Source organism: Urocitellus parryii, chromosome 10, assembly GCF_045843805.1.
Source record: "Urocitellus parryii isolate mUroPar1 chromosome 10, mUroPar1.hap1, whole genome shotgun sequence".
NCBI lineage: Eukaryota > Metazoa > Chordata > Mammalia > Rodentia > Sciuridae > Urocitellus > Urocitellus parryii.
The window spans coordinates 93,062,342-93,112,967 of NC_135540.1; the positions used below are offsets into that span (position 1 = coordinate 93,062,342).

At 34.3% G+C, this 50,626-nt stretch overlaps 1 protein-coding gene and 1 pseudogene across 2 annotated transcripts; both read left to right on the forward strand.

Moving 5' to 3' along the window:
• The window catches only part of LOC144257194 (UDP-glucuronosyltransferase 2B17-like), a 12,510-nt pseudogene extending 2,786 nt beyond the window's left edge, over nucleotides 1–9,724 (forward strand).
• An 8,700-nt stretch (nucleotides 9,725–18,424) lies between these two features.
• On the forward strand, nucleotides 18,425–36,024 carry LOC144257216 (UDP-glucuronosyltransferase 2B31-like). 2 transcript variants are annotated; one of them, XM_077803225.1, is made up of 7 exons: nucleotides 18,425–19,148; nucleotides 19,843–19,991; nucleotides 26,594–26,725; nucleotides 27,910–27,997; nucleotides 29,255–29,474; nucleotides 32,605–32,824; nucleotides 35,628–36,024. In XM_077803225.1, exons 1-7 carry the CDS (start codon nucleotides 18,425–18,427, stop codon nucleotides 35,778–35,780), a joined length of 1,686 nt encoding a protein of 561 aa, XP_077659351.1. In that variant the 3' UTR covers nucleotides 35,781–36,024. The 2 variants fall into 2 exon arrangements, with proteins under 2 accessions (XP_077659351.1, XP_077659353.1); XM_077803227.1 differs by lacking the exons at nucleotides 29,255–29,474; nucleotides 35,628–36,024 and having other exon boundaries at nucleotides 32,605–32,724.
• The last annotated feature ends 14,602 nt before the right edge of the window (nucleotides 36,025–50,626 follow it).

A 50,626-nucleotide genomic window follows, 5' to 3' on the forward strand; every position in this document is an offset into this window, starting at 1 on the left:
TTAGCCTTTTTAATTCCTTCTCTTTTGTGTCCAAGTTTTGGTTTTAAACATGAAGCAGACCAGTTGAAACAATCTTAAAGTGTAATGGGTTTTAATTTTATTATCTATGATTTTATGGTCAACCCTTCCATTTAATTGGGGTTACTATGAGTACTCAGAGAAAGAATTATATTCTGTCTATTCTGTAGGTGATGGCTTATTGTCTATTCTGTAGGTGGTGGCTTATTATCTATTAAGGTTATTGAGTTAGAAGTAGTACTTCCATAAAACACTAACAGATAATGATTATAAAGTTCTACAAGGAAAATAGAAAATAAAAATAACAAGAAAAAAACATATTCAGTTCATATGAAAGCTTTGAAACAAAAACATAATTTTTTAACAACACAAAAACATCTTTGATATCCCTTTGGACCCCATTAAAATTTACACTCATCAAATTAATTGTAAATAAAATTTTCAATAGGGCTTTTATAGGTTTTACTTTATTTTAAGCTTCTTTTAAAACTTCACTTCTAAATATATTTTGTAATTTGTGCAAACATTTTTTTAGATTTGTATTATAGTCATTTTTATTTTGAGATCACACTAGTCCTAACAACAAAAGTCTGACTTTTTAATAGAACTTTAACTGAACTTAATTTTAGCCTAAATTGGAACTATCCTAACATGGAGTATGGTGAGAGGAAGAGCCTAAACTTAGATGAGGCTGACCATTTCATGAATCATAGCTAAAATGTTTAATTTCTGAAGCTCACCATTGCTCTTCTTTCAAATATCATATATTCTTTTCTGAGGCTATCTAAACATCAGTTAACATAATATAATTAAATATAAGTTACATCTGAAACATGAATCAAACAGAAAAGCTCAGAGAGGTCCTAACTTCCTTACAGGGAAAAGAAAAATGTGTCAAAATGTTTTCATGTTCTACATTGTCAAACTTTAAACAAATCAGGCTCTCATTATTACCTCTCCAAAATCACGTTTAAATTTCCATCTGAATTTAAGAGTACTTTTATCCAGTTAAAAAACGTTAAATGATATAAATAGATGCTGAATTAAAGTTTTATGTTCATATACATCTGAAAACTTGTTACAAAAAAAATTCTTGCAACTTTAGTTTAGAGAATACCCACTTGGTAAAGTGCTTTTATAAGATTTACATTTTAAAAGACTTGTATGCTTGGTGTTATGTTTTACATATGAAGTGTCCCCCAAAAGCTCATGTGAGACAATGCAAGAAAGTTTAAAGGGGAAATGATTGGGTTATGAGAGTTTTAACCTAATCAGTGCATTAAGCTTCTGACATGTATCAAATGGGTAGTAATTTTAAGTAGGGAAGGTGAGGCTGGAAGAGGTAGGTCATTGGAAGCCTTTCTTTAGGGAACATAGTTTGTCCCTGGAAAATGGAGTTCTCTCTCATTGCTTCCTGGTCATAACTATTTTTAATTTCTTAAGTTTACATTTGGAAGCAATCCTTATGAAATCCTTATAAAATTTCTAAAGTTTGTCAATTAAGTCTTTTTTAATAAGATGAAATACTTTGCTTTTTTGTACTTTTTTCCAATTCAAATACAGATTAATTTTTTTCTTTTTCATTCTTTCTTTTTTTACATACAAAATTACATCAGTTAGTTGGAATTTTAATTTTTAGAAACCTTGCTTTATTTTAGTATAACTCAGATATTGGGAGAACCTGTACAGTGAGAAATACTAGTAGTAGAGTCTGTCAGCCACCCTGGATGCTGAAATCCAAGTTCAGGTTACCACTCATCCTCCAAGAGGGTAGAAGTACTCTGACCATCACCACTACTTATCTCCTGATGTAAGACTCATCATAGGAGATCTCTTAGTTTCCAGTGCATTTGAGAGTTAACTCTTGAGTAATTGGCCTCTAAATAAAGATAGCAAGAATTTAAATAAATAAATAAAGCCCAGAGATCTAACACTCACTCACTCTCTCTCTCTCTCTCTCTCTCTCTCTCTCTCTCTCTCTCTCTCTCACACACACACACACACACACACACACACACAGAGTCATTATTCAAAACAAAGAAATCAAAACCAAAATATGTTAATTTTGATGCACAGGACAAAAGGTGAATTCACCAGAAAAACCATGAGCTTAAAAAAAAAAAGGTAGATTTTTTTCCTTAAAAAATGGCTATGATTACTCTAATAACAGAGAATGTAGAATATTTATATCATACCAGAGTGCATATTAGTATCAGAATTGACTCAGTACAGATACTTAAAGATTGTGAAATTCTATGATGATCTGGGAGAGATGGTATCTTAGGAAAAAGTTCTCATAAAAAAATAACACTTTTATATATGGAATTTTTCTATTGCTCTTCCCTTTTGTCACTGTTAAATCTAGAGAGAAGAACCTCAGAAAGTGGGAGCCCCCTGTTATTTCTGGGCTTGTTGTGTCAGCTTTCTGTATTAAGAACCTGAGTCTCTGTAGTTTGGATTGACATCCATCATGTCCCTAAAGAAAAATATAAGTAAATATTTTAAAGCATTGTAGAGCTCTTGAACCTGGCATACCATCCTGTACAAATTAGGTGTTCCTCTCTGTTCCCTCCTTACTCTAGTATTTAGGAAGTAATTGATTGAGAGAACAGAGTCCCAGAATACAAGAAAAGAGAAAGTAGACATTTATGTGCAACAGTATCATGATTCAAAAGTGACACTTTTAACCTAAGCATGGTGGTGCATAACCTGTAATCCCAGTGACTCAGGAGGCTGAGGCTGAAGGACAACAAGTTTAACACCAATTGCTGCAACTTCTCTTAAGTTCCCTAAGCAACTTTGGAAGACTATATCTCAAAATACAAAGATAAAAAAGGGTGAGGATATGACTCAATGGTTAAGCACCCCTGGGTTCAATCACCAGTACCCCAAAAAATAAAAAATCAAAGTGACTGAGCAAACTATACTGGGAAAGTTTCTATTTCTTTGACTTGAAACAGTGCAAATTTGAACAAAGGCCCATGTTGACCTGTATAATTCGCTAAACCGACTGTTTCCTTTCAAATTATTTTAAACCATTACTTTTAAATTTCATTTGTCCATTTCATTTTACATTTTTTGTTTATAAATATGAATTCAATCAGTACAAAAGGGATGCTTTGATAGCTGTTTTGAAAGCATATATTATCCATATATCAAGCTGTTTCTTGTAAAATATGAGTAGTTCAAATTTATCACTAGAAAAATTCAATAGATAAAACAGGCATTTATTCACCTTTGATGTTTATATAACAAGCAAAATCTGGGGCCAAATTCTATGCTTTATTAATCAGAGTCTCTAGAGAGAACCACAAGAATCTTTTTCTTTTCTAAAACTTCTAATATGCATAGCATTTTTTATTCCCCTGCTAACAGGACTGGAGGAAGGAGTGGGTATATAGAGGTTAAATTGTGAGGAATTATTTTGTTTTCCATCCTCTTTTTTTTTTTTTTACCATATTTCAACTTGCATGAGAAGTTTCTTCATAAAATTTATACAACTAGTTTTCTTCAAGCCCTCAATAGGAGAGAATAGGACAGTGGAGTCAGTGCTCATCTTATAAGTAAGCTGCATTCCAAAAATTATCTTACTAATCATTTATTGAGACTGGTGCATTTTACCAGAGACATTTTTTTCTAATTGGTAAGTTTAAAAATCCATACTGGAAATTTAATTAACCTACAAAAGTTTTAAGGATGCTATTGTCTTTGCTTTATAAAATTATAAAGAAGTACTATTTATGGCCAATTATAGTTTATAGAAAACATAAATTTAATCACAGGTTCTTAGCCTGCGTTTCTGAAACAGTAGTGTTCTGAGAATAAATAAAACTTGAAACCTTTACATTGTAACGCTGACCACCATTACCTAATTGTTTCTATGAAATTGTTCCTCATAGCTATAGGAACTTCTTATGTATAATTCTATGTATTGTCATATAATGGTTAAGAATGACATGTTGGAGTCAAGCAGACTTAGATTTGAATCTCAGTTATAAGTCTCACTTTGAATACTTTAAAAATGGGTGTACTAATTGTTGGGAGTCCACCAGGGTCCTAAGACTAACTTCCCCATCCCCACTGAGAAGAGCTGTCCAATGGTGAGACCTGCTGGCTCACATGATCCTTACCCACCAATCAGAAAACACCTCATGCCAACTGTCAAACCCTTCAACCATTAAACTGTCATAACTGTGAAACCACCCCCAGCTCTATAAATATGCAGAGCTGTTCCTCTATAACCCAGCTGACTATGAGCCTTGTTCGTTCTTTCACTAATTCTTCTATAAAATTGTTAACATCTGATAAATTCTAATTAAAATGGCAATGAAATTCATAGTAAGTATATATCAACCCACAAATCATAATGTTCAATTTTAATTTATACAATTGACATATATACCATTTTATTTTCCGATTCTATAGATATTAAGAAAATTATATGTAAATGTGAATATACATAATGCCAGATGCAAAGACTAACAGTATAGACTTCCCAACATAATAAAATTCCCACTAAGAAACCTTAATCCACCTATGTGGAATGATTATTTAATTATATCTAACTTTTGATATTTTTTCAAAGGTTGTATTATTACATCCTAAACATTATTTGTAGAGGTATGACATTCTACACAGCCTTCTCATGGTTTTCTTTTGAATGATGATCATTGGCTCCCATTGAAAATATTTAGTGTTGGACAATAACCCCTTACACCACAATAGTTTGCACACAAGGAAAATTAGACTTGGGAGCAAAACAACAAAAGAACATTCATAGCTATAATGTAATCAGAGACCTCTTTTTTCTCATTAATATGTAAAATATCTGCCATTTTGAAGCCATCTCTGTCAAACAAAAAATCTGATGCTTCACACCCATTTAGACAAACAAAATTTCAAGATATATAAAAATAACTTTCTTCATGCAGCTAATGAATGGGAATGTGAACATGTAATAAACACATACTAATTATTTTATTGAACATTTCTTCCCATCCTGTGTATGTTGTACAGATAAGAAACTGAGTCACAAGAAAGTTAATTTACAGTCTCAAGTTCCCAAGTTACTTGGTTAGGAAGTGACACAGACCAGATGCCAAAAGACCCTTTAACTGTAGGCTGTGCTCTTATCTTCTCTTCTCTATTGCTTCCTTTTCTGATTTAGTCCCATTTTCATTCTCACAAACAAATATGCCAGTTTATTAACTAGTGAGATAGAAGCTTTGAATTTTGTTGTTTCACTTTCTAAGATATTTGACTACTTATATTTTGAGGATAGAAAATTAAAGTAACCTGTAAAATCAAGCATTAGATATTAAAATAAAAGATAGTTACAAAAAGTCAATGGCACAGAGAGTCTCCAAATAGGCATCAATATTTTAGTATGGCAAATTTCAATATTACAGTGTATTAGACAAGTAAGATAAATCATCTGCAGGAAAGAGAAAAAAGAAAATAAAATAGAAGTTATTCATAAAAAAATTAGATAATTAAAATGGCAGAATGCTTTTTCTCCTAGAAACTGGACCATAATGCTTCTTCATCAACACTTCAAATACACAATACATTTAAGTGATTTTTCTGATAGAGAAATATTGCCAGTTTCTGGCTCCTTTGACTCTGGAATCTAGGAATAAACAACAACATCTTTGGGGAGAACAGGGACCCTGGTAGCAGTGGCTATGTGAATATGAGGCAAGGTAAAATACAGTACAAAAAATTACTAGGGACAAGAAAGGATATTATATAATGACAAAAGGATTAATCCAAGAAGGAGATAATGCAATCTTAATGCCCAAACACTAGACAATATAGCTTCAAAATGCATAGAACAAAACCTGGTGAAGCTGAAATCAGCAAAAAAACAATTCAAAAGTTATAGTTAGGGGCATTTATAGTCAACCCTCACCAACTGACCAAACCAGCAACCAGTAGAAAACAAGCAAGCATTAAGAACTGAATAATATTATCAGGCAATAGGGTCTAACCGAAATTTACAGAATGTTTTAACCAACAAAGAAAATACACATTCTTCACAAGTGCCCATGGAACATTCACAAAGATAGAGATAAAATATAAGATATTTTAGAGAATAATATTATATAATGTATGGTCTTTGATAAAAATGGAAGCAAACTAGAAAGCAATAACAATAAGACAATGTGAAAATCTTTAAACATTTGGAAATTAAACAACACACTATTAAATAAGCCTACAGTAAAAAAGTACATTTCAAATGAAATAAAAACATTCATAGTACTGAATGAATATCAAAGTACAACACTTCAATATTTGTGTGATACAACCAATGCAATTCTGAGAGTAAATTACTGCACTAAATGCTACTCTAGAAACAGAGGAAAGGCACTAAATTAGTAATCTACTTTCTTATATGAAGAAATTAGAAAAGGAAGAGTAATTAAACCCAAACAATTAGGAGAGCAATAATAAAGATAAGAGCACAAATCCATGAAAATAAAAGTAGAAATATAATAGAAATAAAAATTTCAATTTTTAAAAATAAAATTGATAACACTCCAGCAAGAACAACAAAGATAAAAGAAAGGAGATACAAACAACTAAGATAAAGAACAGAACAGTGAGTATCATAACAACTCCTAAAGCCACTATAAGAATAATATAGGTATATATTATGTGAATAATTTTTTACTCATAAATTCAACAACTTGGAAAATTTTCTCACAGATAACAAAATAGCAAGAGTCAGGTAAGATGCTATAGATGATCTGAATAACACTATAGCTATTGAAGAATTCAATTTGGAATTTAAAATTTACCCCAAAAGAAATACACAGACACAAATAAATGTTCACTGAAGAATTCTGCCATACAAATAAGAACTAGCACCCTTATGTTAAGATTTTGTAAAAGGCCACAATATCTAAGGACAGCAGAGGAATAAAATTAGTAACGCTGTCCTGAGGAGAGGATTCTGTTGCTACTCAAGTTTAGATTACTTAAGTAAGGAAGATTACACTATTTTCCTTTTTTAATTGAAACAATTTCTCATGAAGCTCAGTGCTCACGGTCATAAGTCAATTAAACATCTGGCCATTTTCTTACTATGTGAAAGCGTAAAGAGACAGGGTCACACTTTAAAATCAGCTTACAGTTTGGAGTGTACCTTGCAGTTGTTCTCCCAGAACAACTTCTCTTAGAAAGAAGGTCACTTGGTATATATGTCTTCAGGAGACAAGATGATGGATTCTTCTCTAATTTTTCTATTCCTAGGGAATTTTAGTTTGGTATTTGTAAATATTAGAGTCTCCAAGGAGCATAGATATCCTTGTTTTCCGAGACAATTTTTCAAGACATTTTTGAGAAGCATATCATGTAGTTAAATGCTGTGTCAATTACAGGAATTTCTCTGTATTCCAAGAGGCAATTTTGTGTAGTAGTTGAGTGTTCAATTTGAGACTATCCTTCTTGTGTTGAAATACATACTACCACTCATTCATTGTGAGATATTTCAAAAATATCTAGATCTCCATGCTCATTCCTCCTTCTCTAAATTGAGGGATAGAAGTGCCCACTTTCATAATTTAAAGTTTTATTATATCTCTTCCTTCAGCTCTCTTTTCCAATAAATCTTAAAGTCCTATGCATTATTTTTTTTGTTAGTCATAATATTAATTATATTTAACCTAACCTCTAAATTACCTTCTAGTTCTACATAATCTTTCCATTTTCTGCATAGAATGGTCCATCCACACAAAATTACATCTGATTACACATAGAAAACAATAATTGTTTCTTTTGTTTGCAATGAATTTATTTATTTGTTTGTTTGTTTGTTTGTTTTTGTGGGATGTCATATAGTGGGGATTGCACTCAGGAGCACTTGACCACTGAGCCACATCCCAAGCCCAATTTGGTATTTTATATAGAGACAGGGTCTCACTGAGTTGATTAGCTTCTCACTTTTGCTGAGACTGGCTTTGAACTCTGTATTATCCTGCCTCAGCCTCATGAGCTGCTAGGATTACAGGAATGCACCACCCTGTCCAGCTGCAATAATTTCTTATATAGGATAAAAGTCTCTCAGTTGCCATCATGACATTCTCTTCACATATTCTATATGATAGATATTTGTGTTTAAATTTGTTTACTTTCTTGTTTACTGACTGTTCCCATATCTTATTTTAATCCTCACCCTGAAAGACACATAATACAATGTGGATTTCATCGGAGCAGGTAAGTGACTGGTTTTCTTCACCAAGGGATGTCCAGTATCCTGGTGGAGTTAAAGAAGGCAGTAAAAGACAATGGGCCCTGGGGGCTGTTTACAGAGCAAATGCTCTAATCACTCAGTCTTGAACTTAATTACCCTCAAGACTGGAAAGACCTAGCCAGAGCTGCTCTTGAGCCTGCAACATTTTTGAAGTGGAAGGCATTCTTCTATGATGAATGTGGACAGCAGAGGTATCATAACCACAGCACAAGTGTTAACCTCCCAGCTGAATGCTTGCAGTGAGAATTCATCTTCAGTTCCCCTGCAGGACAAGCTACAGGCCCACCAAATTATTTTGATCAGGTGTGGCTCTGTGCTCAGAGCCTGGAGGAAGTTACCCGTTGTAGGATGTACAGTTTCTATAGAGGGTGTATGGCAGAAAGCCATTGAAGACTTGCCACAGTTTATTGACAGAATAAAGAAAGAAGTAGAAGGGAAGGTGTCTCATGAAGGAGCTATGTAAGTCCTAGCCCAGTGATTGATATGGGAAGGATAAAATAAGGAACATAAAGCAACAGTGGCACCAGTACAAAATGGCACACTGGATAACTTGATTTTGGCAATCTAGGATAGAAGGACACAGGAAACTCAAGCCTCTCTGCTGACCCCAACCACGACAGTTGCAGAAAAGCAGGACTAAAGAGGCTTGCAAATAGCTAGTCAGAGACTATAAAAAATGTGTACCTTTTTTTCTTACTGGCCATTTATAACCTACTGGAGTGAATCCCTGAGTGTTAAAATCTAAGCTTTATGGCAAATGAATGCCACTTAATATGTATCTTTTGGAAATTTAAAATTTATTTATGTAGTCATTGATATCTATTTAGGCTGTGTAATGTCCACAGCCTCCACAGGGGAAACCACAAAAAAAGGGTAATCTCCTATCTACTTAAATGTTTTGGAATTATGGATGTTCCTATGTCTATTAAAACTGACAATGGGCCAGCCTATACTAGCAAGACATTTCAAGCAGTTTGCAATGGTTGGCATATATAGCACTTGACTGGGATCCCCTATAACCCTCAGGCTCAAGGCATCCTAGAAGAACACACCAGGAATTAAAGACCATGATACAAAACAGAGGGGGGGAAATATACCAAGTCTCCTTGTGATGCCTTGAACAAAACCTTATTTGCTTTAAATTTTCTTTCAATGTCAACATTTTCTACAGAAAGAACAGTTCATAAACATTGGGACCCCCACATGGGGCCCTCCCATTTACCTATGGACTCATGGAAGAATCTCATAACAAATGCATGGGGTGGTCCGGGGCCCCTTCTAACCATGGATCAAGGGTTTGCTTATGTTAACAGGAGCCTCACCCTATCTGAGTGCCTGCCAGAAGTCAAGCCCTGGACCCCGAGAACCACCAACCACAAAGATGAAGGAACTAACTCTGGAGGAGAAACATCTCAAGCAAAGGACTCAACAACACAAATAGACCTCACATAAAGTAACCTGGGGTCATCTTAAAGGTCTTGTTGAACACACCACCAGATTGGCCTCTTTGCCTGGTGGCATCCTCATCCCTGGTCTTATAATGGTGGTCCCATTGGGTGTAATACTAACTGCTAACAGTGAAGCCTCCCATCAGGTAAATTCGGCTTTGGTCACTAGGCAAGTATCTTTAGCAGTTGCTAATTGGGAAGGTGCCCTACCTAAGCTCTTTCCCAATGATTCCAACCTTATTGATCCTGAGTTATCCATCCAGGAGTTAAATGTACCCTGGAATACCAGCATTTCCATACCTACTCTGCCTATTTGTTTCTCCACAGTAGATAATGAAATCTGTAATCCAGATACTCCCTTCTGTTTTGTTCTTGCCAATGAAACTATTGTAGATAATTATAGTAAGTCATATGTTGGTCTATCTCTCACTGACCTTAGAGTTAGAGTTAATACCACCTATAGCTATAGACTCCCCATGGCAAATGCAAGAAACTCTTGCTGCCAAAATTCCCAACAACACTTTTGGAAAACCTCTCTTGGATGATAGCATCCCATGGAATCAATGTTTCACAGCCATACCTTTTCTCCTTGATAAGAGAAATTTCTCCAGGGAAGAATAACATCTATGTGCCTGGACAGGTGCAGCACCCTGGAATGTAACTGATGTGCCCAAAAACCACATGGGCTACTGCCAATATTGCTAGCTGCAAGACTTATCAAATGGGCAGCAGCTGGCTTTTAGATGAATGGGTTTATATGGAGTCCAGACCCTGAGCATGGATTTGCCTTCATGCCAAATTATACCCATACCCACTATACATAATCTTGTGTTATGCCATCCTTTGCTATACTGATAATCAATGATACTAATGTCATAAATATTACTCATACAGAGATCCTTGTACAGTCAGTACATCCTGCTAGCTCACAAATTGTCTAACCTTTGCTATGAAAGCGAAACTTATATTTATCTTTGGAGTGCCCCTAGCAATCTGGCTTCCAGTGAACCTGTCCAGAGAGTGGAGGAATCCATGGGACATGGAGATGAATAATCTTCTGAATGAGACCTACATTGGACAAGGTGTGCAGTTAGCCTCATCATTGCTGGGATTATTGCCCTGGTAACCACCATCACTGCCACATCCACTGCCACTGATTTGCTCACTCAGTGTATCTGCTCAGACTGTAAACTATTTGTCTACTGCCATGGCAGAAGCTTTGTCCCATTCAAAATGACTGAAATAAACTGTCCTAAGGTACTATTTTCAACAGGAACTAGAGCTCCACCAGTAACAACTAGATGTTCTGCTTATGTTGCAAAGGCTCACTTGTGACCCTGAATGTTATACTATTTGTGTCACCCAATATGTTGTATCTGAAAAGGTAACCTTCCTGTTCTCCAGTTTTTCTCAGTATATTAAGGGTGCTTGGAATACTAAATATGTTATGACTCTGCATAACCTTACTAAGGCAATTTTTAAAATCTATGAGACTAAGGTATTTATCTTAACAACCTCCTCTTTCTTCTGGGGATTAACTGAACATTGGGAAAATCTGATAGTCAAATTAACTAATCCTTATAATGCTATTACTCTGCCCCCCCCTGTTTATATAGTGATATTTTATCTTGTGTTATGAGATGCTTATGTAAGCATGTAAAGGCCACCAAACAAAAATCAGCAATGCTGGCTGAAGTCCTTGCAGCACAGTCAGAGTGGGGAGATGTGAGGACAAGTAAAATATGAAAAGAATTACATTTTCCACCACCTCATATTTTAAATCAGTGCAAATTTTATGACAAGAAAACTAAGCCTAAAGGACAGAATAAAAATACATGAAACAAAAATGCGAAAAACATCAATAAAATAAAGTTTCTTTAATTACTGTAGTAACATTAATCTTAATGTTAGAATAATATTTAATGTCATGAATATTACTCATACAGAGAATAAATCACATCTAATAAGCTTAGACTAGGGAATTAGTGTTAGAACACTTGCTAAACATGATCAAGGCCCTCAGTTTGACAATCCCCAGTACTGCAAAAAATAAGAATCAATAAAAGGTTAAAAAACAAACAAACAAACAAACAAAACTTGTGAAAGCTTTCAAAATCAAAATGGAGTTGTTCATGTCAGGATCAACAACACCAAAAGCTGAGAAATTATGAAGGAGGTGATGTCATGCACCTTTGCCTGATAGTAACAACTATCACAAATACTGTAGAACCACAACGATGAGCAAAGGATACCACAGGATACTTTTGATTTATTTATATTTGGAAAGTAAAAATAAAAATAAATGAGTGAAAGAAAAATCAATAGATTAGAGAAAGGAGAATAAAAGGAAGGAAGAGAGGAGGGAAAGTGGAAAACAGGGAATGGATAATTAAAATTCCATGGATGTATGATCTTGTGAAAATGAACACAATTTCTATGTATAACTATAATGCTCTAATTTAAAGAAACTATATATGATTTTAAAGAAAGAAAGAAAGAAAGAAAGAAAGAAAGAAAGAAAGAAAGAAAGAAAGAAAGAAAGAAAGAAAGAAAAGACTTTTGCAAAAATGCCTGTTAATAACTATTCAACTTTGGATTGTGTCACCCTAGTTATTGCTCATTGAGCAACAACAACATTTAAATGTTTCCCTTTATCTTGTTATTTTTTAAAAAAAATGCTTATGGTTTTCTGTGGTGTTCATATTTCACATTAAGTTGGTCTCTGCTTACTCTCAAATAAATATTGTTTTTTACAGAGTCTCTGTTTATTATTTAGGTTAAAAGTCTCTATATAAAGATGTATAAAACACAAAAGGGGAAGGTGAGAATGTACTTAAACATGCTAAGGTATCTGTCTATCTATCAAATCACTTTTAATATTGATAAAATAAAATAATATTTGAATGGGTGCTGCAAAATTTAAGGGTCGACATTAAATGTATAGAAATATTACATGTGCTTTACAGATAGAAAAAGGAAATATAAACTCTTTAAAAAACACAAGAACATGAGAAATGGAAAAATAGAATAAATGAGCTTTATAAAACTGCTATAAGTCATGTTTTGTTATTATAGTTCCTAGGTAGGCAATACAAGCAAATAATAGCACAAAATACAACAGCATAGAGGATAGGTGAGTAAAGGGTCGGAATCTGTTGGGACAGTGAAACTAGCTTTTTCTTTTTGATGAGATTATAAAGTAGCAAAATGTAAAGGGTAAATTGAATGGGGAAAAAAGCATTGGGATCTAATCATCTTGAATGATTGTTTCAAACTTATAAACTTTCTTAAGTCATAGAGGAACTTAGTAAGGAAAAGATAAAGACATAACTGTAAGGATAGTTGTGGAATGATAAAATATTCTGTCAGTGTGTTAATTTCTAGGCTTTTTAAAACAATATTTTAACATTTCCCCCCTGTTCTTTAAATAAAATAATAAATCATTGGTAAGTATTAGGTCTTTCTTTAAAGTATGATCTCTCTTGGGTAGGCCAACCCCAAACCCTAATTTATGGTTAGGATTACTTCTGGAATTAACAGGTTATACCTTAATAATTTACTGATCTAGACTGATTCACAAGTTATTCATGGATACAACAACTTTTACAAATCAACTCAAAGTATCAACATAGTTTTTCTCATATTCAGCATGATTTAATTTCATTTGATTGCACAACTTTGTATTTTTAAATTTTTTCTTAATAAGGTATTCAATAATTAAAACTGTGTGTCAAGGTTTGTTTTTCTATTTGGTTCTGGGAGACTGGTATTGCTGCTTGTACATCCAACATCAGATTCACTTCTCTTCTCTAGGACATGAGAAATGCTTACTTTCTTTCACCTAAAGTCATTTCCCAGTAGACTGTCTGTGGAGTTTAAAATATAATTATCCATACATGCTTAATTACACAAAATTGAACTAGAAGAAAATATTTCACCAGTAAAATATTTGGCATATCTCTATTCCCAGTGACTAGAAAGTCTGAGGTAGGAGAATTGTAAGTTCAATGCAAACTTTGGCAGTTTAGCAAAAACAAAGACTAAAAAGAATTGGGAATGTAGCTTAGTAGAAGAGCACTGCTTGGCATGCAAAAGGCCCTGGATTCAATCTCCGGTATGGATGGATAGATCATAGATATATGATAAATACATAGATACATGAGAGATGATAGATGATAGATAGATAGATAGATAGATAGATAGATAGATAGATAATAGATAGATAAATCTCAACCACAATTACAAATGGGGGAAAGACCTGATTAGATATTTCTGAAAATAATATTTAAAAATGGCCAAGAAATCACACTCAGCATTGATAATTATCAGGAAACTGCAAATTCTACCAAAATTAAATATCAATTGTCTCACCTCAGTAAGACTGTGCTTTAGCAAAAGACCACAAAAAAAAAATTGCTGGCAAGAATGCAGAGAAAAGGAAAGCTTATACTCCATTATCAAGAATGTAAATTGGTACAGTCATGGAAAACATTATGGAAATTCCAGAAAAAAAAAGGAAAATCCAGAAACAGTAATATTACTTGATCCAGCAATTTCACTACTGGTATATATTCAAATGAAAGGAAATTCATATGTCAAAAAAATCTATACTCCCATATTTCTCACATCACTATTCACAATAGCCAAAATATTAAATAAAACTAAGTTCCCATCAATAGATAAATAACTATAGGAAATGTGTTTTGTAAACACAATCAAATATTACTTGTCCACGAGAAATTGTGATGTCCTGCCTTTTGCACCAACATAAACAGAACTGGAGCACATTATATTAAGTGAAATAGAGCAAGCACAAAAAAACAAATACCATATGTTCTCATTTGTAGAAGCACAAAGGATTAATCTCACAGAAGTAGAAAAAGGTAGGAAGAAGGGGAAAGAATAATGGTAAAAAGAGAGAGGTGTGGCTATACTTGAGTCATAATTCTAATGTTCTTTTACACAGTAGAATAAGTAACATTGACAACAGTTAATTGCATATTTTATATAGCTAGTAGCGAAGATTTTGAATGTTCCCAACAAGAAATGACTCATGTTTCAGGTGATGGATCTGTTGTTGATAGATCTGTTGTCTGATCTGACAATTAAACATTGTATATAAATTGAAATATCCTAATTTACCCCATAAATATGCACAATGATTATGTGTCAATTAAATTTTTTTAAACTTTACATGCTTCAAAAAAACTAATGATATGTAGGAAACAGAAATGAAATCAAGACATTTTTTTTCAGAAAAGACTCATTACCTATAATACCAGAAGTAAACTATTTCTAAGAAAACACAATGTGTTTTTTAAATCAAATTGAAAAAGTCGTCTTGCTATTGAAATTCTATATTTAGGAATCACAAGCAGAAATAACCCATACATAATCATATTTGTTTATGGGGTATTTTCTTTGGAACTCCATGGCTAATAGTGAAAACACTCTTACAATGAATATTATAAGGTACAAAACCATGCTGTTCTTGTCAAATTGATTTTCTTAAAATTCATAAATTTGAAAGGCACTTTGGAATGAAGTAAAATATATATGAACTTGTACAAACACGGTGTAAATAATTTGCAAAAATACACAGAATCTCAAGGTAAATAATTTTAATGTTAAATCTCTGTACTTCTGTGATATTTGACTTTCCCCAATAATAAATTACAATTATTCATGTGGCTTAAAACTAATTTGTAAAACAAACATATTGATTCAACATAGCTAGTTATAAGATTTGATATCAAATTAACAGTTTGTTAGACTCATTCAGAATACTTCATGAGACAAATTTCTTGTCTATTTCTCCATCTTAGTCCTGCTTTTATGACACTTGTTTCATATTTAAAATATCTATGGTGCAGGTGGTAAAGATTTTCTTCCATTCTGTAGTCTGTCTACTCACATTCTTGTTTTCTTTGCTATGAGGACACTTTTTACTTTGATACCACCCATTTATTGATTCTGGATTTTTCTTCTTATGTTTTAGGAGTCTTGCAGAAGAATTCAGGTTCTAAGCTGACATGATGGAGGGTTGGACCTAAATTCTCTTCTACTAGGCACAGTGTCTCTGGTGTAATGATTGTGTTCTTGATCCACTTGGAGTTGAGTTTTGTATAATGTGAGAGATACAGTTTAATTTCATTCTGCTGCATATGGATTTCCAGTTTTCCCAGCATCACTTGAGAAGAGGCTATCTTTTCTGCAACATATGTTTATGGTGCCTTTGTCTAGTATGAGATAACTGTATTTATGTGGGTTTGTCTCTGTGTCAGATAGAGTATCAATATCCAGGATATTCAAAAAACCAAACAACCCAATGAATAAATGGGCAAAGGAACTGAACACACACTTCACAGGAAAAAAAAAATGGTCAACAAACACATGAAAAATGTTGAACATCTCTAGAAATTAAAGACATGCAAATTAAAACTATATTGAGATTCCATCTCACTCCAGTCAGAATAGTAATTATCAAGAATACAAGTAACAATGTTGGCAAGGATGTGGGAGAAAAGGTTCACTCATACATTGCTGGTGGGACTGCAAATTGGTGCAACCATTCTAGAAAGCACTATAGATATTGCTCAGAAAACTTGGAATAAAACCAACATTTGACCTGCTATACCACTCCTTATTATAAACCCAAAGGACTTAAAATTAGCATACTGCAGTGATGCAGCCACATTCATGTTTTTAGCAGCTCCACCAACAATAGAAATCTAGGGAACCAACCTAAGTGCCCTTCAACATTTGGTGGGTAAAGATAATGTAGCATATATACACAATGAAATATTACTCAGCCATAAATAAAAATGGAATTATGGCATTTGCCATTAAATGGATGGAACTGCAGACTATCATCCTAAGTGAAATAAACCAATCCCCACACACCAAAGGCCAAGTGTTATAATATACAATATTAACACAAAACAAGCTGGAAGAGGAAAGAAAAGAAGGTCATTGGAATGAAGGGGAGTGAAGAGAGATGGGAATACGAAAGACAATAGAATGAATTAGAGACAACTTTCCTATGTTCATATAGGAATACATGACCAATGAAACTCTGCATCATGTGCAACCACAATAATGGGATCTTAATTAGAGTAAGTAATACTCGATGAATGTCAAAATACATACTATCATTATGTATATCTATAAAAAAAACAAATAAAAAAGTATGAATAAATATAGTATTAAATTTCTATATAGTAAAAACTAAAGTCACACATTTTTGTGAAATTACTTAGCATTTAATATTAATATTTAATGCATTTTATAGACAATTAGTGACCTTTCTTAATGACTTCAAAAATTTGTGGTGATTGACATATGATTTCAAATACTCTGACAATCTTAACAAGCTATATTCCCTCTGGGTGACCTTTCCAGCTGAAATTCAGCAAGCCTTATAGCTCCCTCAACAAAGACAATACAGTAGAAATGACATAGTTTATTTTCAAAAACTATTAGAAAAGACAGCACAATCTCTCTCTCTCTCTCTCTCTCTCTCTCTCTCTCTCTCTCCCTGTGTCCTTTTTCTGTCTCTTCCTTTCTCTCTTATTCAATTCTCCACACTCTATAGAATCTGAATTTGTACAGAAGCCTCTAAGATAAACTTTTAGTGGAGAGAGAGAATTGTCCCACTTGTTCCAACCCAAAAAGTCAGTTTGATTTTTCTTGACATTGACTAGAGAAGTGGATGAATGACCTTCCATGATTATATCCCTGCCACCACAGGACCATATCCACCTTAGAAAGCCTCTGTAAAACCCACCTTGCTGAGTGCACTCAACACACCAAAATATGAAAGAAGATACCAAAACAAATGTTGCTGTTCTAGTCCTCTACATTTGAGAGCAATTTGTTAACCAGTGATAGATAACTGGAACATTAAATTGACATATTTTTAATTTTACTAATGTAATACTCTTTCAGTTAATACGGAGGTATATAAAGGAGAGACTAAAAATGTAACACTTTGAAAGTAAATATTACACAGGAAATGGAGTCAGTATAACAGAGGCAAATGGTTCATATTCTGTACCTAGTAGATTTTATACTAGTCCCTACAAAGTTCTATAAAAAAAAGTATATTAGACTTTCTTAGGAGTGTAGCAAAGAGAATAAGTAGAGGCATAGTGCTTATTTTCAGGTTGCGAAAATGCCCTAAACTTGATTGCAGTGATGGTCTTACAATTCTGAGATTGCACTGTGTAGCACTGAGCTTTATGTTTATTGCTGCATTGTATGATATGTGATTTACATGAAAAAAAATTGACACTTCCCCCTCAAAAAAATTCATTGAAGGAAGTTATCCTTAAATGCTGATTCACCTGGATTATGACTACATTTCTACTTCTGTACAAAGAAGCTGTAAACAAAAGTAATATGTCACATGCCACTGTTCTTCACATTATTCAAAAACATCAAGTACAACATAAGAGACATATATATATAAGGTCAACAACTCTTAACTACAGTGAAGAACACAGAAAGGAATTATGGCTCATTTTCATATAAACATGAGGTCATCTACCATTTGCTTTCCCCACTTGGCAGTCAGACACTCTGCCTATTAGTGTATGTATTTACTTAGGTGTGTACAAGTTATATTTTAACTAATGATTTCTGCTTGGATATCAGCAAGAGCAGAGAGAATCCAGTGTGAAAGGAAGCCTTGCATCTCACCAGGATGTCTACAAAAATGACTGCAGTTCTGCTTCTGTTACAGCTGAATAGTCACTTTGGTTCTGGAAGTTGTGGGAAGGTGCTTGTGTGGCCAATGGAATACAGCCATTGGATCAATATAAAGACAATATTGGATGAACTAGTTCAGAAAGGTCACGAAGTGACTGTTCTGATATCCTCAGCTTCCATTTCTTTTTATGTTGAAGAAGGATCTGCTATTAAATTTGAGACTTACCCTTCAGCAGTGTCTAAAACTGACATGGAAGATTTTTACATTGAAGCAATCAAGAAGTTGATTTATGAACTGCCAAAACAATCAATTTGGACATACTTTTCACTGTTGCAAGAACTGGTGTGGGAAGATTCTGAATACTTTTTGACACTCTGTAAAGAGGTAGTTTTTAACAAGAATCTTATGACAAAACTACGTGAATCCAAGTTTGATGTCATTCTTGCAGATGCATTTGGTCCCTGTGGTGAGCTGCTAGCTGAGCTATTTCAAATACCAATTGTGCATACTCTTCGCTTTTTGTTTGGCTACACGTACGAAAAATATAGTGCAGGACTTTCATTCCCTCCTTCCTATGTGCCTATTATTATGTCAGAATTAAGTGATCAAATGACATTCATGGAGCGGATAAAAAATATGCTGTATGTGCTGTATTTTGATTTTTGGTTTCAAACATTTGATGAGAAGAAGTGGAATCAGTTTTACAGTGAAATTTTAGGTAAGTCCTATTTTCTAATGGCAATGAAAATTCCAAAATTAGTCATGTCTCTGAGGGTGAGCCTGAGGGAGTATGAAGTCAGAGAAGTTAACCTTCTAAAAGTATGGTGATAAAATAAAAAATATTTTATCACAATAATATCAAACTCAAAACACTATGGAAAAGCTTAAGTTGTAAAGTTAGTTTGAAATGTTTGGATACAGGAGGAAGTCACACACACAAAATAAGCCACTGAGGACTTCCTTCTGCAGTCACACACCTATATTAACCTTTTAGTATCCATTTTATTTCATCTTCAAAAGCAATAATTTTTAATGTTACTCCATGTCTTCATGAGTCTAGAATGTAGTTTGATGACCCCTACAAATATTTCTAGAACAATTATCTATGTAGCTTTGAGTAAATCATCTCTGTATCTGTAGATTAGTTTCCACATTTATAAATTTAAATATTTTGTCACTTAATTTATCTCTCACATTTTGATTTTCACATATGTCCACATAAATATGAGCAACATATGTTTTTTATATATGCACATATGCATACACACACATTAGCTTTATTAAATCTCAGACACTCTTAAACATGTTTGGCTTCATTATTAAAAGTTTTTTCAGATACTTACCAGACATATTCATTTCCACATGATAACTTTCTAATGTCCTATAGCTTTTGTATTCCTTTTCCTGTTCAGGACGACCCACTACATTATTAGAGACAATGTCAAAAGCAGATATCTGGCTCATTAGAACCTATTGGGATTTGGAATTTCCTCGCCCAACCCTACCAAATGTTGATTTCGTTGGAGGACTCCACTGCAGACCTGCCAAACCTCTGCCTAAGGTAAACCTATTCCTATTTAGTTGGTTCTGTTGTCCTTGCATTTTCACCAAGAGTGATTCTCTGTTCTCACTCAGAATGTCTCATTCACTGTGAAAAAAAAAAAGTTATAGGAAATGGGACAAAGAGATCTGTAGATAGAAATTCTTACATGTCTATGCATATTCACATAACTATGTGAATTTTATTTTTTTAATAGTAGAAAAGTAAAACCTGGGGACTTTTGAGAGCTACACAAAACTCCAGTTAAATTAAGGTCTTTATTTCTCAGCATACAAGACAATATCAGTCATTAATTCAAAGAAATGACTAGCATATACTATAGGAAAATACTTTATATGCAGAGAAACAAAGTAACAGAGTCTCTTCTCCCAAATACCTTACATTCTACATTGAAAGACAGACTGTGAACATGAAAGAGAAATTTTGTGAGAAATATTGTAATAGGGAAGGACCACAGGCATTTCCTGTCAACCCAAGGCTATCGGGGAACCTCAGGAAAACTCCCTGTGGGAAAGTGGGTCACCACACTTTAATTGTCTTACAGAAAAAAAGAGATATACTGCAGAGTTATCAATGACCATAAATTTTGCATATTTGAAGAATATATATTAACTTGTACTACTTCTATCTGTAGGATGCTCTTAGCTTTTTTTATTGGTTGTTCAAAACATTACATAGCTCTTGACATCTCATATTTCATACTTTAGATTCAAAATTCTGTAAGTATTTAGATTATTACTGATTATGAAAAACCATAAAAATCTGATGTATTTTTTAACAAATATTGCACACTTATATTCCAAAAAAAACTGTAAGGATAATAAAAAGAGACACAGAGACAAGATGCAGAGGCAAAATGGCAGAATGGCCAAGTTGCCAGCTTTATTTATATCAACAGGTTACATTAGGTCACTGGCATCAGTAATACATTATTGTTCATTGTGTCATTAGGCAGGATACAGAGTTAGCAACATCATGCAGCTTTTTCCTCAGTTACACACTATAGTTGCAGTGTATACTGTTAGGAGCTTTGTATACCTCTAAAGAAAGTCCATTGTTTAAAGTTACTATTATGTGGGCAGGTTCAGGCAGCAGAGCTTGGTGAAACATTGTGGTTGTTTAACAAGAGAATTTCTTTATTCCCATAAGCTATGTGCCTGAGATGAAAGTTGAGGATGATAAGATTCTACCACAGAGCCTCCTCATGCAGTCATTGCTACAGCAGCTAAGCATTCTGTGTCTTTGCACAGAAACTTCCTAGCCATCAAGCATTCCAAAGTCATGAAGCCATCAGAGACCCAATCCTGTAAGGAATAATAATAAAGAGGAGACAGAGTCAAAGTGCAGAAGCAGGGAAGGTGGCAGAGTGGCTCTTTGTCCAAGTGGCCACATTTATTTATACCAATAGATTACATCAGGTCATTAGTACCAAAACCACATTATTGTTTAGAATATCAGTAAAGTTGGTTATTCTGCAGTTACATTTCACAATTACAATATGCAGTGTTAGGAGCTTTGTGCAGTTCTCAAGAAAAGCCACTGTCTGAATGTTAGGCGGGCAGCTGCAGGAGCACAGAAGCTTGATGAAACCTTGTAGTTATCTAGCAAACAAGTTTTTCTATTCCCAGGAGTATGTGCCTGCAATCAAGTTTGAGGCTTGATGAGGCTCTAACACAGAGGTCTCAGGGCATTGCCACACCAGCTGGACATAGCACATATATTAGCTATATTATTAGATCCTTAGAAAAATTATAGGGCGTTCTAAGGGTGGGAAACAGAGTGCCTGTTACCCCTTTTCCCCCCGTGTGTTTTCTCACCATGGGAATGCTTCCCTTTACATTTTCAGGGCCAGAATCCCTATACAATCCCAAACACAGAGCTGTTACATTAAACAGCAATCATTTTTTATTTCACTATTAAGTAATCACTTAAGAAATTCTTTTTGTGTACTCTTTAATTAGCAGTACCATTGTATCTGATCTCACTGAACATTTAAAATCCAAACATAGGTACTTAAAACCAGACTTTGAAGCTACATGTTGCAATTCAATTCCAAAAGCACACCTAAAAGTAATGGAAGTTCTGGGTAGTTAAATCCTATTTTTAAAAGATTTCTCCATTTTTGTTAAATGGAAATGACAGTGTCAATACAGGAGGAAAGAGGTTGTCCAGAAAAAGAACGAGATAGATGAAGTTCGGCCTAAGTGTAGGGTAAGGGTCAGTGGATAAAAGATTACTAGGAACAAACATCAGAAATCAAGGAAATTTTGGCCAAAATAATAATCCTTGCTGAAGACAGAACATAGTACTCAGATATCACAACTGACAAATTTCCTGATGTGCAATTTAAGTGCTTCTAGTGATGGCACAGATATCAATGTCATAGTTGTGATGATTTCTTAGAGCAAAGCATGAAACCACCCAGCTTCAACTTGTGGGAAATCTTTAGAGAGTCACACACACAAAAAAAAAAAGTCAGAATTTTGCTCCTGGTAGTCTACACCAGGAAGACAGCAGAAACAATGAATACTTTAGTTTGATGAGGAACCTAGAATTGAAAATTTAGTGAGGATGGACACAACATGACACTGTCTAATTTTCAGGTTAAAATAACACAAAATATTGTCCTCTGTGACATGAAATTTACCTACAACCACTCAACTCCATTTCTGCAAAATGATAAGTAAGTAAGGTAATTCTTCCTGACCAAATATGTTTAATTTCATTATATTGGGTGGATTATTTTCATTAATGAAGCAATTGGTGGAAATTGATCAAAAGGCTTTTGGGGTTTCCTTTGCCAGATCTGTCCAAAAGAAATCTCATATTAGACTTCTAAAAGCCTTCTGAGGCTGGGAAACCTGGGAAGCCAAGTTTGGAAACAGAGTTAAACTTCTAACGGCAAGAGCATCTAGTATGTTGTTTCCAAATTCTGTAGAGATTAGAAAAAGGGAAGCCAATAAATGATTAATTTCTATAAAAAAGTGTAAACTACAAATTTGTTATGTGGAAAAATACTGTATGGGAAAAGAAAAAAATGGTTCCTTGAATCATGTAAACAAAACATCAAATTCCAGAAAAATCTCAAACTTAATGTCAAAAATATTATAATCATTCTTTATTAGATCATTCATTTCCATGTCTACATTAGGCAGGTTCATCAAAATGCAGTAGTTAAAGATGTAATGAAAGTCCATTTGACAAGCAAATGTTTTAGTGACACGTTTTCTTATAGAACTGTTATATCATTCAATAATTCTTAATTTTCTTAACAGACACAAATATAATTATGCTTAAAAGCCACATGTAAAAATTAAATGAATGCATACTTAAGTTTTTCAGTCTTATGTAGAAATGGGCTACACATCTAATAAACAAATATTCCTTAATTTAACTTAGTATATAACTAAGGTATCAAATTAACAAAAAGATTTTGGAAACTGGTTTTAGGAAGACATACTTTTCACACTTAACAGCAAAAATACTAGACCTCATCTCAAATGATTTCCTTGTTAACTAATTGCAACCATAGGTGACTGGTAAACCCAGGTGGAATAAAAATATAAACTCATATTATACTTATGATGATAACTGAGTAACACATCTGTTTTTAGTAAACCAATAACATCAAACTAGTCATATTTCCTAATATTTACTAAGCCATGTAAATATTGAAAGCATTTGACTTTTTCTACATTTCTGGTAATTTTAGGTATGTTTAATTTATGTAAGTGCTCATTTATCTCACAGTGAGTTGGAATAGAAAACCATTCAGAGATTTTATATATTTCATTAGGCATATCATCTAGAGCTGAGAAAATATCATATATATATATATATATATATATATATATATATATATATATATATATAACATGTAACACATACACACATACATACACACATACAGGCATAAACATGCAGACACACAGATCTCCAGCTTCCATTCTAAAATTTTAGGCATGAATCAGGCAACACTGTAATACAAAACTTACTGCTATTATCTCCATATAATATTTCATCTAAATTGTGTTTTTGATAAAATGCAACAAGGTGAGATTATATATTCAATATGGGGTAAAGATTCTTGGAATTAAAATATGTGTGAAGAAGGCTTTTAAGGGAGTCTTCATTTTAGGTGAAGGAGACAAGAAATCTTGTGGCCCTCTAAATGTCTTTGAAGCCCATCACTTGGACAACATATTCAGTTTATGTCTAATTAGCCTTTTCCCTTTCAACCTCAAGTAGTTGCTTTTGGAGGGTCCTGAGTTCCTTGAGAGCCCTTGCTTGAGACAGAGGAACAAGTGACTGTCAATGCAGGAACAGAGGCCCTAAAGAGGGAAGTGAAAAATGCAGCACTGGGCACAGGCAGAGGGAGGAGGTAGGACCTAGAAGGAGACATAGTAAAGGATACAAGGGACCTGAGGGGAACAATGACATGTTAAAGAAGAAGAAACAGGAGATGGAAAGGAAGAGTCCACCAAGGAGAACGTTTGGGGATATCTAAAGTTTCCCTAAGTAACTTAAAGATCCAAACTATCTGTACTGAAATTATACCAACAAGAAAGCAGAGAGAGTTGTCAGAACACAAAGTTGGCAGGGGCTTGAAAAGAGCTTTCATTTGATTGATGTGTTCCCATGGGAAAATTAATAAATAGGTCTCAGGCCTAGCCAAGCAAAAAGGAATTTTAGAGCCCAGATGTCAGGGAATTATCTCCACTCCAGAGAGACAGCCAGTAAGGTACCCAGCTAGCTTTCCATCAAAGATGCCTGTCACAGTAAGCAGCTTTTGCTTGCCTAGAACTCTAATCTTGCCCCTTAAAACTGAGACTCCTAGGAGACTAGCATAGCCTCCAATTTCTTGGACTTTAGATCAGATTACAGAGAATAGTGAGGTTCTTGAAAAACATGATCTGCCCTTAGCAATGTCAGCAGATGTTTCTTCAGGACAAAGTTTCAGGAGTTCTATTCCCCAATAGGTAGCCAATCAACCAGTGAGGAGTGAAGGCACAGGCTTTAAAGATGCACACTTACAGTCCCGAATGAAAGATTAAGCAGTTTAGAAATGAATATGACCTTCTCTGGGGGTTAAAGAAAAAAAATTAATGACAAACATTAAACACAGTAATGCAGACTCCATTTTGCATCTACACAGTAAGTGTAGACACCACTGCAATTGAATTCTGTAGGAAAGGGAGATAAATTAAGTCCAGTTATGAACACAAGGAAAAAGATATATTAGAGAAAAGGTGTAAGGTGAGGGACAGTGGATAGAAAGTTATTAAGAGAAAAACATAAGGGGCTGCAGGGATTCTGGCCAAACTAACCTAAAAAGATAGTTGCTAAAGGCAGGTCAGTGGGATATCTGGGGAAGGAGGAGTTTGAAAGACCTAAAAATATCTTAAATCATATATAAAATATTAGATATCAGTGTTGGCAGATTCTAGTAGAGCTAATTTAACAAGACTCAAATTTGGAGGATTCTTGACAATACAAAGAAGCATATCCAAATACTAATGCAAAGAGGAAACACAAAAGCCTGCTCCTATAGGAGATGCAATTTTAGATAGGACAACAAGCATTTGGTCAAGTAGAAAAAAAATTCTCACTAGTCTATAGTGACTATTTCATTTTTCCTTCAACACACACACACACACACACACATACATACACACACGTGTACACAAACACACAGACAGAGATGCATACACATGCATATATGCATAATAAAGGGAATGTATTTCACATAAGAAACCTCCGACAAAACTAAGTGATTAAGTTTTTTAAAAAGAAGGATAACATGGGCTGGGGATGTATCTCACTGGTAAAGCACTTGATTGGCATGTATAAGGCCCTAGATTCAACTTCTGGCAACACACACACACACACACACACACACACACGTGCACTCATGCACGCACACATACACACCAATACTGAATTATGAATGAATTTATGGTTTACCATTTCCACTTCTGGATAGATTATAGAAGAATTGATTGAAGGATCTTCACAAGGTTTTGGCCCACAGTCAATCATAAAACTCAATTCCTGGAAATGATGAGGTGGAAATTACTTAGGTAGATGTTAATGAATTTTTTGATAAAATGTACATAAATATCACTAAACCTTAAAAACATTAGGGAATTGGGATACATGCTACAATATTAAAAAAACATTACACTAAGTAATATAAATCTGTCAAAAAAAAGAAATTACTGTGAATCCACTTACATGAATACCTGACTAGCCAATTTCAGAGAAGCAGAAAGTAGAAGTAAAGTAGACAATGGACCAGGGGAGGAGGAAACCAGGAGTTCTTGCTTAACTTATACAGATTTCCTGTGTAAAAAATAAAAATGTCTGGATGTTGTTTGCATAAAAAATGTGAAATATATGCATGAGTAATACAGAATTTTATACCTTTAGAAATGGTTATAACTATATATTATATTGTGTATATTATGACTTAATTTTTAAGACAGCCCAATATAATTTCCTTATATTCTTGATTTATTTCCTTAAATGGTTGTACCAAACCTTACAATACTCTGTGTTCTGTCTTTTCTCTTTTGTGATGGAACAAATTCTTTCCTTTACAGGAAATGGAAGACTTTGTCCAGAGCTCTGGAGAGAATGGTGTTGTGGTGTTTTCCCTGGGGTCAATGGTCAATAACATGACTGAAGAAAGGGCCAATGTGATTGCATCAGCCCTTGCCCAGATTCCACAAAAGGTTAGATAAAGTGCCCTAATGTTAGATAACAAGTAAATAAGTACCTATTTAGTTATCTTAAACCTTGTAAAGGTTATAATTACATATATTTTCTCTGTGAAAGATTAAATGTCATTATAGTACAAATTTATCTCAAAAACACATTTAAAACAAAAATATATTCAGAAAATTCTGAAATGGCACAAAGGATATTTCTGATTAATAATACTTTGACATTAACATTGTGCTCAGAATGAAATACATTATTCAGGTGCAGTATGAACTTGGTATCAAAAGAGTGTTACATGCAGATACACAGTAATCTCCAAATTGTGATCTTTCATTTCCTTATTTTACTTACAGAACTCCTGAAGACACAGTGCACACTACAGACATCAGAATCATGGAGTTAAATATTAGTCAGTGATTGCATCAGTGCAATAGCAATAGCAGGCAATAAAAAAGTCTGAATAGCATCATACATCATCATCATCCTATATAATCCTGGACTTGATACTCCCCCTAAATGTTGTAAGGGGCCTAGTTATGATGATATTTTTGTGCTGCTAGTTAGAGAAAGGAAGTCCAGGCTCACCAAACCTGAGTCCAAGTATCCATCAAAATAAGGAGACTTAGTTTGTCATGGTGGACATGGCCCTATTATAGATTTCTCAAGAAGGAAGGTATAAGAGAAAAGGTGGAGATGGAATCCTGTGAATTAGAAACTGTGACCCTACAAGGACAAAACACTAGTAACCCATGGAGAAAGTGGTTATCGTAATCTTCGTATATCAAAACAAAGGTTAATATTAAATTTAGTAGATAAGAACTAGTATAGAATACAGATTTCTAAAACAAAATGAATGTAAATAGTAGTTTCTTATACATTATGCTGTACATATAAAATTATCAATTTCTTAAATATTTGTATTTGATATTGATAAACTCATTTGTCTAAGAAACTACTTATATGAAGCTACTATTTATATGACCTCCATTAAATATAAAAATGAATACAGGAAAATTATGTATTTATATACCCATTTCAATAGTTATTATTATTTATTGTCTCTTAATCTCATTTCTTTATCTTGCATAGGATAGATATTTAAGTATGTGATTTCTTTCTTAATCGATTTCAAATTTTAATATCCTATAATTTGAAATTTAACTCAACTAATAAGAGGTTTGTGTTACCCTAACAGGTCATATGGAGATATGATGGCAAGAAACCAGCTACCTTAGGACCCAATACACGACTTTATAAATGGATTCCCCAGAATGACCTTCTTGGTAAGACTCAGAATAAATCTCAAAAACATGAGTAATAGCCAATTCGAAAAATAATAATTAAAGAATGTTTTGGAAATTTATTAAGAAAATTTCAAAATAATCTGATGATTAAAGTTCTCTTTTTACTCCTAGAAAGAAAGTGAATAAAGAACAACTGTGGGCATTTTATTATACAAAGTCATATTGTTTTTGTTCATAGTCCAAGTATCCTTATTTTATGGGTAATTACCTCTCACAAATAATTTTTTGGTCACTTTCTGGATTTTCCATTATCTCCTATTTCTACAATTTTACACCTACCCTTTGACATACAATATTGGTATCTGAAATGCCGATAAAAAACAGCCCTCTCATGTTATTACAACTGACTCTCCATGTTCCATACACTAAAAAAAAATCCATAATCTTTAAAAAAAAATTTTATGAAAAGGATAGAATTTAATCCTTTTTTACAGGACACTGTAAAATATGAAATCTCATGTAATAATAGGAAACCCATTTAGAAGACAATTTTTATACATACATACAGTTTGGAACTGTTCTAGTACAGTTTTGTTTTAAAAAGTGCTATAATAACAAACCACATTTACAAAGAGTTTTAGCAGAAAAACAGTAAGACAAATTCATTCCAAACATACTACACAATAAACTTTATGCCTCAGCTGTTTAGCATATAAGTTAAAAGTCCCAGGAGTGCTGTCCTGAACTTGGAAGGTACAGCCTTCAGAGGTAGTTTCTGGCACAACATTCTGATCATCCTCTTTCTCTACTGAAAAACACTTCTCAATCAAGTTTAAGATCTTAATCCTGAAGTTGGACTTCCTAATGAAGTATAGCCAATCCTACCTCTGATTTCATAACCACCAACAACCCACTCCCTGCTGCATTGGACACCCTTCATAGCATGCTCAGGGACATCATTGTTGTTTTAATTGAACACATAAATCCAGGTCCCCTCTTATGTTTGCACAGGTTGGTTGTTCTACCCAGCATGTCCTCCTTCCACTTGTCTAGGTAGCAACCTTGTCTTCATTTTTCAGATCTCACGTAACATACCAACTCTTCCATGTAATCTTCGCTTACCTCGCCAGTAGACACAGGTGCCTCTTGCCCCAAGAATTGAAAGTGATTTCCATCTGAATTCATCATTATAAGAATCTATTACCTAGAAAACAATTTATCCTCATTGCTTTACATTACATATTTGATAATTTATTTCTGACATGAATAATTTCCCTTGATTGGTTCCAATCCTAGGTCATCCAAAAACCAAAGCTTTTATAACTCATGGTGGAACCAATGGCATCTATGAGGCCATCTATCATGGAATCCCTCTGGTGGGCATTCCCTTGTTTGCGGATCAACCTGATAATGTCATGCACATGAAGGCCAAAGGAGCAGCTCTTAGATTGAATTTTATTACAATGTCAAGTATGGATTTACTCAATGCATTGAATACAGTCATTAATGAACCTTCGTAAGTATAACAATTTTTTCAGTAAAGTAATATTTATATTTAGGTACTCTTGAAAATGAGAAAAGATTTATTCCTCTTTGAGTCTAATGTTAATAACTAAAATTATTAAACTCTTTAAAATTTGCTTTTATTCTCAACCAATCATTTTTACATTGCAAATTAACCTTACAAATTTACTTAATTAGCAGTACTAGTTATTAGTAAAATAATGTGATACTAAAAATTTTTTACTATAAAGCTAAATATAAAGAACACAGCTTTTACTAATATGACAAGAGAACAGAGGATAATGCAGTTTGAAGCAATAATATATTTCCATTTGATACCTAAAATTTCCAAATCTACCAACATTTTTTTTAATTATATATACTTATTTGGTAAGGCAGAATAATTTGATACATGTGTATAATATGCAATGACCTAATCAGGGAAATTTTTATTTCCATATTCTTACATATTCATAATGTTTTCTGCTAGGAACTGTCAAACACTTCTCCTCTAATTCTTTATACTATATATAAGAAATTATAAACAATAGTAAGCCTATTGTGCTAAATCCCAGTAACACTGATTCCTTCTATCTAACTGTAGCTTGTTCTGTTTTTTTCAACTTCTCTTTAGATACCCTTGCTCCTACAATTCCTAGCCTCTAATTACTCCTTTTCAATAATGTACTTCTATTAAATCAGCTTTTTAGACTCCACATGAGAATGAGAAAATGCAGTATTTTTCTTTTGGTGCCAGTATATAGGATTTAGCATAATTACTTCCACTTTCATCCTTGTTAGTAGAAATGACAATATTTCAATCATTTTCATGGCTGAATAAAAGCCAGGTGTGTGTGTGTGTGTGTGTGTGTGTGTGTGTGTGTGTGTGTGTGTGTGTGTGTGTATTTCCATGTTTGCTTTAGCCATCTTCCAACAATGAACACCTCAGTAGATTTATACCTTGACTATTGTGAATTTTGATGCAGGTAAACATGGAAGTTCAGGGACCTCTTTGATAAACTGATTTCATTTTCATTGTGTTAGTATACAGCAATGTGAAAGCTGAATCCTATGGTAGTTCTATTTGCATTATTGGAGGAGACTCCATGTTCTTTTTTTCCATAGTGGTCATACAAATTTGCATTCCTCTCAGTGGACTATAAGAGGTCCATGCCCTCTTCTACCTCATCAGCATTTGTTATTTTTTAGATTTTAGATTATGACCATTCTATTCAATGAGATTATCTCTCATTTTTGTTTTTGTTCTTGTTGCTGCTACTGCTCTTTTTGGCATGCTGAAGATGGGTGTTTTTCAAAATTTGAGTAAAAAACTACAAAACAGTCTGAAATCAACCTTGTGGGTTGATTGTTGTTTGACTTACATCTCACTCCATGATTAGTAAAGTTGAGCACTTTGTCATATACAATATCTTCTTTTGAAATCAAAATGTCTATTCTGATCATTTTTTGCTGTTTACAGCAATAATTTGGATTTTTGCTGATGAGTTTTTAGAATTCCTCACATATTCTAGATGTTTATCTTTTCTTAGAAGTATTACCTCCCAATTGTGCATGTTTTCTGTTTACTCTCTTGGTGTTAACTTTGCAGTACAAAAGCTTCTCAATTTAACATAATCCTAATTGTCTATTTTTCCTTTTGTTGCATGTGCTTTTGGAATCTCATCTAAAAAAAAAGTCATTGACTATACTGATTTCTTCAAGTGTTTCCCCTCTACAGAAAATATAAATTTTTCTCCAAAATTGATTTTTACTTAAACAGATTCTATTATATATAATTTATATACCACAAATTTCTTGTTTGAGCTGTAAAAGTCAAATAATTTGGGTTATGTTCACATAGTTCAGGATTCTAATTCAAGAAATAATTTTATAACATTTTTGTTGTGCCAAAAAGAAATCTCATATATATTTCAAGTAAATCTCTCTTAACCTCCAGCTCTTTGACACAACTAATTATACATTCAGTCTCTAAAAATTAGCCTGAGATGCACATTTCATATAAATAGAACAAGACATACAATGATAGTCAGCTCCAACTGACTTACTTACTTTCACTTACTATATTGTTTTTTTTTTAATTTTGTCCATGTTTAAACAAGTAGCACTATGTGATTTCTACTTATTGCTGAATAGTATTCTTTGGTGTGGATGAATATACAACATTTTATTTAACCATTTATTACATCATGGACATTTGGGCTTTTTTTCTAATTTCGAATATTTGAACATGGCTTGTTTTGTGTGGAAAAAGGTTTTTGTTTTTTTTTTCATTTCTTTTGTATAGTGCCAAAGAGTAGCATTACTCCTTCACATGAGAACTTCATGTTAGTAATTAAATTCCATTCAGTTTGCTAAATAATTGGCAAGAATTTACATTCCTAGAAGTAGTATAGGAGAGTTCTAACTTTTCCACATCACTGCTAAAAGTTGCTGTTATTCTAAATATGATTATGAGTGAAAATCTTTGAGCCAGTGTTATAATCTGACATGGATACTAGGTAGAAATTAGACAGTAGTGTGCAATAAAGAAGATTAAAAACAGAGACTGATTAAAAGTCATTTCACCCACTATGACAATTTCTCTTCAAAGACTTCAAGATGATCATTCCAATTACAATTAACTATCTTATTTATAGTGCCTAGAATGTATTATTATCATTTTATCTGAAGCAATCAACGTTCCATTTTATCTTTGGAAAATATTTGACCATAAGAAAATCCCAAATTAAAAGTTCAACTTTCTATGATGATCTAACATCTTTAACAACAAAAGTCTATGGATATTCTTTGCATTTGTGTGTAGTACTGAGAATTGAACTCAGGTGCATTGTTCATGATAGGCAAATGTTCTACCACTGAGCTACATTCTCAGCCCACTTTGTTGAATTTTGAGACAATGTCTTGCTAAATTTCCCAGAGTTATCCTTGAACTTATTATTCTGCTTCAGCCTCCCAAATAGCAGGAATCCAGGCTTATGTCACCAACCTGGCTCTTCTGTGGCTACCTAAGGCACTTGTTTAGATTCAGTTTTATGAACATTTCTAAAACCCTTACATAGACTTAATATACTTAGGCAAATTAAGTTGCTTTAAATGTTGGTGTCTTATGGTTTGTCCTTTAGATATAAAGAGAATGCTATGAGGCTATCAAGAATTCACCATGATCAGCCAGTGAAGCCTCTGGATCGAGCTGTCTTCTGGATTGAGTTTGTCATGCGCCACAAAGGAGCTAAACACTTGCGGGTAGCTGCCCATGACCTCTCTTGGTTCCAGTACTACTCTTTGGATGTGCTTGGGTTCCTACTGGCCTGTGTGGCAACTGTGATATTTATCATCACCAAATGCTGTCTGTTTTGTTGCCAGAACTTTACTAAAACAAGAAATAAGAAGAAAAGGGCATAGTTTTATCTAGACCCAAAGCTGGAGTCCTGACTGATGGACCTTCTCCAGTTCAATTTCACAAGAAGAGATTGTGAACCAGGCTCCTTCTTCTGCTTACAAATCACTTTTCAAAACTCATGTCATTAAGACACAGCCCAGTTTTCCAAGATATTCTGTTTGTTTAAGAGTTAGAACTATTTCAGGACAAAGGGAGGTGGGAAAAAAAATAATAATAAAATTATATAAGTGTCTATTGAAAATTACAGGTGGAATTTACAAATTGCACAGTATTAATATACCGAGCTGGCCTGTGGTTTATAACTTATTCATGGATACAAGAACTTTCAAAGGTATACTCATAGTATCAACATAGATTTGCAATTACTCAGCATGATTTAATTTCACTTGGGTGTAGAGTTTTGTAGTGTTAACTTCCTCTGAATAAGGTATTCAATTCTTAAAATTGTGTGTCAAGATTCACCCTTCTCTTTTGTTTTGTGAGACTGGTAGTGCTGGATTGTACATCCAGCTTTACCATCATTTCTCTTCAGGACCTGATAAGACTTTTGTCTTCTTCTTGCTAAAGTCATTTCCAAGAAAGGTATGTAAAATAAGAAATATGCTGTTTCCTACCTACACATTTATTCTGTTTTCTTTTAACCACATAAAAGTAATGATCTGGTTTAACTGATTCTCATATTAACTCTTTGGAAATAGATTTAAGATATCAATTATAAGTTATTATAATATAGAACTGGTAGTAGAATTAGTAAAAATACTTACTGCTTTTTCATTTCTTTCCAATCTTTTTCCAAAACAAGACTCAGGATACAAGTCCATTATGAGATACTTGATTTGCAAATATTTTTCCATTGCAGAATGAAAGACTCACCTACTATGAATACAGAGATTAATTTCTTCATAGTGCACTTTGAATCATGTAAATATTTAATTTTAGTTAAATAGTTCTTTAATTATCAAGATTTTCCTAATTATAATGGAAGTGCAATGTTAAGTACATTGTGCCATGAATATCTATCATCAAGTCAACATTCATTACAACTATTACACTAATCTTAGTGTATAAGAAAGTCATTTCCTAAATTAACACTTTTACAATGCATGAACAAAAAATAGTAATAAATTTCAGTGGAAAAGTACTTTAAAATTCAAGAAAAGAATAGAATGGAAATATAATTCAGGTGAGAAAAACAGTAAGTGAATATAAAATAAAATGGTGAATTCAACTGTGAAGATATTAAAGTTTACATTAATTATAAAAACTGGAATTACTATCAAAGAATGTAAGACCATATTTTTAAAAACTAACTACCTACCCTATTTATAAGACATGCTGAATTTAAGTATAGAGGAAGGCTGTAAGTGAAAAAGTAAGAAAAGTCCTACTGAACTCATAACTAAAATAAGCAATATTACCTCCAATAATATTACCATTATTTTCCAAATAACAACTAAAATTAAATATTAACATTTTTACAATATTATTTGAAGTCATTTTAAAGTATACCATTCTCAATTTTATGCACCTACTAAATAAACTTCAAAGTAAATAAGTCTAAATGAACAAAAAAAGAATACACAGAATCTATTGATATAATAAAATGATATTTAATACCTTTACAATAAGACATAAATTATTTTGAAATTAATAAATATGGGCTAGGATTATAGCTCAGTGGTATAGTGCTTGCCTCGCATGCATGAGACCCTGGTTTCAATCCTCAGCATCACATAAAAATAAATAAAAAATAGTATAAAAATTAATAAATATAAGTGCACATTAGACTGATAGAATGTAATAAATGTATCCTAAGTGATGATTTTTTTAAACAAGAAAACTTAGTAGATTTGAAAAGGAAGAAGTCATAAATAATGTATTGTGCAGATACACAGGATTTAAGTGAGTAAACAAATAAAAAATATTTAACTAAAATAATCACATCTGGATATTAATCTAAATACATGAGGATCCATGTGGAAACTTTGGTCACACTAGTATCAAAAGCTGATGTGTTTAATCAAAAATGATCTTTCTGGCAAAAGCTAGAATAGAAGAGAAGAAATATAATTGTTAAACATCATTTCACCCACACTGACAAAATGCCTCTTCAAAAAGGTCAAGATGATCATTTTCAAATAGCATTTAACCATTTTACTTACCATTCTGAGAATGGTTTTACGACTTGGTCTCTAGAAAAGATTAAGCTTCCCACTTCACATTCCATTTTAACTTTGGAAATATTTATGCACCAGAAATCTCCAACTGAAAGAGATTATACTACTTTGATTTCACTCTTTTCAAGTACAATTTTTGTTTTATTACATTTGAACTTGAAATGGAAGTAAAGAAACAAATAAACCTCCAACTTAGAAGCCAAGTTGTCCAAGACAACAGTTCAAAGAACAATACTTTTAAGGCTGTTCTATGGCACTTATTTGACCCAATTTTGTAAACTCAATGAACATTTTAGAGACTTGAAAATTTCGACCAATTAACTGGCTTTAAAAATTGGCGTTTTATGATTTTCCTTTAGAGATAAAAAGAATGCTGTAAGATTATCAATAATTCATCATAAACATCCAGTTGAGCTATCATCTGGATCAAGTTTGTCATGTGCCACAAAGAAATTAAACACCTTTGGTTGTTGCTCATGCCCTCTCCTGGTTCCAGTACTACTCTTTAGATGTGGTTGTGTTTCTGCTGGCCTGTGTGGCAAATGTGATATTCATCATCACTAAATGCTGTCTGTTTTGTTGCCAAAAGTTTGCTAAACCAGGAAAGAAGCAAAAAAAGGAGAAGTTTATTCAGCCCGAACCTGGGAGTCCTAACAGATGGACTTCTTCTAGTGTATTCCAGCAAAAAGCAGTTACAATGATGGACTCCCTACTGTTGTGAGAAATTTTCACAACCTACCATAATTAACTCAAAGTTTTTTTTCCACAATTTTAATTCCTGGTTAAGGAGTATAAATATTTCAGGTGAAAGAAAAATCAAACTTTGGAAAAGAAAATACTATATGAACCTGTGTAGAAATTTAATAGTGTAATTTATTCTTCATACCCATAAATCTATTGAGCTTAATTATAATTATTCTTTGTAATAAGACTAGTAAGGATTTATTCAGAGTACCAATATGGTTTCTCAAATTGTTGGCCTACTTTAACTCAATTTTAGTACAGAATTTTGTACCTTTAACTTTCTTAAAGAAAACATTCAATAATTTCAATTGTGTAAACAGACTAAATCCTTCTATTGGATTTCAGAAACCAGTATTTCTGCTGTATTTTACTATAAACCCAGCCTCAGCATCACTTCTCTCCTGAGCATCTGGAAGTATGTTTGCCTAGTTTCAGCTAAGTCACTTCCCAATAGAATGTGTATGGAGTTAGAAACATAATGATTTTTATCTGCTTTTTACAGTTGAGCTATAGAAGAAAATATTTGGTTTCATTAGCTCATTATTACTTACTTGTAATCCTTCAAATGAATTCAACTGGTTGCCCACTCTCATAATCATACTTTGGACATAGATACTAGGTCTCAATTATAGGTTGTGTTAATACAGAACAGGAACAGGAAAGAAATTTGCTCTCACCTCAAATAGGACACAATGCTACCTACATTTGTTACAGTTATATTGTGAAATCTACTAAGTTTTGTAGACAGTTTGCAATTATGTTTACTGTTCTATAATTTGTAATTATGAAGACCTTGTTTAATTTTTCTCTCTTTTCTCAGTAGCTAATTGCCTCATCCCACCCATAACTCTAATAAGGAATCTAAATCATTGGGAATGACTGAAAAATAAAATCTTCATAGTTTTCCTTCAAACCTCAGCTTGTTATCTATTATAGTAATTATTAACACTGAAAGCAATATAAAAATTATATAAATTGTGTGGAAAATAGATAAATAAAACCACAAGTAGTCCAAAGGCTGTCCTTTAAGGAAAATATCATAGAACATTTTTATGATCAAAGTGGACCAAAACAGAGGAATAGTTATTTTTTTAAGTCAGCTTTTTCACTGGCTCATTTCTTCTGTGCTCCAGTTGAGGCAGAACATCCTGTTGGGAGAGTGTGCTGGAAGGAAGCAGCTCACATCATGACCAGGACACAGAGAGAGAGAGACTCCACTTGCTACATACAAAATATATACCCCAAAGCCAGGCCACCATTATCTGCCACCTACAGCTACACACCACCTGCCTTCAATTACCTCTCAATGAATCCCATCAGGTCATTATTTCACTGATTGGCTTAAGGATCTCACAGCCCAATCATTTCCCCTCTAAACCATCTCACATTGTCTCTCAAGTGAGCTTTTAGAGAACCTCTCACACCCAAAATATAACAGTTTTTTCTTTCTTTTGATATGAAGACCACCATCCAAGCCTCACAAGAAACAATCTTTGTTATAAGTTATTAATTAAAATAAATATTAAAACCTATTTTTATATCTTTTTGTCAATTCTTTATTCATGCATTATAGTATACAAGCTGATAGCATTTGATATGACATATTTGTACATGTACACAAAGACACACTATGACAATATAAGTTGGCCAATATCACTTCCCAGCATTTCCCCCTGCCCTTTTCTCCTCTGATCCTTTGGCTCCTTCCCTCTTCTGATCTCCCACTAATTTTCATGAGATTCACACCAGTCTTTCCTTTTCCTCTCTAGCTTCCACATATGAGAGAAAACATAAAATCCTTGATTTTCTGAGTTTGACTTTTTTGTCTTACACAATTATCTCCAGTTTCATCCATTTTCATGCAAATGACATAATTCTTTATGGTTGAATAACCCTTCATTATGTATATATACCACATTTTGTTTATCTATTCATTCATGGGCAAGTACCTAAGCTGGTTCTATAATTTGGCTATTGTGAATTGTGCTGCTTAAATATGAGTATGCAGGTATCACTTTAATAAGATGTCTTTAATACTTTGTGGTTAAGTATTAAGAAGGTGTACAGCTAGGTAACATGATGGTTTCATGCCTAGCCTTGGAGGAATGTCCATACTGACATCCATATGGTAGTACTAGCTGACAATCCCATCAGCAGTGTTTCTTTTTTTACACATTTTATTCAGTTATTTATTAATCTTTTCATTATTTAAGACTACCATTCTGACTTGTTTGAAATGTAATCTCAGTGAAGTTTTGATTTGCATTTCCACAAAGGTTAAAGACATCAAACATTCTTTTTCCATTTTGTTGTTAGTCATGTGCATGTCTTCTTTTAAGAAGTATATGTTTAATTCATTTGCTGATTTAATAATATTTAGTATACATTTTGTTGAGTAATTTCTACATTTAGATATTAATCCTTTGTCAGAAGAGAGTTAGCAAAAGATTATTTCTGATTCTCTAGGTTCTCTTTTCACAATTCTAAAGGTTTCCTTTGTTGTGTGCAGAAGCTATCTAATTTGATACCTTCCCATTTATTAATCTTGGTATTATTTCCTTAGTCTCAGGGCTTCTCTTGATAAAGTTGTTCTCTATGCCTATACAGTGAGGTGTTGATCCTTTATTTTCTTCAAGGGGTTCCATAATTTCTGGTCTAATTCCTAACTTCCCTTTTTCTTTTTCTCAAAACCCTGTCCTCATTATTAAATTGGCATTAATTGGCTTCAAGGTCAGGAACCAAACTTTAAGTTACAAATTTTGACACCTTATGGAACTTTGAAGGAGCCCCCAGGGGAACTTTTTGAGAGCTGACTACTGAAATGTTAGGAGATATGGAGCATGCCTGGGGTGGAACCCAACCAGAGGAGCTAATCCTGTAAGTAAAAGGAGGGACTGAGGGACTCCCAGCAGCTGATGAAGCCCTGTTGCTTCAGGGAATTCCCACCTTCCTTCCTTGCACTGTAAGGATTATGCCACCTCTGTCTACTTAAAAAAGAGAAAAAGAAAAAGGGGACACTAAATGCAGTAAAGTCGCCACTGAGACCCTTAATTTTACATTTCAGGTTGCCCCTCTGTGAAAACATCTGGTCCCCTTGTGAGGACATCTATGGTGCCACTAGTGTAGGAGATTTTTCTCTTATCTGCTCTCTTTTAAAGATTTCTGTCTGTCAGCTATAGTCTGGAGCTCCTTTCTGTCTGTCTGTCCTGTGTCTTTGTTTCTGGCCCTTTAAGACATGTGCAATAATGTGTTGATATTCTAAATTCTTTCTTGGGAATGATCTTGGCTGAATGTATGTCTAAAAGATGATATTTTATTGTAACTATCTGGTATCTGAATGGGTTTTTGAAGCATTGCACAATCTTGCAGTTAAACGTTGGGTTTAGGTAATTGTTTAATTTATGATTTCAGATAATTTACACCAGAGAACTTAAATATTTAGGGTGGAAAACTAAAGAACTCTACTTCCAAGTTGGAAAGTAACTACCAATCATTCAGGGTTTTTTTTCACCAATTTTGAATTGGGTAGCCTGGGAAAATGTCACTGTGTGTACCAGTGCATTAATTTGGACAAGGATAGTAAATCATAGTATGGTATCTGTTGACAAAACAAGATGTAAAGATATAAAATTTTGTGAATTTTATCTTAAATTTGTATTATAATTTTCAACATCTGAACCTGAAAATTATGACTTATAGTTAAAATGTCTTAGGCCTGAGGTGTCTGCTCAGAATAGAAGATTTCCTTGCTCCTTTCAGACCTCAGCCAGGATTTATGTTGAAATGCAAATGAAAGAAACCTGCAAGCTCAGTAGGAGACTGATCTGAGGCCTAAAAAAAAAAAAAAAAAAAAAAAAAAAAAGTAAATTGTATGGTATTTACTAATTACTGGCCAGTCATTTTTTCTAAGACTCTTGTTTTTTTTCTAGATTCTGTATTTTTTTTAGCTCATGATTTTGATCCTACAGACCTAGGTTAATGTTTTTCTGATCAGTTCTATCTTTGACCTACTGTGGAGTTTTTGAAACATTGCAATGGAGATTTCACCTGGGAAAAGCTACAAGGCCTTTACTATTGTTATGTGTGCACACTTGTGTTATGTGTTGTATGTCTATATGTCCATATGTCCATATATCATATATATGATATACAAAATAACATATATAAGGAGTGCTCATAAAAACAAATTTAAAAAAAAATGGATCCAAAGATCTTTAATTCACGTGATTTAAATGGTTCAATTTAAATTGGATAAACAGATAAAAATAAATATCTTTAAATTTAAGCTTACAAGTTTTTCTAGGTGTTCAAAATAACTAATAAAATATTAATGTCTATAAAATGTCTAAAATGTCTTGGTTCTAGGACTTTTCTTTCAACAAGAAAAAATGGTTAACACTGTTCAATACATTTGTCTAATATTTTGATAAATAAGTAAAGTAAATTTGATATGGAATTACTCATTCATGAGTACTTTTGTTAGATATCTGATTGATTTACTAAGGTCTGTATAAGTTTGTTTTTACAATCAGTCATGTGTTAAAAAGACAAGAATTTCTCAAAACATAAGTTTACCCATAATATTGTGTTTATTACACGAACTATATGTTTTTACTCTTGTTAATTTTATTTTGTAATGTCCTTATAAATATCTAAAGATTCCCTGTTAGTGTTTTGCAGAGGTGTTGCTTTAAGAACACAACCTGGGTTAATTTAAGATAATAAGCCATCACCTACAAGACAGATAGGATAATACAGACCCCAATTGATAAAAAAGATAAATAATTTTAAACTTATAGACATTAAAGCCCAGTACTCTTAATATAAGGCTGTTAAAATTTATTTGCTGGATGTTTAAGATTAAGATTTAAAATTAGAGTTAAATTAAAAGGGCCAAGAAAACCAATGTTTGGCTCTTGCCCTCTGAGTCAGTCTGAATCCAGGGAACAGGGGACTTCTCTAAAGAGCTTTGCAACTCTGGGCCACATAACCTCCCGATCAGGGAGATTAATGAGACCACTGGAGAACAGAAACCCAATCAGTGCATTTGCTATGAAGAGGAGGGTCATCAGAGAAGGGAGACATCCCTAATGCTTCTGAGGGAAGCCACATGGTCAAGCAAGACCTGGATCCATCCTAGTGCAAATGGCACTAGCAGAACTGAGAAGCTTCTTTTAAGTTTCCCCAGGAATGAATCCCATAAAAACTCAGCTGACTGTTGACAATAGATAGAAACAAAAGTCAGTTTGATTGCTTCATCTTAAACACTTAGCAAAGACAGTTAAAACCAAAATACAGCCATTTCTGGGCATTTTAAATAATAATAATAATAATAATAATAATAATAATAATAATATTTTAAGGTATACACTTTATGTTAGCCTCCCAAAATAAGTAAGACTGGAGGCTATAAAGAAGGATTCTCAGACAAAAATGCCTGATAACTATAAAAAGAGACTATCAAGAGGAGCTGCCAGAGACAGAAGTTTTTTTTTTTTTTTTTTTTTTTGTTTAAGGCCTACAGGTATTCCTAACCTTCACAGGTAGGCTTGGAGTTTGCTAGTATAATTATCCAGCCCTGAGTAACATAATTAAAGGTTTCTCTATTAGACACAGAGGTCATACTAGTAAAAGGATTTTACTTGATCAGATGATATTATTAAACTGTATCTTATGGAAAAGGACATCTGTAACACTAAAAGTTTAATGTTGTGTTTACATTCCTGATAACTTTGAAATTGTTAAAGATTTACATTTCTATATAAAGGCGTTGTCCACTCTGGCCTTATTATGGGGATGGCTTCTCCTGGTAAATATATATATACTGACTTCTCAGCCCTCACACCTCCTGGTGAGGGAACTTCTATACAGTGACATGTTCCAGCAGCTGCAACATTTATTCAGTAATCATGTTTTTTGTTTCTCTCATAGAAGCACCCATCCCCAGATGACTTTACAACCTGTTCTTCCCCAATCAGACTTCAAACCGATCTGACTTCTAAAAGGAAACTCACATCCCTCATGCCGTGCTCCCTTACATCACCCCCTCTCAGCTCAGAAGAAGCCAAAATGAGCAACATCCCTCTTCTCACAACAATGGAGCCAAAAATAAATAGACTGTCAATATAAGTAATTAATTAAGTCAGGTCAAATCAGGGAGACCAGTTTTGGGTGAGTTCTAAAAAGTTGGAGACTTACCTGAGGGATTAAAATTCCCTCAGTGCTCTTCCCCTACTCTATCAAAGATTTGAAAGGGACACATAAGAAAAGGGGGGAATGATAGACCCAGCCTGATCTTTTCTTAAAAATGGGAGTCATCTTGCCACAAAGCCATGAAAAGATAATTTTGGCTTTACTATAAATTACTGCAAATTCTGAACCTGCTTGGAATGCCTGCCCGTGCCTTGAACTCACCCATGCCTGGCTCTCTGACCAGATAGCAGCCCTCTCTGAAACTTTAGTGATGCCTCACAAATCTTGGCCTTCCCTGGCCAGATAACCACCTTCTCTGAGGCTCTAATGACCTTCATAAATTCTGTTATCGGGGCCAGCAAAAATGTAAACTACCATTAGTATTATGCTCCTCAGAGTTCTGTTATCTGTAACCCCCCTTTGTGTAACTTTCTGGGCTATAAAGCTGGGCTGCAGGAAAACTGCTGCTGCTGTCTTGTTCCCGAGGTTTTGGGTGGGAGAGGCAGCCCAGCAGGTCGAAATAATAAGCTTGCTTTAATTTGATTTTAATTGGAGTCAGTGGTCTTTTCTTGTGTCCTGGTCTAACACTTTCAGGGACTTAAAATTGTAGGCCAATTAACTTTTTTAAAATATTGGTATCTTATGATTGTTGTATAGATATAAAGAGAATGTTATGAGATTATCAAGAATTCACCATAAACAGCCAGTGAAGCCTCTGGACCGTGCTGTCTTCTGGATTGAGTTTGTCATGTGCCACAAAGGAGCTAAACACCTCTGGGTGGCTGCCCATGACCTCTCTTGGTTCCAGTACTACTCTTTGGATGTGACTGGGTTCCTGCTGGCCTGTGTGGCAACTGTGATGTTCATCATCACCAAATGCTGTCTGTTTTGTTGTCAGAAGTTTGCTAAAACAGAAAAGAAGAAAAAAGAGAAATAGTTTATTCAGCCTAAACCTGGGAGTCCTCACAGACAGGCATTTCCAGTTTACTCCAGCAACAAGAGGATACAATGCTAGACTCCCTACTGCCTGTGAGAAAACAAATTTTCACAACCTACCTAATGAATTCAAAGTTTCTTTTCTAGAGATTTCATTCCTGGTAGAGGGGTATAAACATTTCAAGTGAAAGAAAAATCAAACATCAAGAAAGATTATATAAATCTACCTAGAAATTGAATATTATAATTTATTAGTCATACTCAAAAACTTGATGAGCTTAATTATTATTATTCATTGAGATAAACTAGTAAGTATTCACTCACAGTATCAACATGGTTTCTCAGATTCCTACCTGATTTAACTTCATTATGGTATAGATTTTTGTACATTTAACTTTCTTGAAGAAAGCCCTCAATAATTACAATTTGTAAAAAGCATACTCTTTCTTTTGGGTTTGAGAGACCAATATTGCTGGTGTGTTTTATTATAATCCAGTCTCACCATCAATTCTCTCCTGAAGCATTCATAAAGTCATTTCCCTTCTTCCACTTAAATCACTTCGCAATACAATGTCTGTGGAATTAAAAACATAATGATTCCTATCTGCTTTCTATAGTACAATTAAAGCTAATTATAAATGAATATATTTGTTTTCATTTGCTTATTATTATTTACTCTTAATTTTTCAAAAATAGTGACCAGGTTGCCCATTCTCATAATCATACTTTGGCAACAGATACTAGGTCTCAATTTTAGGTTGTGGTAATATAGAACATGAAAAGGAAACAAACGTGCTGAATTTTGCTCACCCCTCAAATAAGACACAATGCTATCTCTATTTGTTACTGTATGATGTGAAATGTAATGAGACAGTTTGCAATTATGTTTGCTGTTCTATAATCTGTAATTATGAAGAGTTATTCTAATTTTTCTGTTTCCTCAGTAGCTTATTGTCTCATCTCACCCATAACACTAATAAGGAATCTAAATAACTTGGAATGACTGAAAATAAAGTCATTATATTTTTCCTTCAAATATCAACATGTTATCTATTATAATAATCAGTAACACTGAAAACAATATAAAAAAGTATATAAATTATTTGAAAAATAGGTAAATAAACCCTCAAGTAGTCCAAAGGTTGTCCTTAAAGGGAAATATCATGGAACATTTTTATGATCAAAATGGCCCAAAGGAGGAATAGTTAGTGTTTTAATCAGCTTTTTTGCTGCTGTGGATAAAAGACCCACAAGATCAATTGCAGAAGAGGAATAGTTTATTTGATTTCTCACCATTTCTGAGGTTTTATTCCATAGAAGTTTGGCTCCATTTCTGGAGGTAGGAGGGGAGAGAGACCATCATGGCAGGAAAGTGTGGTGGACAGAAGCAGTTCACATGATGATCAGAAATCATAGAGACAGACTCCACTTGCCAGATACAAAATATATCCCAAAGCCATGCCCTCAATGACTTGTCTCCCTCTAGCCACAACACACCTTCCTCCAATTACCACTTGATTAATCTCATCAGGTGAGTGTTCACTGATTGACTTTAGACTCTCACAGCCCAGTCATTCCCTTCTGAACAATCTACCATTGTCTCAACATGAGCTTTTGGGGGACACTTCACATCCAAATCATAATAGCTAGTTATCATTTGTGATATGAAGATCACCATCCAAGCCTCACAAGAAACATTCTCCATCTTAGGTATAAATTTAAAATACAGAAGCTAGGCGAACCTGCAACCCACTGGCGGGTCAGGTCCAGCAACCTGCCGAGTGAGAGAATAGCTACGCGCGCTTGCAGGGAACGCGGACAGGACCCACAAGTAGGACAGGGCCGGCGGCTTGCTGAAGGGCAGGCCCATCCCCTCCCCCAGTGTCTGCAAGGTAGGCAGGGCTGTGACCACTGGCAGATCGGGCCGAGCGGCCTACTGAGGGGTGGAACAGGCCCCTCCCCCAGTGCCCCCAAGCTAAGCGAACCTTCGACCCATCGGGAGGTTAGGCCCAGCAACCTGCGGAGTGACAGAGGTGCCCCTCGTGCCTGCTAGGTAGGCGGACCTTTGAACTACCAGCAGAGAAGACCTAGGGCCTGCCAGCGTAGTAGACGGATCACACCAATTGGAGGAGGATCACAGCCACTACCTGCCCTGCAAGGTGATCTTTCAACCATACAAGAGCAATATAAATAAATAGAGGGAAAATTTCAAAAACACAACAGTTTCACCAAGCAGAAAGAAACGCCAGCAGTATGAAAAGACAAGGAAAGAAAGGACCACAGGCAATGCAGGTCAACTCAACTTTAGAAGAGGTAATAGGTGCAACATATGGAATGTCAGATAGAGAGGTCAGGATATACATGCTTCAGATGATCTGGAGTCTCACGGAAGACATGAGACAGCAAAATCAGATAATGAAAGATCACATTGACAAACAAATCCAGGAAGTAAAAGATCAATTTCACAGGGAGATAGAGGTAATAAAAAACAAACAAATAGAAATCCTAGAAATGCAGGAAACAATAAACCAACTTAAAAACTCAATTGAGAATACTACCAGCAGAGTAGATCACCTAGAAGAGAGAACATCAGACAATGAAGACAAAGTATTTCAACTGGAAAAGAACATAGACAGCTCAGCAAGTCTGCTAAGAAACCATGAGCAGAACATCCAAGAATTATGGGACAATATCAAAAGACCAAATTTAAGAGTCATTGGGATACAGGAAGGCACAGAGCTCCATACCAAAGGAATAAACAGTCTATTCAGTGAAATAATAGGAGAAAACTTCCCAGACTTGAAGAATGAGACAGAATCCCAAATCCTAGAAGCCTACAGGACGCCGAATGTGCAAAATCATAAAAGATCCACACCTAGACACATTATAATGAAGATGTCCAACATACAGAATAAGGAGAGAATTTTAAAAGCTGCAAGAGAAAGAAAGCAGATTACATTTAGGGGTAAACCAATCAGGATAACAGCTGATCTCTCAACACAGACTCTGAAAGCTAGAAGATCCTGGAATAACATATTTCAAACACTGAAAGAAAATAGGTTCCAACCAAGAATCGTGTATCCGGCGAAATTAAGCTTTAGGATAGAAGATGAAATTAAAACCTTCCACGATAAACAAAAGTTAAAAGAATTTGCAGCTAGAAAACCATCTCTTCAAAAAATCCTTGGCAAAACATTACAGGAAGAGGAAATGGAAAATAACATTGAAAACCAACAATGGGAGGTAGGACAGTAAAGGGGGGAAAGTAGTCAAAGAGGATAACAAATCAGGTTTAGTAACATCAATAAACAAATATGGATAGAAGAACAAACCATATCTCAATAATAAACCTAAATGTTAATGACTTAAACTCACCAATTAAGAGACACAGGCTAGTAGAATGGATCACAAAACAAGACCCAACAATATGCTGCCTACAGGAGACGCATCTGATAGGAAAAGATATTCATAGACTGAAGGTGAAAGGTTGGGAAAAATCATACCACTCATATGGACTGCGGAAACAAGCAGGAGTGTCCATACTCATATCCAATAAAATAGATTTCAAGCCAAAGTTAATCAAAAGGGATAAAGAAGGACACTTCATACTGCTCAAGGGAACCATACACCAACAAGACATAACAATCATAAATATATATGCCCCAAATAATGGTGCAGCTGTGTTCATCAAGCAAACTCTTCTCAAGTTCAAGAGTCTAATAGACCACCATACAATAATCATGGGAGACTTCAACTCACCTCTCTCACCACTCGACAGATCTACCAAACAAAAGTTAAATAAGGAAACTATAGAACTCAACAACACAATCAACAACCTAGACTTAATTGACATATATACACTATACCACCCAACATCAAGTAGTTACACTTTTTTCTCAGCAGCACATGGAACCTTCTCAAAAATAGACCATATATTATGTCACAGGGCAACTCTTAGACAATATAAAGGGGTAGAGATAATACCATGCATCTTATCTGATCATAATGGAATGAAACTGAAAATCAATGATAAAAGAAGGAAGGAAAAATCAAGCATCACTTGGAGAATGAACAATAGGTTGCTGAATGATCAATGGGTTTTAGAAGACATCAAGGAGGAAATTAAAAACTTCCTAGAGTCAAATGAAAACACAGACACAACATATCGGAATCTATGGGACACATTGAAAGCAGTTCTAAGAGGAAAATTCATTGCTTGGAGTTCATTCCTCAAAAAAAGAAAAAACCAACAAATAAATGATCTCATACTTGATCTCAAAATCCTAGAAAAAGAAGAGCAAAACAATAGCAAAAGAAGTAGAAGGCAAGAAATAATTAAAATTAGAGCTGAAATTAATGAAATTGAAACAAAAGAAACAATTGAAAAAATTGACAAAACTAAAAGTTGGTTCTTTGAAAAAATAAATAAAATTGACAGACCCTTAGCCATGCTAACGAAGAGAAGAAGAGAGAGAACCCAAATTACTAGCATACGGGATGAAAAAGGCAATATCACAACAGAAACTTCAGAAATACAGAAGATAATCAGAAATTATTTTGAATCCTTATACTCCAATAAAATAGAAGATAGTGAAGGCATAGATAAATTCCTTAAGTCTTATGATCTGCCCAGATTGAGTCAGGAGGATATAGACAACCTAAACAGACCAATAACAATAGAGGAAATAGAAGAAACCATCAAAAGATTACCAACTAAGAAAAGCCCAGGACCAGATGGGTATACAGCAGAGTTTTACAAAACCTTTAAAGAGGAACTAACACCAATACTTTTCAAGCTATTTCAGGAAATAGAAAAAGAGGGAGAACTTCCAAATTCATTCTACGAGGCCAACATCACCCTGATACCGAAACCAGACAAAGACACTTCAAAGAAAGAAAACTACAGACCAATATCTCTAATGAACCTTGACACAAAAATCCTCAATAAAATTCTGGCGAATCGGATTCAAATACATATCGAAAAAATTATACACCATGATCAAGTAGGATTCATCCATGGGATGCAAGGCTGGTTCAATATACAGAAATCAATAAATGTTATTCACCACATCAATAGACTTAAAAATAAGAACCATATGATCATCTCGATAGATGTAGAAAAAGCATTCAACAAAGTACAGCATCCCTTTATGTTCAAAACTCTAGAAAAATTAGGGATAACTGGATCATACCTCAACATTGTAAAAGCAATCTATGATAAGCCACAGGCCAGCATCATTCTGAATGGAGAAAAATTGAAGGCATTCCCTCTAAGATCTGGTACAAGACAGGGATGCCCTCTCTCACCACTTCTGTTCAACATAGTCCTCGAAACACTGGCCAGAGCAATTAGACAGACGAAAGAAATTAAAGGCAAAAAAATAGGAAAAGAAGAACTTAAATTATCACTATTTGCAGATGATATGATTCTATACCTAGCAGACCCAAAAGGGTCTACAAAGAAGCTATTAGAGCTAATAAATGAATTCAGCAAAGTGGCAGGATATAAGATCAACACGCATAAATCAAAGGCATTCCTGTATTTCAGCGACAAACCCTCTGAAACGGAAATGAGGACAACTACTCCATTCACAATATCCCCCCAAAAAATAAAATACTTGGGAATCAACCTAACAAAAGAGGTGAAAGATTTATACAAGGAAAATTACAGAACCCTAAAGAAAGATATAGAAGAAGACCTTAGAAGATGGAAAAATATACCCTGCTCATGGATAGGCAGAACTAACATCATCAAAATGGCGATATTACCAAAAGTTCTCTATAAGTTCAATGCAATGCCAATCAAAATCCCAGCAGCATTTCTTGTAGAAATAGATAAAAGAATCATGAAATTCATATGGAATAATAAAAGACCAAGAATAGCAAAAACAATACTAAGCAGGAAGTGTGAATCAGGCGGTGTAGCGATACCAGACTTCAAACTATACTACAGAGCAATAGTAACAAAAACAGCATGGTACTGGTACCAAAACAGGCAGGTGGACCAATGGTACAGAATAGAGGACACAGTAACCAACCCACAAAACTACAACTATCTTATATTTGATAAAGGGGCTAAAAGCATGCAATGGAGGAAGGATAGCATCTTCAACAAATGGTGCTGGGAAAACTGGAAATCCATCTGCATCAAAATGAATCTGAATCCCTATCTCTCGCCATGCACAAAAGTTAATTCAAAATGGATCAAGGAGCTTGATATTAAATCAGAGACACGGCATCTGATAGAAGAAAAAGTTGGCTATGATCTACATACTGTGGGATCAGGCTCCAAATTCCTCAATAGGACACCCATAGCGCAAGAGTTAACAACTAGAATCAACAAATGGGACTTACTCAAACTAAAAAGTTTTTTCTCAGCAAAAGAAACAATAAGAGAGATAAACAGGGAGCCTACATCCTGGGAACAAATCTTTACTCCACACACTTCAGATAGAGCCCTAATAACCAGAATATATAAAGAACTCAAAAAATTAGACAATAAGATAACAAATAACCCAATCAATAAATGGGCAAAGGACCTGAACAGACACTTCTCAGAGGAGGACATACAATCAATCAATAAGTACATGAAAAAATGCTCACCATCGCTAGCAGTCAGAGAAATGCAAATCAAAACTACCCTAAGATACCATCTCACTCCAGTAAGATTGGCAGCCATTAGGAAGTCAAACAACAATAAGTGCTGGAGAGGATGTGGGGAAAAGGGCACTCTTGTTCATTGCTGGTGGGACTGCAAATTGGTGCAGCCAATTTGGAAAGCAGTATGGAGATTTCTTGGAAAGCTGGGAATGGAACCACCATTTGACCCAGCTATTCCCCTTCTCGGTCTATTCCCCAAAGACCTAATAAGAGCATGCTACAGGGACACTGCTACATCGATGTTCATAGCAGCACAATTCACGATAGCAAGATTGTGGAATCAGCCTAGATGCCCTTCAATAGATGAATGGATAAAAAAATGTGGCATTTATACACAATGGAGTATTACTCTGCATTAAAAAATGACAAAATCATAGAATTTGGAGGGAAATGGATGGCATTAGAGCAGATTATGCTAAGTGAAGCTAGTCAATCTTTAAAAAACAAATGCCAAATGACTCCTTTGATATAAGGGGAGGAAACAAGGACAGGGTAGGGACAAAGAGCTTGAGACGAAGATTTACATTAACAGGGTTGAGAGGTGAGAGGGAAAGGAAGTGAGAAGGGAAATCGCATGGTAATGGAAGGCAATCCTCAGGGTTATACAAAATGACATATAAGAGGAAAGGAGGGGTAAGACAAGATAATACAAATGGAAGAAATGATTTACAGTAGAAGGGGTAGAGAGAGAAAAGGGGAGGGGAGGGGAGGGGATGGAGGGGGGATAGTAGAGAATAGGACAGACAACAGAATACATCAGACACTAGAAAGGCAATATGTCAATCAATGGAAGGGTAACTGATGTGATACAGCAATCTGTATACGGGGTAAAATTGGGAGTTCATAACCCACTTGAATCAAACTGTGAAATATGATGTATTAAGAACTATGTAATGTTTTGAATGACCAACAATTAAAAAAAAAAAGAAGGCTGATTTATAGTGGGGTAGGGAGGGGGAATATGGGAGGAAGAGAGGAACTCTAGATAGGGCAGAGGGGCTGGAGGGGAAGGGAGGGAGCATGGGGTAATTAATG

Excerpts from the sequence above, each read along its gene's own strand:
- LOC144257216 (XM_077803225.1), top strand. The coding sequence starts at position 18,425 with ATGTCTACAAAAATGACTGCAGTTCTGCTTCTGTTACAGCTGAATAGT. Across the intron at positions 19,149-19,842 it reads GTTTTACAGTGAAATTTTAG|GACGACCCACTACATTATTA; the intron begins GTAAGTCCTATT and ends TTTCCTGTTCAG. Across the intron at positions 27,998-29,254 it reads TCCCCAGAATGACCTTCTTG|GTCATCCAAAAACCAAAGCT; the intron begins GTAAGACTCAGA and ends TTCCAATCCTAG.